The sequence below is a fragment of the Strix uralensis genome, chromosome 16 (genome assembly GCF_047716275.1).
Source record: "Strix uralensis isolate ZFMK-TIS-50842 chromosome 16, bStrUra1, whole genome shotgun sequence".
Classification (NCBI taxonomy): Eukaryota; Metazoa; Chordata; class Aves; order Strigiformes; family Strigidae; genus Strix; species Strix uralensis.
In genome coordinates this window covers 16,756,444-16,828,532 of record NC_133987.1, presented here as the reverse complement: position 1 = coordinate 16,828,532, position 72,089 = coordinate 16,756,444, and the positions used below count along the sequence as shown (strand labels likewise).

General features: G+C 42.3%; 2 long non-coding RNA genes across 2 annotated transcripts; both read left to right on the top strand.

The window, feature by feature from the left end:
- The first annotated feature begins 20,435 nt into the window (after positions 1 to 20,435).
- Positions 20,436 to 30,664, top strand: LOC141950979 (uncharacterized). The gene is made up of 3 exons (XR_012631231.1): positions 20,436 to 20,489; positions 28,362 to 28,576; positions 30,605 to 30,664. It is a non-coding gene; the product is annotated as an uncharacterized LOC141950979 (long non-coding RNA).
- On the top strand, positions 30,663 to 35,732 carry LOC141950978 (uncharacterized). The gene is made up of 3 exons (XR_012631230.1): positions 30,663 to 30,725; positions 32,745 to 32,829; positions 35,638 to 35,732. It is a non-coding gene; the product is annotated as an uncharacterized LOC141950978 (long non-coding RNA).
- Positions 35,733 to 72,089: the final 36,357 nt, after the last annotated feature.

The following is a 72,089-nucleotide window of genomic DNA, read 5'->3' as shown; positions in this document are numbered from 1 at the left end:
AATGAATTTACATACAGTCTTAAATTCCTGCTGGCTGGCTGTCTCGGTCAGAGAGAGATGAAGTGGGGCTGCCAGGGCTGTTTCGCCATCCCCTGGTATAGATGAACTAGGCAGTTAATAGTCCAGATCAATACCTGTTGCAGTTCCCCCACAGCTGTATTACTGTGACCTTCCAGATTGAAGGAATGGCCTCTGCAAAACCATGTGTACTTTGGAACAGAAGATATGACAGCCATAAAGAGGAAAATATATTTTTTAAACTGCCTTTTAACTGTTTATGGCACTAAAACTATGGCAGTGCAGTTTGCTGTGGATCTGCATCCTATTCTTACAAATCCCTTCCTCCTTGTACCTCCTGGTAGTACCTTTATACTCTGCCCTTACTCAGCAATACCTCACGTTTTCTGTCATTCTTCCCTTTCCTCACATCCTCTAATTTTTGCATTGTTTTAAGTAAGTCTGTGTTGAAACTATCTGTGTAGTCCATAGTATGTGCAGTGTTGAGACAAAGCCTGCCGAAGGCTTATTAGGAATTAGGTGTGTTCATCTGGATGGGAGTTTTACTTGGTTTCAGGTTCTCCATTGATTCTGAGGAATTTCAGTGATTTAGAGCACAGTTTCTGACATATTTTTAATGTGCTCTGTCTGTAGAATGAGCTATGGATCAGATTTTAAAAGCTATATCACATTTGAAATGGTTTTACGTGCTCCTGTGGGAAGCCTTGTCAAGTTAGTAAGCCATGCAGATAACTTTCCCTTCTCACCCATTTCCTACAAATCAATCCTGTATACAGATGCTACAACCTTTTGCTCTTTTGAAATAAATGTTGGGCTGATCAAACATTAATGTGTGCTCAGTGGTGGAGGCATGATTTAAAACCTGCAAAATAACATTGGAGTGAACATGGCAGTTGCTTGTAATGCTGCAAGCAGTGGGTCAGATCTAGAGCTATGTGGCTTTACACCAACTCTTTGGGTCTCACTCTTTACTTACAATCAATAATTATTAGTAAATACAACTATTTACTGATCAGACTTGCTACACTGAAGTTTTCTTTCATGTTTTTGGAATTATATGAAGTTGAAAGAAAATACTTTTCCCTCTGAAAGAAAGCAGAAGGGTCTGCACACCAACAGCCCTCCAGTTGGTAGTTTCCTGAATTTTCTTTTGGGTAGCCTATATTTTACCCTTGCCTTTGGAAGTACATGGAGAACTCATGCATTGTTGCAGCCTTGAGGGCTTCTTCCATTTTTAAGGCTTCTTGCTGGATGTCTTCCCCCTCCCTGAAGCACTTTTTAGAGTCCTGTGGTGCTGTTGGGTGATTCAGTTTCTAGAAAAATGTCTAGCTGGCACTTTCAATGTGTGGGTTTTTTAGATTCATCTCAAATGAGTACATTTAAAGCCGTATTGATTTTGGTGTGCTTTGAACTTGACCTTTTTCTTATTTGTTAATGTGGATGTAGCTATCTGAGAACTGTTAAGTATTACAGATGGACTGAAATCCATCAGTTACTCAGAGTGCAATTAAATGTTTCCTACTTTTAGGTAGAGATTTCAGAGACTGTGAGGGTGGTAATTCTGGTATGAATGCATTTTTAGTTATGACAAGTATTATACATTGTATCTTTATACTATTTTTATATTTTAGACCTTGAAGTGATGCTTTTTGGCCATTAATGAGAAAAAAACCTGAATGCTTCACTGAGGAGGCTTTCTGGGGCACGTGAAGGATGGTGTCCCTACGACAGCGATGCCGTACTACAGCAAATACCTCTCCTGAGCTAAGCATGGATGCCATTTGGCTTGGGTAGTTATTGCCTGAAGTTGGCCTGAGCATACGGACCTCAAAAGTGACTTGAAATCGTGTTCCTGGCAGGGCAGGTGGAAGGAAAATGCTGAGTGTCAGCAGCGATTTCATAGAGAAAAGCAGCTTGTCAGGCATAAGCATCAGCTGTAACTAGAAAGTTCAGGAGACACCTTTTGTGCCATACATGGCTTTGAAGTCATTGATTAAATAATGTTTGTGTCCTACAGAGAAGGAAACTTTCAGCAGCCTCCCTTAGCACCCATGCAGAGCTTAAAGGAGGAGAGTTGTGGGGTGGATTTGCAACAGACCCTGGCAGCAGTGCTCTGAATTTTCTTTGGACTGGCTGATATGGAGCTGCAGCAGGGACCACAACTGTGGGGGATGTGTCCCACCTTCAATGTCTGTTTTCATGGTCCACATCACTTCCTGAATGGGTGGCTTCATCCTTGCCCTGGCTGGTACCCTGCAGGGAATGCCCACACTTACATACAGCACATGAACCAGCTGGAGGAAGCTCCCAGTTCAGCTGCTGCTGTTTCAGGCCAGAAGACCCCAAACTTCAGTACAGGTAGGCTCCTGGTTGTATAGCTTTCCCTTACTATTTTGCTTTGGCACTGATTTTCTCAGGAATATGGAGTATAATTTTGTGTTTGCACATTGGTCTGGCACCCATAGATGGCGAGTATGGAAGCCCATTGGTGGGCTTTTCCAAAAAGTGGTGGTGTAGGGCTACTGGGCATTTGGAGTTACAACCACAGGTCATTGCATGTGACTCATTTTAGGCTTCAACCAACCCAGCTGATGGTATAGAAACACCCTTAATATCTTCTAAACTTGAGTTTATTTTTGTGCAACAACTCCCTTGTTTCCTAAGAGCTCCAAAACTTGTTCTTAGATAAACCTCCCTGTTTCCCAACTGACTTTTAGCAAGTTCCAGATCTGGTCCTAATTAGTACTGTGTGAACATATGTTATGTGAAGAACCAGTGAAAACCGAGATTTGTTGTTGGAAAAACCCTGGTATATTGATGCTTTTTATGTGACATCCAAATTGGGACAAATTAGTTTTCTGTCATGGATCTGAGTTGCAGGAAAAAAAAAAATCAGATGTCAAAATCTGCATGTGAGAGCTGTGGGTAACTCCTGGGTGTTACCATCCAAGGCCTTTGCATCCTTGCTCTGTGCTATGAGCTTTGCTCTTTGGCTGGACCAGGGCTCCTGGGTGTTACCCCTGTGACCATGGCTCCAGTGTGGCCTTGCTTCTCCATGCCCCATAGTATGGCCCCATGCCCCATCTGCTGTGACTCCTGTGAACCCCACACCAGGTCTCTGCTCCCAGAAGGAGCTGCCAGCAAATAGGTTTATAGAAAGTAATGGCAGGAAACTTGGCATCTGATAACAGAGCAGCTGTATTTGTTGTTTCTAACTGGCAAAACACAAAGCAGAATTAATTTAAGCTACTATACAGTTTATCAAAACTTTTAAAGTGAGGGAGACTATATTGCTACCAACACAGTAGGTAATATCGTAGTATGACATTTTGGCTGACCCTGTTAGTTTTACTTGGAGAACAGCGTAGGAGAAATATAAGGAATAACATGTCAGATCACCCATCAGTAATCACAGAGGTTCTGTGCTTGTCTGTTGTTGATTGTTGCTGGTGGTGGTGAGAATAACCACAAGTGGCACAAGAGCCACTTTACAGGGTGAACTGTGTCTGCCTGCTCACCTGAGCCCTGGGTTTCAACTGGTCAAAATGGTACTGCTCCAGTTGGAGGAATTTAGGTTTCAGAAGGCACAGCATCCCCAGGAGCACAGCCTGGTTTAGCCAGGAAGTGCTGTCCACCCCCGAGTCCTTGTGGGATGACTTCCCTTGATGCTGGTATCAGCAGTGTCACCAAAGCCCTGCTCAGCTCAACAGTGTCTCGAGGAGCTCCTCTTTCATGCTCAAGTCTGCAAGCTTCCTAAAGCTGAAATGTGCTAAATATGTTCATACATGGCTTAACTTGCATGTTTTTTGCTTGTCCATATTTTCAGTTTATTAGGGCTGTCTTCATTAGTCTGGCTAAGTGTGTTCTCCGTAGAGATGAGGCAGTCTCCGTGTTTCTTCCTTTAGTGGAAGAGTCAATGACCAGGCAGCAGTTTTATGTTTCACCCCCCTCCTTTATTAGACATTGAATGGCCCCCGCCACTGGAGAAACAGAGATTACATGAGCACTGTGGCACTGAGGTGATACAAGAGAAATGGTAATTACTGAGGATACAAGTACCTGTTGGGAACTAGAAAATCCGATTTGATAGGAGTATCTTCACTGCTCAATTTGCCAAGTACTTGCTGGAGCACTTGCTCAGATGAGCTCATTTTAGGGAGCTTTGGGTTCTTTTATTTGCCTTAGTTTTGAGCCACTAAGCGTCATGGTTTCAAGCAGTTGTCTCCAAACGTGAGAGATGGAAACCTTCATTGTAATAGCCTGGTGGATGAAATTTTGGTCTGATATTTTGCCTATCCTAAGGCATCTGAATATTGGGAATATTCTAGGAAAATTTTTCCAGCAACAGGGAGAAGGTTTGCTGCTCATTCTTTTGATTCCTTCAGCTGCTTTAGGATGGGTGATAAAATTAGACCAGAAAGCAACTTCATTAGAGCTCCGCTTCAGAAATCCTTGGAGTAGTTGAAAGAATAGTTGTTTGAAAACACTTTGTAGCATCACCACTGCTTTTGATACTGTGGTAAAATGAGGATGAGTCTGTGCTTTGCAATTAAGTGATGGTGTGAAAAGTCTGGAAAACAGTCCAGGAATAACAGGAGCATAAACTTCCTAATATCAGACCTGCTAATGATTCCCCTTTGGCTTTGGTTTCGTCCTCTGTGACTTTGTGAATACTTTTGGCAGCAGCTGGAGTTGAGTTACAGCCACAGAAAGTAAAACTGGATGTCATTGAAGATGTATTCTGGAAAGAAGATCCAAGCCTGCTGTACTTAATGGAATGAGATAGTTTGAGGATTATTTCTTCCTAAATGGTCCAGTGCAAGCAATAACTTTTCTGGACGGCAGTGAAGGGGATGCGGTGTCCAAGTAAGTGCTGCAACGTTTTCACGTTTCCTTTAACCTTATAAATACCATTTTTTATTAGTCGGTAGCAGGATGTCAGGCTATGGCTGGGAATATTTCCCCCAGCCTCTGAAGGCATGCAGACACACTGTGGAACGAGTGGGGAAGCCAGTGCGGGCTGAACAGGAGAGGGCACTGGCACTCCAGCAGCTGTGCTGGGCTCAGCACCCTGACCGGTGCTGAAGGAATGATTTACAGCACACACCCTCATCACCTTATGCTCTTAATATGAGATAAGAGCCTATGAAAAGAGTGAATGAACTGTGTTTATTGTCTGTGTGTGTCTGGAGATAGGAAATCAAAGGGTTGGGGCTAAATTGCTGTGCACACACTTGCACCGGGTGGGAACCTGCCCCTTTCCATTTAACAATAGGCAAATTCATCTGCTGGAGTCTGGTACTGCTCTTGTGAAAGTTTTTTTGAAAAACTCTGATTTAGTGTCCTCTTTTTGCACCTACATTAGGTATTCAATACACATGCTAAGGTGACATTCGTGTTGTCCAGGGGAAGCTCAGGTTGTTGGAGTCTCTCCTGCAGTTGTACAAGTGCAGCCCTTCACCCTGAGAGCCCGTGTGTGCTGCCTCTCCTGCCCCCATCTCCCAGCCATCAGAAACTATGAAATACTGGATTTCTCTCCTGCTTCACAGCATTAACAGTGTGCTGGGGAGCAATTAGCAATCAGCCAGCAGCCCCTAACCAGTGAGTGAGGAATGCTGGGTCAGGTTCTGTCCCTCCAGCCACCAACCCACCACCTCCAGTGGTGATGCTGGTGAAGGGCTCCCTGCCCCAAGTCCAAATGCTGGGCACAGATCTCTTTTTTTCCCCTTAATTTCCATCTCTTTTTGTTTTCATCTTTTTGCTTTGCATTTGTAAAGAGTCTATTGTGTTGGAAAGAACCAAGTTCTGTTTGTTTTCAACTCTAGTAAGTCTTAATTGGACCCAAAGTAAAGCTCCTGTGAAGCTGTCAGCATAATTATAGGCTGGGAGAGCGCCTCTGCTGACTCTAAATCCAGCCCCCAGCTTCCTGGTCCTGTCAGAATGTGGCAGAGGGAAGAGGGGAATGAAGCATGGGAGGCAGCAGCCTCTTCGTTTCTCTCCCAAGTCCCTTTGCAGTTTGTCTCTGCTCCACATGAAGGTTTGTGAAGGGCGAAGCAGAAAGGGCCTGACTGCAATGAAAGGAAATATATTTAGAAACACGAAAAATAGGAAGGGAAAATGTTTTATTTGCATTATTCACCAGGTTCTATTATTTATTACATTGCTGCACTAGTGTATTGTTTTATAACTCCCAAAGAAATGATCATGCTTCTGGAGGGCAGCTTTGTGCTGCTGCAGCCTGTCTTTTAAATGTGGACTCTTGATATGAGATGTTTGGTTTATTTCAATGCTGCTTAGTTTAAACGATGAATTTGTCAGGTTGGGTTTTGACATAGGCCCAGGAGAAAGGCGATTCACGTTCACACTGCTTGCTGTCTCCCCTGCTCTGCCTTCATCTGAATTTTTCCTTAAACCAGAGGTTATCTTGCAAGGGGCAGAGCTTGGGCAAGGGGAGCCGCCAAGGTGCAGTGGGCTGATTTCCACTCTGGATTTAACGAAGGTGGCGGGACAGCCAGAGCTGCCTTAGTGCCCCAAGCAGGTCAGTGGGAATTTCACCTTTCTCAATGGCCTTCACAGCACCACCTTGTCCTCAGGCTCATCTAAACCAGAAGGAACATCCCAGGCAGTGAAGGCACATTTGGGTCTTGCACAAGCGTGCTTAGGATGTCGCTGCATTTCCAGTGGTGTTCTTGAAGGGCTATGGAGCCACTGGTAGTTCTGCGGGGTGGTTGACATCTTCAGTGATCTGCCCTCATGCACAACTTGGTGTGAGGGAAATATAACAAGTTAGGAGCCACTTTTCTTACTATTTTTCAGACAAATGAAGATGCGTAGTCTGTAAGTCCGTGGTTGCTTCCTCAGCACAGGAGAACAGAAGATAGGTGTATGTGCTGTTTGGTTCCTTATTGCTGCTCAGCAGGTTTGTGGGAGCACTGTCTCTTGGAGCAGTCCCCTTTTATTGCAGCAACTGCTGCCCACTGCATTTCTATAGTTATCTTGGACAAATTTTTTTCCACTCATGATATAGGCAAGATTTTTAGCCTGTCTTAAACAGCTCATAGACCCTATGCCTTCTAATACCTCCCCATAGGCAAATATTTGCACATATGTAAAAAATGTTCATTTATGTGCAGGATCTCATTTGGGTCCAGTTGTGCCCATCCACATGTGTCCTTTAATGACGGTCTGTCTGGAAACCCAGCCTCAAAATTGTCCAGATTCAGTGTCAGTCTGAACCAGGTGAACCCTTAAAAAGCCTGGAAAAAATAAGGACCTAAAATGTTTCTCCATGGGAATGCATAAATATTGAAATGCTAAACTAAAAGGCCTCTTGTCTTATCCCACAAGCCATTTGAGAGCATTGCTCTTTCAGCCACAGGAGGATTTTACTACTTTAAAAAAAATTGCCACAAAACATCTGCAGTCTGCAAAGAGCTGTTCTGCAAAGCATCTTGTAGGCATTCTGTGTCCCCGAAGGATTTATTACCTCCAGCTGGCTGATTCACAGCAAATCCTCCTTCCTTCATCTAGATGGCACTCTGCAGTTTGAAAAAGCCTTTTGCAAATTAATGCAGAGCGTGAAGTTTCAGCAATCACACCGAGGAGTTTAGTTTGGATCTTTAGTTGTAATTTTGTCAAACTCTGGTTACATGAATGGGCAGGAAAGGAAAGGGAGAAGGGGGAAAAACAATGGATTGATGGAATTTTTTAGGGCTTGAGCTCTGGGACCTTAGAAAAAAATAGTCTTTTCTCCCTGAGCAGGTGCTGGTCTTTTAATGTTGCTTGATAAGTATGTGCAGTGTATTTTGGCAAGTTGTAGCATAGTTGGACCTCCTGATCTTCTTAACCAGTTCCACCACTAACCCACCTATTTCTTGTCCTCATACTATTTCTGAGCCATTTTGGTACAGGATATTTGGCCCATCTGAGCTCGTTTGCTCTTTTTTCCCCCAGGTCACTACATGTTGTACAGCCAGGCCTTCAAAGCCTTGCAAGTAAGCAGAGGGATTAGAAAAATAAGGAAAGATGCTTATTGTTTAGATACTGACATACTGTAGAAAATAGAGCTGTCCCAGGGTAGTACTTTGTTTTAAAGGCGAATTTACTGCCTTTTGCAAGTTTATTTTTCTGGCTATTCTTAGGTAGGAAGAGAAATGTTTGGGGGCATCAAATACAAAGCAAGATCTGATAAAGGCAGTTTGATGAGAATGAGAAAAGGATATATGGGGATGTGCTAAAATGATCAGGGGAAAATGCAGTGGGGTGGAAACACAAAGAGGAGGATCTGGGAACAGCAACATGCATTTTAAACTGTTAAAATGCCAGCATCCCCAATAGAGGCAGAATACCACTGGTGCCATCCTTCCAATGGTCTGAATTCATGGCATAGACTTCAGACTGAGAAAATCAAGCATCGTAATCTTTGGCCAAGCAGATGTCCAGGGATGCCCAGGGTGCATATACAACATGTGTATGTGATTCCTTATGTAGCTTACTGTAAAATTGTGGAATTTATTGGCCTAAATGAGATGAAAGGTGATTAAAATACATTGTGTAACATCCTGGTGGTCTCCTTTCCTTAGCATGTGTTGGTGAAGGGAGATTTTTGTTTATCCATGTGGCCCTTGCCTGCAAGGGGAACTGTGGCTGAGTACTGAAATCAGCATTTGCTAAATCTGGAGCAACTCTGTCAGTGGCCTTTGCTTGGAGTGAGACTCCTTTCAGTTGAAGGCATCAGTGTTGGGAACAGTGTCTGGGGAGATTTACTAGAGATATTTCTCTGTATGTCTTGTGAGCTTGCTCTGAGCCCTCTCTGACTGTTGGTGACTCATTTAGCTTCACGTGACACTTAGAGTAGCCCGAGCTGCTGTGGGGACCCATCTTTCCCCATGCTGAGTCACTTGACCATGGCTTCATCCCAGTACACATTGCTTAGATGTTTCCAGTGAGCAGCTTTTTGCTGGGTGGCAATTATCAGAGCAGCAGTGGGTTTGTCAATCCAGTGTCCAACAAGTGTTTGATTCTGCCCTGGATGCCTGGATGTGCTGCCCAGGGCGGTGGTGTGAGCAGGGCTCACCTGTTCCTCCTCCAGCTCCCACTGGTTTCCTCCTTTTCCTCTTATTCATCTCTGGTGTGATTACCTGTGTGTCTGGGTGCATTTTCTGAAGTTCTCCTTCCCTTTTTAATTTCTCCACCTCTAGCATAGGTGATGTCACATGTACAGCTATTTCTTGCCAATTTGCACTGGTTCAGCTTGCAAAACCAGTGTGCCTTGATTTTTGTTTCACCTGACAGTTGTTGTCTGTTCAGGACTAAGAAGAGCTCTGGGAAATGATTTTGTAAAGCTGCTGCCCTGTCCTTCAAGTCCCTGCCCTCAGGGTCTGCTAAGGCAAGGCAGAAGATGATGAAGTATTGCAAATTGAAGATTTAAATAAAATTGCGTATTGGTTTAAAAATTTTTTTCTACTTCTGGTGTCCATTGACCAAAGATGTGTCAAAAGAAAACCTACCTATCTCCATGCATATACCCATCCTCTCTCTCCATCCCTGTCCCTTCCATTTCATTTCTGTTGGTCCCTTCCACAAAGCATTGCCTTTCAGGTAACACTTTGACTTGCAGCTCAAACCCTTAGCTCCTAAAATTAATAGATACTCTGAAAAACACAGTTCATGGTGGGTTGATGTGAACCCACTCTTTCTTCAGAGCTGCTTGACCCTGATTTGGACAGTTTTAAAATGTGTTGTCTTTGGCTGCTACACTCCATCTCCTCCTGGGCTGCTTGCCCTGCAAGGATGAAGACAGAAGTGATGGGTATGGTCCCAGGGGGTTGTCACTCCTCACGCTGGCCGGGAGGTGTGACTGGGTGGACCACAGGGTTGCTCATGCAGGATGTGAGTAACCTGAAGGAGCTGTCCTGCCCTGTCCTGACATGGAGCAAACAGGGAGCAGTGAGTAAGAGGTGGCCTGGGCATGCCCTGGTGGAGCACCAGAAATAGCCTCAGGCTCTGTAGAGGAGCTGCTGATGTGGGGAGAAAAGGAATTTCAGGATTCTGGCAGTGTGTAAGGGGATGGCAGAGCTCCAGATGGGGTTCCCCATGTTACGAGCTGGAGCAGACTTTGAACCTGTACTGCTTTTACAGCAGAAATAGGTTTTCCCATCTGTCTGCTGTCCCAGCAATACCCTTGCTGTGCCAAGGGAGCATCTGACTGCGATCTGCTGCACTGAAAACCTGCTGGGGCCAGGCAGCAAGATTAATGCTTATGAGATTTTCCTGGTGAGACTTTTTGTGGTATTCACCAGAAGTCCCTTGAATGCAGAAATCATTACATTAAAAGATTAAGGCATCATTAGTAATGTTTTTTTGTCTCCCCACCCCCCTTTTTCTTCTGGCAGGTTAGCTCAGTATTACTGATAAGATATTTTTCATTTTTCTCCATTCAGAGAAATAAGTTTATTCAAGTCTTTTCTACAAATGTACCATCCTCAGTTAAGAAGGAACCTCAAGAAAATTTCAGGCAACAGAGTGGAATTGCTTATTACTTTGAACACAGACACCTTCTGACCCCTTGCATTCTAGATTTCTTTTGAGTGATGTGTTTTAACTCATGGCTCTTCATAAATAGAAATAATTAAAAAAATGAGCATTTCAATAATGTTGCCATCATTCAAAGATCCTGCCTTGGTGTGAGGTGAGCAATGTGGGATGGAGAGTGGTTGCAGATGTAGTAGTTTCTCCTGATGTGGTGGCACTTGCTGTTGGGGTCAAGGGGTTGACCTGATAGTGGAGCTGCATGGTGGTTCCCAGCTATGGCCTGGCCCCAGAAATAGTGTGGTTGAAACACAGTTTAGGTGACCAGTAGAAAACATAAAAATTAAGGAAGAAATAGATGCTAGGATAGAAACAGGGTAAACTTTTAAATTTGCTTTGGTTATTGAGATTGTCTGCACCATGGGCCATAGATATGGCAAAAAGTCATGCCCTTGCTCCCTGGTGCTTTATTCATTTTCATCCCTGTAACCTTTCTTCTGTGCTGTGTCAAGGAGGTTGTGCCTCGTACAACTGTATGCAAAACATTTCTTAACTTATGTATTAATTAATCTGACAGCATGACTTGATTATTAAGAGCTTAGTCTCCTGGCAAGCCTGTCTTTGCAGACAACGATCCTTCCCTTTTATTTTAACTAGAGCAAGGAGCGCAAGGCTGGAGCAGGGGGAGGCAGCGGCTCCTCTGGGTGGATGTTCGGGATGCAATAAGTGCAAGTACTGTGGAGGATGCAGCAGCTTCAGAAATATCTGCTTTCAGCCTCCCCTTTTAATGGAAGTTTTATTTTAGAAAGTTTTAGTTAACGTCATTCTAAAGTTTATTTCCATTTTATCTTTTAAATAAAGAGGCTATAAAGCCCCTGGCTGGGTTTTCATTTTTGCTGGATGGTAAGAGAGGTGAACTGGCTCTGTGTCTCCCGCAGGGGTGCTTTTGGGGCTGCTCAGCGTGTTCCTGCCGGCAACACCTTGCAGCCTGACCTACCTACGGCCGTGACTCATCTGCTGCCTCCCTGGGCCAGGTGAGGATATTGGATGCGCTTCTGCAGCCTTCTGAGCTGTATCTATACTGCATGATGCTGCATGCAAGTTGCTTTTACCAGCAACCCCTGTTGCTTTTACCAGCGTATACTGAGGCTGCTTGGGTTTCCTTTGCTTCCTGCGCTGCTGCTGTCCCAACCTGGGCACTGAGTCTTGCCAAAAGTGTTGTTAATAAAGGAAAGATGAACCTGTGCCTTGCTTGCAGGGCCGGGGTCGCTGTGGCAGCCTTGGGTTTGGTGCAAAAGTCTTTGCCCTGGCCTCTGGTGTGGGGATGGGGGGATGCAGGAGGGCATCACAGCAGGCAGTGTGTGCTGGGGCGCCCGTGTGCCAGCCCTCACCTTGGTGCCTGCCCGATGGAGTACTCAGTTCCAGGAGCTGCAGCCTGGCAGGTTATTGCAAAATCACCCAGGTTATTGCAAAAATCTAACCACATGAAAATGAATGTCTAGTCTTTCTATGCTTTTCCTTAATTGCTTGTTTTCTACATGCTTGTATAGCACAAGCTGATTAATTAGTTGATAAAATTTAAGTCTTGTAGTGAAGCTTTTCCTGAAGAAGCGCCTTTCTGTGTTAAGTGGGAGAATAGCAGTGGCCAGTTCCAAAGTTGGACTTGCTCAGGGTTAATTCCCTGTACTGCCACAGGCTTCTTTCCTGCTCCCAGGCAAGCTGCTGAAATCACTGTGGGCTTTATATGGAAGTCTGTCTGATTTGAGTGTCCAGATCCCTCAGATACAGAAATTATCTGTGTTCCCACACATGCTTCAGTTGCTTGTCTAAAATGGGTGAAAGTGCAGCATTTCACTTACAGATGTGATGAAGAACACAAGCACAACGATGATAAGCATGTATTTTGTGATGATGTTTGCACAGTCTTCTCTCTCCCCTTACACTTGTCTCCCCTTGGTTGGACCAGTCACCCCCTGGAAAGGTACTCATGTACAGTGAAGGTGTGAGTGTGCTTTGTTATGAAGGAGCTTTTTCGGTGATGCCAAGTTTGTGCTGTTTGAGTTGCAGGCAGGGAATGTAATCCTGGCTGCTGCAAGACTCCTGGGCCACGGTTCCAAGTATCGGGAAAGTCAAGGTTTGCCCATTCCTCCTGTTTGACACCTGCTTTGCTCCCAGCAGCAGCATCATGCACTCTTGCTGCATCAGCACTCTTGGCCATGATGTGATCTGATTCGGCTTAAAAATTTGCAAAAAAACCCCAAAGATTTCTTAGATGGCAGTTCAGTTCAGGAGTGGCGCTGAGCAATGGAAGCAAAGGTAGATGGGAAGAGCTATCGTGAAGCTACATCTGTGATGCTAAGCTGAGTTTGTGGGGCTGACAGGTGGGGAGAGAGTTTTTTCCCTTTTCAGGCTGATAACACACATAAATAAAGCGCCACATTTTTCTTCTTTAATGTTTCAACAGAGGCACGTGGCTGATTGCATCGGCCCACACATCCACTGCATCACTAAGGATGTGCTGAGGATGCACAGTGCTCCTTGAAATTTGCTGCTGTTTTAGAAACATCTTTTTCTTGTTTATTTTTTGAGTGTAATATTTTTTGGCCTTTTATATATTTCAGCATTCTTAGTAACTTTGAAAAAGGAAGACTTGTTGGGGAAAACAACATACAGAGGTGTGGGCTGCATGTGAGAGAGAATGCTAAACCTTGAATAAGGCTGGGTTGGTGGGTTGCTGTTCAGAAGGAGACCAAAATGACACCAGAGTCTCATATATTTAAAATTGTCCCAGTAAAATTGCTGTTAATGTGTTCAATGCAGCAAAAGTCTGGTTCCTGAATTTATGACTCTCCAGCTGGGAAGATGGCAGAAATTTGGGAAAATTGTTTCTAAGTCCATGTGCTCTGTGCATGGGTTTATTTTTTACGTGGAGGGGCTGGGAAATTTGCCTAGTGTAAGATACCCAAATAATCAAAAATTAATTTTGTAGGCAGCATGAACACAGTATAGGTCCTGATTTTATGAGCCTTTATGTAAACGAAGGACATGGTCCTTAGACTGGGCCTGGCACCAGTGTTAGGATGTTTGGAATAATCCATCCTGTGGGTTGGAGTCAGGCTTGCTGGTTGGTTTGTTCTTTGGTTTCCTCATCTGGAATAATCGAAATGTTTTGAGCATATGGATAAAGCATTTCATTCCAGACTGCGGACATCCACGCAAGAATAACTGTTCCAGAATAACATATTGCATAGACAAATGCAAAAAAAAATCTATTTTAACCAGAAAAATGAAGGAGGTATAGAGCTCTGGGTGACAAGCACAGCTCCTGAAAACACATGAATCACAGATCACAATAAACTCTAAGAGCTATAGAAATGATAGCTCTGTTTTGGTAATGGCACATCATGATCTCATTTATACGTGCATATACTATATTTATACTATATACATGTATGTATTCCAATTAGATATAAAAATCTGATTTACTGGTCTGGGCTTTAATTAAGAACAGGATTGTAATTTTTAGTAAAATAATACAATAGAAAGAAATGTGATTTATCAAAGAAACTGCTGAATTTATGACAAGAACAGGGAGATAATGGGATTTCTGAGACTCTATGGATGCTCTTCACAGTGATTTGAGAGAGCAGGATATGGGGAAACTTAACTGACAATGAGTTATTTTTTTTTCCTGAGACTGTTTTAAACCTAATCTATTTGCAACTCTCTTATTTTATAGATGCACACAAATTCTTATATGAATACTGAATTTTTTAGATAATTTATTGTAACAAGTAGGTTTTGCCTGGAAAAGTTCTCATGCTGCAGACCTCCATTACTAACAGTATATTCTTTCACAGTGCCAGCCTTTATTTCTTTTTAGTCAAAGCTTTCTACCAAATTCCAAACTTGAATTAAAACTGCTGTTCTGACATGTGAAATACTGCCTCATCACTTTTCTTACTTTCTTCCCCTTTTTAATTAGACCACGTGTAGAATCTTCCCAGATAATGCATGCTCAGGTTTTGATGTAAGTGCTCGCAGTAGTTTGGAAAGCACAACAGACATGTGACTGGAGAGAGTGGTTCATTTATAATTAGACATAAAGGCTTGACGAAGTCCTCCCATGCTCCACTCGTGCACAGTGACTTCACCTCACTGGACTTGCTAATGAGCAGAAATGAGTATTTCTGCCTTCAGGCCAGGTCAGCGTTAGGATCTGCCCATTTTGCAGCTGTATAGTGAGGTGGGGGAGTCCAGGGTTGGACACCCGAGCAGCAGGGAGGGGGTTTGTCCTGAGGTGTCGTGGGGTTGAGTGCTGGGCATACCGTATGGTCCTGGGGAGAGGCTGTGAAGCTGCTGGGCAGCTCGGAGCTGGGTGGCACTGAAACTCCCCCCCACGATGAGCAATACTGAACATAGCTGCATTTTCTAGGAGCTGGAGCTGAGGTTAAGCGGGCATGTGCTCATGTGCATGACTGGTTGATGAATATTGTCTGGGGCTGCGTTACTGTCAGTGCCGATGGCGCAGGTCGCGCGAAGCCTGCAGCACGCCAGCTCCATAGCTGAGCTCCCTATGCAGGGGGCACGGGCTTTGTCAGGCTCACTTTTACCTCGTGATCTTGGTGCCATCTAAGGCAATCTACAGTGACCCAGTAGGGTTTTCTACTACTGCAGAAGGATTCTGTCACTTTTTTGGTCCCTCTTCCAGCTGCAGAGCTCAGTCACTTTGTATGATGGTTTTCAGTTGGAGGCAGTGTTCTGTGTATGATCTGTCGCTTCTTTTTTTTAATCCATTGCATCCTGCAAGGTACAGCCACACAGCCCAGAAACGTCCTCACATTGTTCATGGGTGCCCTTAGAGGAATAAACCCTGAAAGACCTCAGTCGTCCTCTGGGTTGCAAACAGCAGGCAGTCTGAGCGGTCGGCTCCCCGTGTACTCTCCATGAAACATCCTTTTCTTTTATTCACTTGAAAGTTTTCCCAGTGCCATTAACCTCATTTTTGGTATTGTTGAGGGACACTGTTGCACACAGGTCAGAGGTGGGGCAGCTGGGGAGAGCATTTAAGTGTGGCTGGGAGGGTTTTCTCACCTACAGGACCACCGGTGCCTGCCTTGCTCAGGTGTCCAAGCCAGAAGGTGCTGCTCTGCACATCCAAACACTGCTTTGGGCATGTATCTTCAGCTGAGCCCTGGCATTCTCTCTGCATGCCACTCATGCTTCTCACTGAGGGGAATGGAATCGATCAAACCCCAGGCCTATGCTTCCAGCGATGGCTTGCTTTCTGCTTTAAAATATTTACTACTTTTACTGCTTCTGCAATGTATCTGTTTAGGCTGGGCTAGGAGCCGTATGCTATCAGAGTTTCTTCCTCTCAGAGGTAAATGTAGACTGTGGCTGAATTATCCCTACCACCTCCTGGGAAAACTGCATAGCCTGAGCTACGAAAGCCTCTTATGATCAGGCAACTTTCAAGAGCCAATATAACTTCAGAGTCTTGTTTGAATCCTTCACATATTTTTAAGACTATCCTTGAAATATGGTCACCAGAGCTGCTCACAGCATTTAACCATGGTATCTTGGATACTGGATGCCAGAATAACACCATTTCCTTGCACTTGCTTGTTAATCTTCTATTTATGTAGCCCTGGATTGCTTCTCCCCCCTTAGTAACAGCATCACGTGAGGAGTTCATGTGAGGCTGGGTCTGTACAAACTTCCCCATTTCCTTTTTTTAATTGCTGATGCCAAAATACTGTTGTCCATGTTATTAGCATGACCTGTGTACTTGATCCTTAGACAGGCAACATGCCATATGCAGCTATTCAGAGCACTTTGCTCAAACTGATATTACCCAGCTTTCCAGATCTGCTGTTGTCATTAATGCTGTTCCTGGCACCAAGTACTGCTATGCACAAACTATCAGTAATGGTTTTGTGTATTTCCCAGATAATTGAGTAATGTACTGAATAGGGTTGGATCAGGGACAGAAACAATTTGGCTATTTGTCTGTTTATGATGTAGTACCTATCAGCTAACTAGTTTTAAAATATTTTGGGTACCTTTATTTTGTATAAAACACTTTTATATTGAAAATCTACTGCCTGTGCAAGTCTGCTTCATGCTTAGGTCTCTGTCAAACAACGTACTGATGCAACCAAAATACCTGGTTTATTTGACATTTTATTTTCCATGGTGGTTGATGATATGCAGATTTGCTGACCTTTGGTTCCCAGATACCCCATTTGAGTATTGACTTATGCTGAGCTTTGTCCACAATCCCCAGATGGATCTTGCTATATTTTTTGAATGTGTTAGCAGTGGGCATGAACTACTCAGGGCTCTCCTTGGACAGCTTGTCTTCATGTGTTTGCAAAGAAGTAATACAAACCTGCTTGTTTAGGAGTTTGTTTAATGAGAGTTTTTCGTAAAAGAAGAGGTTCTGGCCAGAGATGTGGGTCCCAGCAGTACTGTGAAATACACTGAGTTAAAATATAACAATCCTGCTGGTGACAGCTAGCAGCTTTAACTGGCCCTGACTCTGGGAGTGCTTCTGGACAGGTTTAATTTGGCTGGCGTGTGGCTTGTGCCTGTCCTGGCTTGCTCCCCCCCAGCATGTCTAACAGGGAGAGCAGCGTGCAGGCAGCGTGCAGGCTGACCCTGCTCAGCCTCCTTTCCGGAGGTATGGCAGTTATGGGCTTGGGCTATGTCTGTGCCTGCAGGCTCCCAGCTTAACCTCTCCCTGGCTCCTTTAATAGTGAAACAGCCCAGCTGCTCCTTAGGGTCTCTAACGGGCATGACTGAGATGCTAACTGAAAATTCTGCTGCAAATCACCAAATGCCTGCAATTGTTCTGAAATGGATCCAGATCTGAAATGAGGTTATTTTGCACGTGGTCTGTTCTGTATTCATTTAAGCACCTATGGAGAATTATTGCTTCTACAAATAGGAGGGACTGAAGCGGCCTGATTTTGGGTTTCTATATCAATATTAACAAGCTTTTCTCTGCAGCTCCCTCAGTCAGAGCACAGATAATATTGGCTTTCCCTCTCACCTGGGGTGTGCATCTCTTGGTTGCGGAGGTGGAGTGAGTCTCAGTGGGAACTGAGTGAGTGGCTCGCCAGCTCCTGGGGTGCTGCTTTCAAGCAGCCTGCGCCTAAAAATAGAGAGCCACCTTGGCTATAGGTGCAAAACCACTGTTGCCCTCCAGCCAAGCCTGTTGCCATGCCTGGGCCGAGGCAAAGCCGCTGGCCGGGTCAGCAGTGCTGGTACGTACGTACCATGCCTAGGCAGCGCTGCGGTGTAAACGCTGGCTGCTCGATGGCACTGTAGCCACCATGATGAACCGCAGGTAGAAACTGCTCGCTCTTTGAGCACGGTCCAAACACAGGCAATACTCGGCTGTATTTCTGCAGCACATGCTGCTGTTGCTATTTCTGTAGCCAACTGCTTAAAAAGAGAGGGCACAACATAGCTTATGGGGCTGCAGAGCAGTGTCCTGGTCTTTCAGGAGGAATTTGGCTCAGTCTCTGCCTGCTGGGCATCTTCCGCATGAAGATTGTTCAGTATTGCCTTCAAATTGGGCAGTATCTGCCAGGGCTAATCCCCTGTCATTTCTTACATTTCTCCCCCGACGGAAGAGGCGTATTCACATCAGTAGAAAAACAAAATGGAAAGAGCTAAACTAAGAAATACAGGTGAGAAGGAAAAGGTGGTTTTTAGAGTCCTGCAGCTGTTGTAGAGCACTCTGCTGATGTGCCAATGCCCTGCGATGCACAGCATATGTCAAGGCAGCTCCATTTAAAGGGATAACGGGAAATGATCTGAAAGGCTGTTTCCTTTTGTGTTCTTATTTCATCCCAGCGTATTACAGGATTTCGTTCAGGTTTTTCACTGGTCTCCTGGGTAACGCTTTATTACAGTGATGGTTTGGAGTTCTAGTTTGTAATAATGAGATCTATATAAATAATAATGATTCTGCTGCCTCCTGTAATGCTTCCTGCCTGGGAACACTCGAAAGCCTTTTGCAGCTGTTAATTTCCTATTGTTTGGGATAAAGAAGCATCTCCAGGTACTGCACAGAGCATTGTAGCAGTGTGTTGTGCTGGCCAGCTGCCTGAAAAAGCCATACCTTTGAGTCATGGGCTTCAAACAGTTGAGGGTCTTTTTGCACCCAGAATGAGTCATTAAAATAATTGCTTTTTTAGTTGTTTGTTTTTTTCCTTTGTCATTAATTGGTTTTAAAACAAATGCTAGATAGTATGAGACTAATTTAGGAGACCTGAAGATGCTATGAGGGGAGATTCAGCCTTGGATGAAGATTAGCAGAAAAGGATGGTTATGGTATTTCACAGATTATAACTTGATGGTCAAATTGGTGAAGGATGCTGTTGACCCAGCAGATTGCAGTGCTGTGTCGAGGGCAAACACTGACTTTGGCTCAGAGCAGCATCCTTGGCACCGTAATATGGCTTTCTGTATGGTGCTGCCCTGTGCTGGGTGAATCTAGAGTCAGATACCCAGGAACAGGTTAAGGCCCCCAGATATTCAGGCTCAGTTTGGGCATTTATGTTGCCTTGAACTCCCTGTGCTTGGTCAGGAAGGGGAGGATGAGCTGAGTCCCCGGGACTCCATCCTGCTCCTCCCCAGGGAGTGCCTGGTGGGAAGGGGTGATGCTGTGCTGGGCATGGAGTGGAGCTGGCGACAGAGCCCAAACGGCACATGTGGCACTGGCATGAGAAACAGCAACAGCCACCGAGTAAAGGTTTAATGGATTTCCTAGAACCCCATGCTTTGTAAGGGCTGGTTGTCAGGATTTGCACTGTATTGACATGGGTTTTCAAAGAAACGAGGACTGGGTTGTATAGCAACGGCTGTCACTTTATTTGGCTGACCTGCCATGCTCCCTCCTTTCAGGGTAACATTAAAATGAATATTGTATAGTGGAGAGTGTGGCATAATTGGCTGCAGACAATGTGCTGTGCTGTTCTGTACAATATTGATTGCTCCTTGTCCAAATATATGTATCTAAAATCAGTCCATTAAGCGGCAGCCCTGTTGGGTGGATGCCAATCTTTTCACACTGCTGTGGCTTTCGCTTCATCTCGGCAGTGCTACAAGCCCCGTACCCAATCTGCCGCACCCTGGCATTAAGGGGCACACGGCCACAGAGGGGTCAGCACCCATTGTGGTTCCTCAGCTGCTGCCTTCATGGGTCAGTAAACTTTGCTCTGCTGGGGATCTCCCTCCTCGCACTGATGGTGTCAAATTCACAGCAATGATGTGTGGCACTAGTGCTGCCTGCTCTTCAGGGCTTGCGTGAGGCTGCAGCTATATCCCAAAGGAAAACTGTTCATTTTTTAAGCAGATGAGTTAAGGGGGAAACCCATCATGGCTTGGCAGAACCCAGACAGTAGTCATGCTGATGCAGAGATGAGTCCTGGAGGTTGGCAACACAGACAGGAGTGACGCAGGTGCTGTTGGGGCACGTCTACGTCACAGCACACTGCACAGCCACCTCGAATGGTTTGAGATGGTAAAACCAGTTGTGCAGCTGCTGGGCAGGATTGCTGCAGCTTGGTAATGCCGGAGCTGCGTCATGTGTGAAGCTTCGCTGGCCTGTGAGCTGTCACCCACCTACACATGGCCATGTGCTGCGTCTGCTCCCCTCCCAGCTCCCTGCTGAGTCCGTGGGATTAACAGCAACACAGCTTGCAAAGGCTCATTGGTTGCCACTGTAGTACTTTACCCTTTTTTTTCATTACCTTTTACCTTAAAGGCTCCTAAATCTCTTCATTCAAAGAAGAGTGGTGCTGCTTTTCTCCAGTCTTCTCCAGCCTAACCTAAATCTCTGCTTCTTACTCAGCAGACTGAAACACATTGCAGCCATCTGCAAGCAGAAGTTTTCAGACTGAACACAGAACAGATTACCAGCGCCGGTATGTATAGCGTGGACCAACAGGCACACTCGATGGATGCAGCTTGGGGCTGTTTGAGCTGCTGCAGGGTTTATGGTGTGCTGCAGAGCAGAGGGGCTCAGCTGCAGAGCTTGCTGCACCTGGCAGCACCAGCTTCATGCTGGAAGGCAAAGCCACTCTGCACCTCATGCTGCAGCTATTTGGAACTGAGCTCCACATATTCCTACATCTCACTATATATATGTATGTGCACATATATAAATGGGAATCATTCCTCTGTTAAATCGAAGTAAACAATTTCTTTCTTCCTGCAAACAATTAGTGTCCTAGCAGATCCCATAAATTAATCTTCTTTATGATCCAGTTAATTGGTTTCACAAAACCAGTGAGCAGTGAAATCTTCTGACCTATTGATTGATGTATAATGTTGTATCAGTAGATAGAGAATTATAAGAGCCACTGTGTGTTTTGTACTTCTGCTGAATTTGTGCTACAGGGAGCTTTTCCAGGGTTAGTGTCTTAGCCTGTGTGTTGCATGTAAAAACAGTGTGTAAAGGTCTGGGGAGAAGGTCGTCTTCTGTGGAGCTAAAGCTCAAACAGAAGAACCATCTGTTTTAGAAAGAGAAGAGCAATATGCTGTGATGTGACAGACTGCTAGCTAGAATCAGCAGCTGAACTTCTAAATAATACAGAATTGATGAAGAGGCTTGATTATTGACTCTTGCAGAGCTGTGGGTGGCAGTAGTGGATGTTGGGACAGGGCTTTGGGTTTATTTCACTTGAGGTTTGGCATTTCTTCCATGAGAGGGGACACACGTCCCCCTGGGCTCATTCTGCAGGAAGCAGAGAGGGAGGTGCACATCCGGGTTGTTATTCAGCCCACCTTAGATGTTCCTCCCTCTGTAGTTTGAAGGATGCAGTGTGTGGGCTGTGGGAATCTTACACTTCAAATTAATGTTTGATATGTGGTGGGATGCATATGTGCTTAGGTATGTAATCAATTTTTCAACCCCCTGCCTGTGATCTGCTGATGTGAAAAGCTTAGTTATAAACTGTGCTTGTTTTGGCTACAAATAGTACTTCCGGGCTACCCAAAATTATATTTTTTTATACAGCGGTTGGCAATAGCTGAAATTCCTCAAGCTACTTTTTTTCCCAAGACAGTGTGGGGAAGTAGAAAAGGCAGAAAAGGAAAGAGATAGAATAAAATATCCCTGTGGTATTTTTTCTACTGAAAGCCTACCAAAAGTTGCATTGGTATGTTGAGACAAAGGGCTGAGCCCTCTATGTCATTCAAGGGAATTCTTCTGTATTGCGTTGACCTTTTATTTATTCACTCCCATCTTTTTCCTCATTTCAGTGACGTTCTGTGTGCTGCACGGTGTCACATCAGCCTGTGGGGCTGTGGGGAAGAGTGGGCAGTGCAAGTCTCAGCTCTGGATTTCAGTTCAGATGTTTGAGGCACACAAGTAATGCATGGAGAGAAACCATCAGGGCAAGTGGAAATCTTTTCTCTGTGTTGGGCTCCTCCACAACATCAAAGTGTTGGCTTTGTCCTGCTGTTGGTTTGCTCCTTTGAGGAGCCAGTACACCCGTAACCTCCAATTTCGGACTCTTCAGCCCCCATTGCAAGATGCTGTTTGCTCATGCCTCTGTTTACTTGCTGTTAGCTCCATGCTGCACATCAGGGAGCTCAGAGCTGGACAAAGCTGGTGGTGGAGGAAGAGAAACAGCTCTTTGGCCTGATTTTTCTCACCCCCTTTTGCGATGGAGCAGACTTTGGGCAGGGAAGTGGTGCATTTCCGTGCTGCTCACATGCCACTACAGCAGGAGGTAGGTGCTCCTCTTTAGCTCCACGACTGTGTTTTGGCTGTTCATCTGGAGAGACTTTCCTTGAAGGGAGGTAGGGGCGGCTCGCTCACCAGGCACATCCCATTCCCAGTTCTTCCTCTCCTTCCTTCCCCCAGTGCTGAGCCATTACATCTCTCCTCACCAGGAGGAGGACTGAGACCAACAAACCCTATGGCCTGTAGCTGAGCATAAGTCTCTCAGCTAGAAATAATGCCTGGGGAGGATTTACCTGAGCTTTGCTAGCTAAAATTTTAAGTTTTGGTGGGGTTAGGGTGCACATATACTGCGTCTGCTCACAAAGTAATGGTGGAGGAGGAAAGAAAAGCCTGATAACTTCTGAAACCCTCTGCAGCCTGGGGGGTGAGCATAGGATCCCACTGCTCCTGGCTAGATGGGCAGTGGCAGGATGGGCAGTGGCAGTGTGATGTTGTCAGAAATGAAATATAAGGAAGAAAACGTTTATTCCCCTTTTTAAATGGCAAAGAACACCTTCTTGCTTTCACATGGTAAGTAATGGATGGAGAAGGTCCTCAGGCACAACATTTTGTGTGTTGAGACAAGTTGCAAAAACTAGAAACTTCTGTGAATTCTGGCCCAGTACAAGGAAAAAAGCTTGAAGGGAGTTAGGAAACCATGTTAATCCTCATCACTCTTTGGCTGATGCACTGTATTGCTGCTGAGACGCAGGCACAGTGCGTTGTGCTGACATGAGCTTCGCTTCGCAGGAGCAACAGCGCTACTAAACCACCCTCAAAGTAAAGTAGAAAGGAGAGGTAAGCTAGATGATGTTCATTCTTTTGACTAACATGAGTTTTTGTTAGGGGTGTTTTCAGCTGAGGGTCTTAATTCACCAGGATCCTCATGCACAGGAATGATTTGTGTAGAAAAAGCATCTCTTCCCAATTCCACCCAGTAACTTTCACAACAAAATAAGGCCTGGCTTTTATAAGCTTAAAATGTGGAGAGCATCAAATAGCAAGTCAAATAATAAATAAATACGATGTCATCTAATGAGAAATGAGGGAGAATAAAGCTGAACTCTTCAGAGCTGCACAGTGAAGGGCAAGGGGCTGTGAGCAGTTTGCAGCAAGTGGAATTCTTGTTAGATAGGGAAAATGTCCTCACTGTGAGGGTGGTCGGACATTGCCAAAGGGGCCCAGGGAGGTGGTGCAACCTCTGTCCTTGGAGACAGTCAAAGCTTAACTGGCCTCAGCTCTGAGCAACCTGATCTAGCATTGAAGTTGGCCCCACTGTGAGCAGGGGTTGGAGTGGAGACCTCCTGTCAACTTCAACCGTTCTCTGCTTCTGTGATTTACAGGAGCAAATTCTCTGTTAAACTACCATTTTATAGATCTATTTTTATCATGAAAATACATTGCTTCATGAGCAGTGGTATCTCTGAGCATTCATAATTCAGAAAGTTTGTCTTCCAATTACACAACATCATAAGAAGAAAAGTGACTGGTTTGTCAGAACTGCAGAGCTAAAATAAGCTTCAGCAAGCACATTTCCTTGGCATGTAGCTGGTGTCTCTAATTAGAAAAGCTCTGGAGAGTTAGTCAACTTTGGTAGTGAGACCTATTACTTCCTCCTGCAGCATGCGAGATGGCTGAGGCTGAGCATCTCAGAAAAAGGCCTGAAGGATGGGCTTTAGATAACAAATATCTCTTACCTGGGAACTTTGTATATATATGAATATCCCAAACATTAGATTTGGTGTGCTCCTGTCAAATGGCTGACCTGCAGCAGGGCTGGGAATTGACTTAAAGATGTAAATTCTTTTAGTTAATTAAAAAAAAAGGGCTGAAAGTCATAATCTCTGGAAAGCAGTTGCTGCAGAGAGTGGACTAAGTTACTGTACCATCTGTCTGGGTGAAAGAAGTGTCCTCAACAGGCAGGAAGAATAGCAGTTGCTCAGAAGTGCCCAAGTCTGGACAGGTTTCTTGTCTGGGGAAACCATGCCTCCACCCTCACAGATGTATCAGCAGTAGGAGGGGAAGAGGTTGTGATAATTATCTCAAACAAGCCTCTTCTGGGCTAATAACCTCACCTGTGCTACTGAACAGATAGCTTCAATATTTACTGAAATATCAAGGCTGTCTTCTCTTATGCTAATGCTATGCAGAGAAGGGGGAGCAACTAATCAGAGTTACAGCAATTAGTCAGGTTTCTCTTTACACATGAGTTTAATTATTTTGCAGTTCACTCCATGTTCTTGTTAGCCATGGTCATGTTTGTTCTGGGAGGCTTTCCTGCCTGAGGTGGTACAAGGGTTTTAATTTCAGGCAGGAGGCTACCAAGTTGGGTGTTTCTCCTGGACTCTAAATTTCAATAGTTTCTGTGAAGCCCTGGTTAGCTTTATCAGATTTTATCAGTCCAGGTTCTTTTACTGAGGCATCTACTACATATGACAGTTTTGATGTGGGTACTGATGCACTAGAGTCAACTGATGAATGCCATTGGACAAAAATAGCTTGCATTTATTAGTGATTTGAACTAAACTGCTTGATTTAAAAGCAAATGCCTTATCTGACTTGGCCAGCATGCTTCACTTTATCTTCTTCCCAGCAAAACTTCTAAACCTCACTCCAGCTGAGCAGTTCATGAGCTGAAGATATATGAATGCATCGGTAAGGCAGACGACTGGCGAAGAAAGGGCTGAGTGCATTGTTGCTGCAATGTCTCTCATTCGGGTTCTGGGAAAGCTCAGCTTTTTCTGTGCCATGTTCAACGTGTGCTGATGTACCTCCACTGGCACAATGGTGCTGTTCTCTAGGACTTCAAAACACCTTCCTGGTGTGGTGGGCAGCTCTCTTTCACTCAACCATTTAGCAGATTAACATTCGCTTAGACCTCATGCTTACTTAAGGACTTACTGAGTTATTAGTGAAAACCTTGGCAGGACTCTCAGGCTTCAGGCAGCTGACAGTTTGCACTCTGATGGATGCTCTTCTGCCCAGTTACACCTGGATAGAGCCAATGCTAACTTTCATTTTAATACTTGCAGTTACTTACACATCTTCTTAATAACAGATTCTCACATCTGGATTGACAAAAATGTGCACCTTACCCATCTCAAGCTTTGCAAATAATATAAAAAGCGATGCTGTAGGATTTTTTTCCTCTACTGTCAATCTACCTATTTCCTTTGAAAGCTACAAGAAATATTTTTATTGTTGCAGGCAAACTGCCTGGGAATGTGCAATTGATTATTCAAACCTCATGGTGCTGCTGCAGATTTGTGTGGCTGTGGCTGGCTTTGATTCCCTGATAGCCTGTCTCATGCTTCTGTCCCCAAATGCAACTGATAGCATTAAGTCATGTGGTTAATCAAGTGAAAGAAATTGCTTCTCTTTATCCAAAGACCTGATGACTTTATCTGACAGGGAGGGTCTGTAACAGAATGAGACAAGGAGAACTAGATGAGGTAAGAAACATCCACAGAATTCAATATGCAGTGGAGCAGGAGCACTTTTAAGGGCTTCAAATTTGGAATAGAAAACAATACTGAATAATCTGTTGTCAAAACCAGTCCTCTGGCTGGTACTTTATTATTTCCTTCTTCTATATTAAGAAGCCAAAAATCAAGAACACATTAAGTCCAGATAATACACAAAATTGTTAATTTAAATGTGGAGAGTGAGCTCAGCTTGTCAGCAGGCTGTTCAGGCACTTGAGTACAGCACAGAGCACAGTAACTCCATAGAGGAGGCAGCTGGCAAAGATGGGTGCAAAGTCCCACATTATCTATGTGTGTATGGGCTATTGCATATTATTTCCATCAGCGATAATGAGGAATTAAAACATAATTCCCTACTTCATGAAAAGAAAGGTCTTCACAGGGTTGAGTACACCCAGGTAATGGTTATCCTTGTAAAATTAACTTAATTACAGGAGGCTCAGGAGGGAGTATAATCCCTCTTCCTTTTCTTGCTACCCCATTATAACAATGATCTGTGCAAAACCAATTTGGCTATTATATCATTCTCACTCAAATAAACCTAAACCATTTGCAAGTATCCTTGTAGGATTTGCTGCAAGCAGACACTGGAGTGTTGCATGGCTTCCAGTGCTGTTGAGTTTAATTTGCACCTTCCCTGTTACCTGCCTACTTTGCCACATGGAGCTATTCTCTCTGTTACATGGCATTTCTGCATTACTGGAGAACGGCAGCAGGCAGAACAGGACATGCTCCTTCCAAGGAGGCAATGACAGTGTGCTTTTCTAATTCTTGAAGAGATGGTCTCTTACAAAGCCTTACATGGATGGCATATGAAACTGTGCCATACGAGACAAGGCCACAGACTGATCTCTGCTGTGCTCTCATGAATTTATAACAACTCTGCTACAGTGAAATTGTTCTAAGGTTTTGCTGGCGAGGATGCTATAGAAATCTCTCCCACTGGGAGCGTAAGCACTGCACAGGAGTTTGCCTCCTGTGCTGGTGTTATTGAAGTTTGGCTGTCTTGCAAAGGTCTGTTGGTTTTCTCAGAGTTGCAGGCGAATAAAAAAGATAAGGAATAAGGTATTTTCAACAGATGGTGGGGTTCTTTAGAGCACTAAGTGCCCCAGGGAAGTGGAGAAATAGAAATTGTATTACTTTTATGCATGCTGCACCACAGAAGGTATAAAAACATACAAGTGTTTTACATGCCCATGTTCATCTTTTGCTTTAGACTTTGGTGAACAATAATTTTAGTACTAAAAGTTAAAGAAGATTGTGTGGAATAAGGGGTTGCAGGCTAAATGTGGACTAAAATATTGAAAAATGAGAGTTTTATGGGAAACTGCATAACATTTTTTCTGGCAGATGTTTACACATCTTCCTCTCCATTTAGACAAGATCTTACTGGCAATCAGGTAGTAAAGCCATTGTATGTAAGTCTAGAGTAACCAGCAGAGCAATTGTAAAAGAAGCCATCATTTTAGGGATGATCTAGTTAGTTAAAATTGATTGTATAACTCCCTTGTGTCAAGGAATCACAAGCTTTTACTTCTTGAAAAGAATATATCCTGCTAGACAAAAGAGTGCAGAAAATGCTCCATTGTTGAGACACCTGTGAAATTATTAGATTTGAATATCTGAAGCCTTGAACTGCAAGTTGTAGGTTCAGCTGCTGAAGGGGTAGAAACAAGAGCCGTGAATGCTTTCAGCAACACAGTACCACACTGCTGTGCAGCAGGTCTCCAGCTTTGTCACGTATGTGCACACCTCTGATAACAAAGCTGATGAAGGTCTCTGAGAAATCCCAAAATTTAGAGTAAGCTGGGCTCCTTGGTCACATCCTCACCTTGGTCCTGGCTAGGATGGTTTAGAGCATCTCAGCAGGTTGCTGTTTGGTTGTTGAATGCTTCTTAAAGCCAAAAGAAATGAGTCTGAATTTATCATAGTGCATGACATTGACAGCAGTTAGAGCTGCCGAGTGCTGTGGGTGTCATGCAGGATGTTATGCCAGCATCCTGGAATTTATTATCCACATTTTGTCACATGTTAGAAGCCAACTGAAGATGAGCTGGCACCATGTGAAATGGCCAGGTAATCCATTTAGCATATATTTAAGCTGTTGTGGGATTTATCTTTTGTTGTCTGGGCTGAACACCATACTCTGAGTTTATAACAGGTCCAGCTCATTTAGCAAGAGATTGGGTATCATCTGCACTCTGTACTGTGTCATGTTCTCCTCAAAGGACTACCATCCACATTACTTGACAAGCTGCATTTCACTTTCCATTACATTTGTTTTCTAAAAAATTTATTTTGTTTTGCTCAAGATAAGTCCATGCTAAAAAGAATTGATTTGGAGTTTCTCAAAGTCAAGTGCTACTTGCATCCATTGATGTTTCAGGCTCATCTTTCTCATCTGCTGTAATTACTACAGAAAGCAGGATGTGATAATGGTCAACATCAGGATTAATAAAATCCAAATCCAAACCCAAACACTAAAGGACGTTGCAGCAGTCTTCGTCTAGAAATGTGATAGGTCCTTATGAAGAATTTCCCTTCTCGTTTGTAAATGCTGACTTTCTTCTTTCTTCTTGCAGTTTCTCACTCCATGTTCATGGTGGTTTTCCATCCCCCTGGTGATGAGCCAAGGCACAGGAAATCCAGCTAGCTGCTGTGTCCCATGCAGTCCCTCCCCAGATCATTCCTCCCAGGCAGACTGGGAATCATCTTGATGCTGGGATTGTTACTGTTTTCCTGATGGTTGGGGCCTTTTATACCTTTTCATTGCCAGTTTTGTTCAACTGCTAAAATGGTAAGATTCAAGCAATTGTGCTGTTACATTTTTTTTTTTGGAGTGCTCTCTTGCTCCTGGGCTATTCCTCATTTATTTCTCTGGACTATATTCAACACTCAAGGTGAATGTCTTATTTGCCCTGAATGCAGGTGGTTTAAGAGACGCTCTCTGGGCTCTGCTCATTCCTTCCCTGCTGGACTGATCAAAGACTTTTCATTCCTGGTATGAGTCCAGTACTATCAACCACAAGTGCTCTGACCATGGAGAACATAAAAGTGACTGTAGGAATAGCTGGCTGCTGTGGTGTGACTGGAATCCACTTTGTCATCCCCCTTTTGCTGGCTTACTTCAGCCAAAAAAGCACCCAGGAGAAGTCTGGTGTTTATGTAAAGCGTGCCTCATCATTCCAGCAAACCTCTGGGTAATGCTGGACATCATTTTTGCATTATTTGCCATAAACATTGTCTCTAAAACACCTTACTGAGTAAATGGATGGTCATATTATATAATTGATGCATAAAGAAAGTAGTTATTGTAAATGCCCAGGAAAAAACCATCATTTTTTGCTAAAAATAGAAGTGTGACACCTCATGACTTATTAACTGGGTCTTGTTCAGGATGTGTTACATTGACTTCCAATGTGTTGCATATTATTTTTAAGTCATAACCTATTTTTGGTCTTAGAGTTTTGCAAGTAGAAGGATATGTTGCACCATATCCATTCAGTAAATATTTTAGTAATAACAAAAAATGTTGTAATCAACTGGTTAGGAATTTCCTTCAGAGAACATGACCTGCTTGTCAGCTTGCTACTGACTGTCCCCCCAGTTTGTGGGAATGTAGGGATAATTTGAGGAAATTTCCAAATAAAGTATTTTTGATATCTAGGTAATTGGATATTATCAATGTTAATCTGATCTATTGAGGATAAATAAATATACTATGCTGACAAGTTATCCTACATAAAATCACAGATACATCTACTGGCTGTTTGGTGACTAAGTGGGCTTTCTGTCCTCTGTCCAAGGAAAGCCCCAGATAATTTCTTTCTCCTGAATCTTCTTTCCACCACTGTTTTCCATCCGTTTTATCTATTAACATAACTAAAGTGAAGTTCAGTCTAAGCTTCTACAATGGCTCATCATACTAGCAAATCTTTTACTGATGGTATTGTCATATTAGTTATACTGTCCTTGAATCTCTAAAGATTATCTGATAGTATTTCTTTTATTACATAATATACTCAAGCTGTGTAAGGCGGATATGATTAAGCCTGTATGCTAGGCAATTTGTCTTCTGCGGGTTGCATGTAACAAGCATGCAGTAAACTGCTAAACCAGCATGAGTCACAAGCAAAATATAATTTAAGAGAAGGGATAAGGGATGAGCGTGTGCAATACACCTGCAAGCAGAGAGGAGGGGACCTCTCCAGGTCAGCTCCTTGTTCTTTGAGCAAAGCAATGGCTGCTCGCTCTGGCAGACTTTGAGGTTATCTCTTCAAGGAAGGGTGCTTTTCCAAAGTAGTCAACTCCTTTCTCTGCCGGTATTCATCATTCCAGTCAAACTATTCTTGCTCTTGAGCTCTGTTCCTGGCTTGCTGTTACTGCGCTGCTGCTGGGTGTCAGCGGCCCTCCAGGTTAGGAGTGAGAACAGTCTGGTTGTAACCTTTGCTTTTCTTTAACATATACTGATGCCAGATACACAACAAAAATTTGCAAAGGGTTTTAGCCAAAACACCAGCCTGAGGACTCCCCTCAGCTCCAATAACAGTTTCCCATGTTGAAGTTTGGGATGCTTGAGGATGACTGCATGGCCACTGGTGTAGCAAAAAAGCATCAGGATGAGTGAAGAATTAGTAATAAACTGTTCCAGGAGTGGTGGAATTAGTGAACTCTGTTGTGTCTGGATTTATTTATTTATCCCTACATCCTTGCAGTATTCCTTAGTTATGTATTGATGTTTCTTTGACCCCTCCATGCAATACCTCTAAGACCTCTGTATATCTTCATGTATCTGTCTATATTCCCTCTCTCTCCCCATGCCCAGCCACACAACTTTATATCCACCAAGCATTTCTGTGACTGGATCTCACACTGCATTACTACTGCCTCGCAAAGTGAGGGCATTTGTTTGAGTCCTTCCTGGCCAGAGATTGTTCACAAAACAGGTATGACTTTAACATCTCTGAAACCACTATGTCTTCATTAATTTAAGTTAAAATGGGCCAGCAGGCTCAAAACTTATTAGTGTGGACAAACCGGCAGGCAGCCGAAGTACATTGACTTCAGTGTCTTGGGAAATGAGGCTAAAATAATAGTATATTTATTTCTGGAAGAATGAAATTGGGTTTGATCTACCAATCTCTTTAGCTAATAAGGGTAATGGAAATGAGATTACACTGGCTGATTTATTATTCCTAGTGGATATTAATTATTGGGTTTTTCTTTTGAGTAATAAAGAGCTTTTCCTGCTTTAAGTGAGTGCACTAGATCTCATTAATCTGAACTTTAAAAAATATATTCTTAACCTGAACACCCCAAGAAAATGCTAGTTTTCCTTGTAGCTGTTCATTTGCAATGTAAGATCATGAAGCTAATCTTACAAAGACTTCTTTGAAGCTTTCCATGTTTCTGTGAATGTGTTAGTCCTATTTATGCCTTGGCTGTTTATTTGCATTTTGGTTCTGCCTTCCTCCGTTTCTATCCTTTACAGATCTGGAGTCCTTAGCAGAATCAGTCATGGCTAATTTTAAGCACACAGATACAAAATGAAAACTGGATATTTTTTTTTAATCTGGAAACTTCAGTTTCCTTAAGAGACACCTTAAAAGGGAGACATAGATAGTTGTGATGATTTTAGGTGGTAGCCCAGGTTCTTGCTCCAAGTGAGCACTGTGGAGGCCGTTTTCTGCTATGGAAGAGCTAGCTGAGCCAGAAAGCTGCTATGGGTTACTGCTGACATAAGTGCAGTCCGACAGCAGCAGGATGATGGCTTTTAAAAATAGGACTTCTTGCCATTTTGTATTCTTGTCAGTGTGTCACAAATGTCGTAAGGTCAGATTTGTTTTTCCTACCATTTTTTTCTCTGGTTATTGCCTTCATCAAAGGAATAAATTAATTTTGTTGGTGTAGGATTTTGTCCTTGCAATGACAGGAAAAGGAATAAAATGTCTTGACTTTTTTTCAGTGCCCGTGGCTCCCTTAGGACAGCAGATTTGCATTCATACCTCAGCGTTTACAATGTGAATTATGGGGCTGGGGCTGAGCTCTGCAGAGCGTGGTGCTGAGTTTCTAATGCTCCTGTGATGAGGCATTTGACCTTTCCAAGGATAGAAGTGTCAGCTGCCCACAGCACTGCAGGACTGGACACAGGACTTGCAGCTTCCCACCCTTCCCTTCACAGAGCACAGGCATCTCATGCTCAGGCTGCTGAGGTCCCCGTGACTGACCTACTCTGGGTGTTCTTGTCCATGGGTTTCAGCAGGGCAACAAAGTGGTGTATTCAACAGCTCATAAAGATTATTTTCACAAAAACTAAAGCCAAACAAATCCTCTTCCCATGACACTCAGCCATGCTGTGAAGCTATGTAAGCAGAAAACAGGGAGGCAGAGAAGAGCAGAGTTTGGCTTGGCCAAACCAGTTGACTGGATTATTCAAGTGCCACTTGTCAGCCTGCTCAGCTGTCCCAAAATCTGATCACTGAAGTCTGTTGTACATAATCTCTCTGGAGTATGTGTCAGAGGGCTATGGCGAGCCTGTGGGAATGCTCCAGTGAAATTAAGCTGGCTCTACAGGTTTCAGTCAAAGCCAAGGCTATGCTTGAATTAGAAATGTGCAAGTTCCCTGTTTTAAGGCTGATTCTTACAATAACACATTCTTCTGTGATAGAGAACTTCACATGCTGGGTTCAGGGGGTTATATAGCCCAACTAGCTAGTGATGCAAAGATGCACTGTACAGGAGTTCTGTCACATTATGGACATCAGGGTTTTGGTCCTCATATTGAACAAGTATTTTGATTATCTAAAATGGAGTCACAACAATGTCCAGTTCTTCAGCAAAACCGGTGGTCCCATGGACAATTCTGCCTTTTGTTCTGCTGCTTTGTGTGAAGTTCATGTTCCCACCCTTTCACTGTGACTAATTGTAAGATTTAACTTAACTGTAAGAATTATTTTTAAAAACAGTTTCTTCAGAGACTTCTACAGAGTCATTCTTGAACCTGAGGAGTACCTGCAACAAATGGTAGATGCAGAGCCCTGTCTTGAAATTGTGAGTCAAAGAAATTAAGCCATTGTAAGAGAGACTGTTTAATTTTCTCCTGTGAGTCACCAAAGGTAATATAAGTATTAGTCTCCAGCCTACAGGTATGTCATTCACTTTACAGAAGGTAGAAACTGTCTTCAGGTTAACGACGTGACTGATATAAACAAAACAGATTCCTGAAGAGGCATTTGCAGGATTATGCAAAGATTTGGGCTGGAGCTGAATATATGTAAAATGATCTGTACAAGCAGGTCTGCTCAGTAGTGAGCTCTGGATGCCATTGCCCGTGCTACTGCTTTCCTTAGGTGCTCAGACCCCTGTTCAGAAAAATAAATGTTTATTTAAATCCAGTTTAATCGGGAAACTACTGGTGTGCATATTTAGCTTTAAGGATATGTTTTAGAAAACATTCATTTTAATGGGACTGAAATATGTGCTTAATTTTAAACACACTTTTAAATACTTTCTGAAACAGTGAGATCTTACTGTTTTAAAGCCTTCATGTGAGCTCAAGGCCACCTTATAACGTTGCAGAAACAGTCACATTTATGCTTGGAAATACAGACTTCATTTGCTGCCATTGCTGCATGATCCTTCGTTGAAAATTGTGATCATGGGTCTTGGGATGAGTGCTTAATTTTAACCTTGATGGACTCTTGCTGATTACACAGTAACTTGTAATTTATTAATTAAAAGTAAATGGTGGGCTCCATTCTATTTTGATCAACCTAATAGCTTTCACAGCAAGAACAGAATTTGACCAGAGACATCATTACAACTTTTAATATAATGATCTGGAAGCCTATTGAGTACATCACTTGAAACACTTTTACTTATTAGACAGCTAATCTGCATGAGTAACCGCTTGGCAGCTGAACAGAAACCACAGAAGCCACTGATTTCATGAATTTATCTTAAATCTTCTAGTCATGTATGAGAAGCTCTATCAGTCATCTTTTGGCTTTAACTAGATGTGTTTTCAGCAGAGAAGATGTGAAGGACAAGGGGCCTTGACCTCCTATAAACCTGTGAGCAAAGTGCCAGACAGCAAAATATAAACCTAGGACTAAAGCAGTTTGATTATAGATGCACTGAGTGATTTGGAAAGATAAACTTTGCATGACCCTGGGAAGAGGAATGTTGCTGAATGCTCAGTATTTCAAGCGAAGCCACTGGAGCATTTGGTATTTCAAACAAAATGTTGTCTCTTTAGGGCTAAATGCAAATTTATATCCCTTTTGTGAAGTCTGAACATACAGGTGAATATCATCTGCACCTCCTTTTTGGAGGCATCTGGCTATTTAATGCAGTAGTACACTGTGACTGTTGTATTATTGCTGATTATGGCATCAGAGGGGGGATTGTGTTTGGGTACTTTTAAAACTCAGGGTTTCCCATGCTGGAATGGATTACTGTGGCTGTACCTGAAGTCAGGTGAATATTTGGCCAGCTGCACCAGAAAAACCTGCTGTTAATGTTTCAGACAGGATCAGCTGAAAGCTCCAAAGAACAACGAACAGTGGGGAGACTCATGAATAATGTAATATTTTCCTTCTGCATCTCCCTGTCTACTTTCCATTCCCCATTCACCTTCTTTGGAGAAATGCAAATCCACATTTTGAGAATGTTGCAAGTAAGATACTGTCTTATCATTCCACCTTAAAAACTGGTAAAGAATATGGAAGCAGATTACAGATATTAAATGCTTTCATACTTGGAATTCTTGTGTATTTCTGTAGAGTAAGTGATGATATTCATTACTTTTTGTAGAAGTCTGGGAATTTTGTATCATCTCAGGTTAACCCTTCTCAGCACAGTTTATCTCCGGTCCTCAACACTGACACATAAGATATCGCTGTTTATTACATTAAAAATAGCTTTATGAGAAAAGACATTAAGTAAATTTTGATGCAGCATTTCTGTTAATAACTGAGCTTTTATGTGGATAATAGCCTAAAAGTGCACCTGTGTAATTTTAATCAACTTTGCAAATGTCTGAAATTCAGGTGGTATTTTAAAAAGCATGATTCCAGGAGATCTGAACTGTGGGCAAAACCTGTTTTTCCCCAAAATATAAGTACTATGTCTCATAATACCCAGAATTGTTAAAAAAGACTGAACCAAACAATTCTATGTATTGTATTTAGCTCTAGCACCTGAGGAAAAATTCTTTTCATGTACTCTGGAAAAATAATGTGCTTGTTTTTTCCCTAAACAAGTTATATATCTTCATTCTTTTGTATGCTTGCTAGGAACTTAAGCTGTTTTGAGCGTATTCTCACAGAGGACTCTCACCTTGATTGCTTCATGTGAATTAAAGAATTTAGTTTTGCTTATTTTTATAGTTCAGGCTTATGAACCTGGTCTTGTCTATCCAGCAAGGCAAAAAATGTGATTTTTCTACAGCCAAACTCTGTGGCCATAGGACCACTGGGCAATTTTCTGTGCAGAACATCCCTGCACAGAAGAGCTACCGAAGGCTGTTCCCTGGAATAGAAAGACTTCATTCTCAGTTCTTAAGCTCTCATTTCATGCAGATGTAATTGCACTGGTATCAAGGTAATAGTTTCTGACTTGTCCCAAGGTGCTGGGGAAATCCAGCCTTTCAGTTTAAGTTAGAGAAGACAAAGGGAAAACCCCATGCTGGATACCTTCAACTGCAGTGAGCAGTACACAAAACTTTGCTGTACTGCTGCTTTTGATGTTGGATGACAGTAGATGTCTTCAGAGGGGATTCGGTAAGAGAATAGGGACTCCAGACTCAAAGGTGAAGTATCTCTGAGTCACTTGTGTATGTTTTTGTCTCCTAACAAGTGGTGTGGTAAACCAGTCCTGGATATTCACCGACTTGCTGAACTGATGTAAAGGTCATGGCTGTGGCTGCAGCTCAGGCAGAGGGACCCCAGGTAAGTGAGGCATACTGGTAGCATGAGACATAAGTCTGCTGGACTCAGTAGACACTTTGCCATGTCTAAGAAAGGTGCGGGGGAGGGTAGAGAGCCTGCACTAACTTTCATGCTGTTGAATCATACTGGAAGGGAGCTACTTTAGGGTAAGTGCCCTGTAAGCACAGCAGTGTGTTATAACTGTACTGTGAGCTCACCTTGCTGTCCTGGATTTACCTGACTCTAGTTTCCATGAGCTTTGAATGTGTCAGTTGAGTTGCTCTTGATTTTTTCTAATCACCTTCAGGCCGTTAAAGAGATTCCCCATGTGGCTGGGGTAAACGCCAAGCTGTAGGCAGCAGTAGTTTATAATCTTTTCAAGAACATTGGCACCAATCTCTAAAATATCAGTAAGTTATGTCAAGAGCAATTTTTTGGAACTGGAGACAATCCCTGTACAGAGATTACACACACCATGTAGTGATTTTGCTGCTGCTGTTGCAGCCTTTCTATTTTTAGTTAATAAAGTCCCTGAGGATGCAAGCAAGGGTTTTCCTCATTTATCACCTTCAGAAAAGACATTAAATGGTTATTCTTTTGCTTGCATACGATCAAAGAGTCTTTCACAGAGGTGTGATTTCAGATCATGTGTTTAGCGTTTCATCAAGGCTGCTGCTCTACTGGCCCACATAAAGGTAACTATTCAACGTACTTGCTTACACTCCATGCTCTTCGGAGAAGGTGCAATAATAAAAATAACCAAAAATGTTTTTTGCTCTTCCTTTGTTTCAAGATAGTACATGCTTTAGGTGATATTTGTGCATGTCTATAAGGGACCAACTCAATGAGCTACCACCATCTGCTGCTGCAGATGAGCTGTAGAGCTTATGTGTGTTTAACTGATGTTTTTATTAAGTCCCATCAATGTGTCAATTATTTTAGCTTTGTTTAAAAGTTCCTTGTCAATACTAAAATGACTTTTATAGACTACAGCATGAACAAAGATGTAATTTTTATGTTAAAATTCTCAAGGTCATTGGGATCTTCAAGAAGAAAGAGCAGAACATCTCCAAAGTCACTGGTGAAGGTTACATCCTGGGAACAAGTATTGGAAGCTGCTCACTGCCAGGGCTCTTGGAAGTGATATACAGTAGAAAGTCCTTTACAGCACAAACACTTTACCCACAAAATTAAGGATCTTGTTTCAACCATAGTTTCATTCCTATATATTGATTGTTCCTTTCCATTGATTCCTCTATTTAATTATGAAGTTTTTCTTGCTTCTGTTCAGTCTGCAATTTATCTGTCTTCATAGAGAGCATTAAGCCAGGAACCTGCAGTTTCTGGTGTCAGGATGGTAATCCACAGGAGGAAAAGACTGTTAGGTTATTCAGGATATCTTCCCAAAATGTCCTTGAAATCTACTTCCTTTCTCCCTTAGGAGTTACCTGTAGTGAGCTGGGATAAGGTATGCCGTAATATATGTGAGAACCTGTTCCATGAGCAACTGTTGCAATGTTCATGATGAGTAAGTCACAGTAAGAAAAAATTACTGTGCATTTGGGAGAGATGCACATATTTCCAGTGATTTTTGCTTAATGACTGTGCCCTTTTCTGACTAGCACTCCCCAGATTTTAATGAAATAGCATGGCTTTACCACAGACACTTTTCCTCAGCAGTAAACAAAAGAGCATTGATGGAAACAAATTAATAGACAATGTCGGCCTCAGAGCAAAATCTCTGAAAACAGAAGGTAGGACACGGACTGTGACTCTGCATTGTCAGATCACTGCAGAAAACAGATATGCAGATGTTGATGTTCTCTCAGAAGATATTAGAAAACAAGAGGCAAAGGTATCCTAGAGGATTAAGAACAATTGTCATAGCTATATCAGGGCATGCAACATAGCTGTGAGTCTCAAGAGAGTCCAGCCCATCTGCTGTAAATGTGCAGCCGTCAGGAAGATGACAGGTAACATATGAACCAGGCCTTGCAATATGTCCCTGTGGATGTTAATGACAAATCAATCCAGATCTCTTGAGCTTTAGGATGTTTTTTCTTTTGCTCCATTTCAAGTGAAAAAGATAATTCTCATGCAAAAACCATGTGTCATAAAATTTTAATTGTTAAGTAAGTCCTGATAGGAAACATTTACTTGCACTGTTTTTCTTTGTTAATAAGGTACACTGCCCAGTCAAGCCTGTGATCCTGTACCTTAGGGCAGTGGCATCTTGACACACTGTGCAAGACAGATCCATTCCCCAGGGATCTTTCACCTGAAAAACAAAACAGAGCAAAACCAGGAAAAACGACTTACCCAAGGTCATGAAGGTCTGCTGTAAACCCAGGAGTAGAGTTCAGATACTTTAATTCATGTAACAACTCCCAACCACAGGATGTACCAACCTCCAGTAACATTTAGAAGTGAGGGTCTTTTGATCTCTCAGATGTGCTGTTTATTTTTGGGGGAACTTTTCTTGTAGCTGGGGTGTGGGAAGACCTAGAACGTTGTGAGCAGTTTGTAAGAGCAGCTAAAGCATGTAGATAGGCTCAGACTATTGTGGCTGCTCTCTTCTTGTGGAATCCAACAAAAAGATGCTGCAAACATTTGCATATTGAGACAAGATACATGGTATCAGCTGCCCTCTTCTAGCCAAAAGATAGAAGAGTTAGAAGATGGCAGGTTTTCTCCAAATACTTCAAAATATGCCATCAATACTTCAGTTCACAAAGCTTTACATTGGGTTTAGGTAGTGTTTTCAAACATCCTATGAAAATCAGACATCTGCTATTACTGGCTCTCAGAAGTTTGAGTCCAGGTTGTGTAGGTGAAACTGGTAGCTGCATGGTCAGTACACTCACATAACGCACAGATTCTCTGGATCACTTTTGAAACGGGTTTAACCATTGCCAGCCTTTCATCTCCCCCCTTGCTCAGTGGTGGTGTCTTCTGCCTCTAATAGCTCTCTGGAGATGAGTTTACAGATGTGCCATCAAATAGCGTTCACATGAATGACTGGATCAGTGTGTACTCAGCACGATGTAGAGGAGGGTAATGGTATAATAATGCAGTGCAGCTGGAAGAGTGCAATGAGAGTCAGGGGTTATGATGCAGCCCTGGTCTAAGACCTCACCGAGAATGGTGATTTGAGTTTTTCAGGAGATAAAATATATTGCTGTAAGTAAAGACATTCTGGGACTGGAGGTGATACCTGTTTCATAAATAAAGGGTATGATGAGGCTGTTCTCCAAGAGGGAAAAACAAACAGAATAAAACTGCTGATTAATTTAGATAGAATTGGGACATAGATTTGAGGGAATTAGATATTGTTTTCATATGGCACAAAGCAGCCAAGTCCAGAGTGAGAGTCATAAAGTGAAGAGACTGAGAATCTGAAACTAATGCTGGGAGGCAATCTGGTGGCTGTTGAAATGAATGTGTGAATGAGCTAGCCATGCAAGGCACCATACCGTAAAGCCAAATGGAGATTAATCCCTTGGAAAGAGTAAGTATAACAAAGTGAGAGGAGGAAACACCTCTTCCTTGATTCTCATAACTGTGTCCGTGTTGTTACAAATTTATGTGCATGCATCTTTCCTGTGAAAGGAAAAACAGGTTCTGTGGAAATAAGGATGAAGTTGTTATTTGTATGATGGTTGTGCTGAGAGGTCTTGATTCATACTGAGCCTACACAACTGCTGGACATGGAGTGGTAGGAAGTATTTCATGCCACTGTTTTAAATACTTAATTTAGGCACTGCAAGTTCTCTGTGTGCTCAAAAAAGAGAAGTAGCTTGGGAAAGGACAGCAATGGCAATTCAGAGTACCTAATTTTGGCGAAGCTTTGGCTAAATTAGGTGCTTGAATAAGCCTAATGTACTTTAAAGACCTTTGTAGCCCCCCCCAATAATTAACCAAAATAGCAATACAACCAGAAGGCAAGAAAAATGTAGACTTAAGAGCTGCCAGAGCAAGGAAAAAGCCAAAGTCCCATGACTTTTGTGGAGGTCTTCTAAGTCTTGCGTTTGTCCTCCACCAAAATTGTGTTTTGAGACATGGAGCTACGAGGAGGTAGTCAGTATCAGAAGGAACAATGCTAGTCCAGTGCTAACGCCCATCAGGACTGCACGCTTTATCTGCGAAGAGTTCAGGTCAAGAGGTGATGGTGTTTGGGAACACGACGGTACCAGCTACATGATGCTGGAAACAAAGTCCTGATGCTTTGGAGTTGAAGGGAATGAGAGTTGGAGTTTTAATAATACTAAACATTTTTTCAAGCGATGTGCAGCCATTCTGCAAGTTGGTAGGTCTGTTCTAGTCTGCGTGCATTATATAACTTTGTGTGTTTTAATCATACCCCGACAATCAGTGTGCCTTGGTTGGAAAGTGAGTCCAGGTTTGGGTATTTATAGCACAGACAAATTATAGCTGAAATGAAGAAGCCCTTAAAGAAGTGGAGGGGACACAGAGACCTTCTGGCCTGCATGAGTAATTCTCCAGCACAAACATGCCCGTCACTGCATATCCATACTTGAGTGGGGAAGAAAATTTGCTTTGACAGCTCAGGCACAGTAACTGGCAGCAAAACAACAAGTCGTAAATAGGCCAAGACAGATCTGTTCTGTAAGCTGATTAGGTTTTTGTACTTCCAAGTAATTATTAGTTATGAAGAAGGGTTACAAATGTTCCTAACACCTTGAAGACATTCCCAGGTCTGTTGTGGAGAAACACACACAGCTGCTGCTTGCTTTATTGGTAACGAGGTTGGTTAATGCTTTCACTTCATCATTGCTGTGTGCCAATTACTCTGTAGTCACTGTGGGTAGCACTGGAGAGACAATCTGCCCCATAACTATACGAAGCAGAGTCATGACTTACATGACAGCTCAGATAAGGCAAGCATACAAGAGAGGAGTGAGGTTGCAGAATGATCTGTTCTTTCTGTGTGTGGAGGTCAGGAGTCACCTAGGGCTGTGGCTGCAGCCACAAGAGCTGGGCAGATATGTTCAATGCAAATCTGTAAGCTCCTCTATCTCATCTGGTCTGCCACAGTCATAAGCCTCAGAGGAATTATGATTTCTGAAATATGTTAATATTTTTATACATATACACACATGGGTTTGGGTTTTTTCCATCCTTTTACCAAGAAAATATGAGTAAACCGATGTTTCTGATGGAATTTGCATGTGGACTTTAATCAGAATGAGACTTGAGAGTTCTGACCCATGGAGGTAGAAAGTAGGAAGGGCCAGAAAGCCAAGTGATGCAAAGACTGTAATTTCCTACAACTGCAGTGTCTGGAGTCCACTTCTCAGCTTTCCTTTACTTGCTAAAAAAGTAATTGGCATTTCAAATACAGTCATACTTTGCTAAAATATGAAGTTGTTTATATTTGTGTCTCTGACCTATCAGCCTTTGTAATTTACCTTTTTGGGTTGTAAATTCATTTATTCTCATGCAATTGTTTTATTGGGCTAATTGCTGAGGCTCCAGTAAGGATGGGAGCATTGGGCAGCAAATGCTGTCAGGATTTTAAAACCAGAAATCAGAGTCCTGTCTTGTCTGACCTTCTGAATAATATACCACACATTCCAGCAGGTGTTTCCTACATGAAGTCTAATTGCCTCTGATTTAACACCATGCTTTCTTATTTAGAGACTCAATTGCTGATAAATCCATGATACCCATGAATGATCTACCTGCTTAGTTGCATGAAGGTTAGATTTTATTTTCAGTGTGAAATGTGGCTGACCACTTTTCAGACATGGCATCTGCTTTTAATTTTCTTTTTTTGCTCAGATTTTCTAGTCTCAGATATCTCTTCTCTAGACTGATAATTATAGCTCATGAACAAGGTGTCTTCACTTTGAATATCTTGCTAGACTGAACTCTTTCAGTTTCTCATAAAAATAATGGATCAAAGAAACTAAGGAGTAGATGTTTTATTAGTTCTGAGATGACTAAACAGTGGGTGTTACAGCATGTCAGAAGGTATTAGTACTGGCCTCAACAAGAAGGAACAAAAATGAGGGGGCAACTTTTTTTGCAACATATACTTTTTTATTAAAAAAAAAAGATTTGGGAGGACTCTCAGCTGCTTACCTTACTTCAGTTCTCATAACTCAGCTGGTGCACCAGGTGTGCATGGATATTCCTATCCTGCTGCAGTGAGCACCGGTGTTGTACAAGGAACTCTGAGGGACATGTATAAGAGGTGAAGAAATCTAGGCAGGTGGGAGTATAAAACATGTTGTATTGTTCACGTTTTGTGTGTCATGTTTATTTAGCACAGCACTATACAGGAACTGTATGGGTGGTGAGGGTGTGAGGAACTGTGAGGGTGGTGAGACACTGGCACAGGTTGCCCAGAGAAGCTGTGGCTGCCCCCTCCCTGGAAGGGTTCAAGGCCAGGTTGGACGGGGCTTTGAGCAACCTGGTCAGTGGAAGATGTCCCTGCCCATGGCAGGGGGGTTGGACTAGATGATCTTTAAGGTCCCTTCCAACCCAAACCATTCTATGATTCTGTGATTATATGAATACCATGTCAGCAGCAATAACTAATAATCCTTCACAATTCAACAGAAAGGGGGAGAGAGCTGTTAGAACAAAATGGATTCCAGCCCAATCACCTAATGCAACTGATGGATTTTTGGTTGAGGATATTTTTAATTTAAAAATTTTAATTTAAACTTTAGGAGAATCTTTTTTCTGTGCGTGATTATGAACATTTTCTTTATCTGCATTCCTCTCATTTATGCCATGTATCTTTAAATGTGTGTTGGCCTGATTGACTATTGCTTCTCATCTTCATGCATTTTGCTTTCTCAGATGCCTGTAGCCAGCATCCAAGTAGGAAGAGAAAGGATGAAAAGGCCTTAAGAAAATTTGCCAGCAAAGCAGTATGTCATGAAAATAAAGCTACAGTTTCTAGACTACTGTTTTGAAAATCAAATGAGTCATAAGAACACAACAGGGCCATACCTAGCAGGGACGTGATAGCCAAACATTTTAAAGTGGTTGATGGCATCTGGAGAAGCCAAACCACAAGGTGTTTTACTTAGAGCGAGTGCTTCAGGAACAGTTCCCTTCTTGATTGGAAAGGGGAACTGGAGTCTCTGGGTTCTCTGTGATCTGAGCTGAGAATGAAGGGCTGTGACATGTGCCAGCTGTGCCAACATCCCTGTATTGTGGGTTCCACCAGTGGTTCCTTCACTTCTGCAATAAGCAATTTGGCTGTGAAATACATGCACTTAGGCTACAATTTTTTCTTCTTTAAGGTGTGTTAGGGTAGCACTTTTCAACTGGCAAGATATTCCCCTGCTGAGGCACTACCTGCTGAATAAGCAATGAGCCCTTATGTTTCTGTGCTGGAAGTCTTGAAGTGCAAGGAGGATTGAAAAGATTCTAGTTTGGTCACAGGGAGGCATAGCCTAGATCTTCTTGGGCTTTCAGCCTCCAGTTTGTGGAGTAAGTATGTGGTCAGGCGACTCTGCAAAGGTGGATGAAGTGGAGGAGGTTGACAGTTACAGTTGTCATTGGCTACTAACTAGGATTGCCTTTCTCTCCCCCCCCCCCCCCCCCCCCCATCTATAAAACAACTTCTCTAAAATAAATCATGGTCTTTGAATTTCATTACTGGTGATACATTTTGTAATAGCTCCTGACACTACTTTCTCAACTGATAATTTAGTTAAGCTCTCTGCTGCACATGCTAATGCTTCAGTGTGGAGGCAGTGGAAAATTATTTAATAAAACTTAACACTGCTTTCATTTCATGGCTGCTAGTATTGAATATTAGTCATTGCTGAGAATCTTTCCTTGAACACTTCTTTCTTATCTATACGAATTTGGCTATCACCTCTTTGAAATGCAGAAGTATCTTGGGTGGTAAATGAAGGCAGCTTTTATTCAGTTGTACATCTTGAAAGTGCGTGTGACCTTAACAAACAAGAATTATTGTCATTTCTGTGTCTTCTGTGGTAGTTTATCATTAAAGATGAAGTTTTAGTTGAAGTCTCATGGATGAACATGGGAACTGAAAAACTTAGAAGTGATTCTGTTATCAGTGAAGCTTGTTTCTCACCAAAAATGTATATGCTGATTCAGTCAAAGTTAAGAAACTTTATCTTGCAGTTGGGTCAGCAATACCCTGTTCCTTCTAATCTATATGAATTTATAAGAGCTGGGAAGAATAGACCCAGATCTTGCAAAGCTTTCCCTGTGCGTGTGTGTGTATACAGATACTGACTCCAGAAGTTCTCCTGCCTGTTCATATGAACAAAACTGTAAGTATAAACATTCAAAAGATTTTCAAGACCAATAACATTTCCATTGTGGCTTGAAAAGTCTGAATCATGTTTATTTTCTCCTTATATTCATCGGATAGAGAAGATACGTGCTATTAATATTATTTTAGTGAAAATCAATACATTCCTGGTTCTGATGTTCAATTGAAAAGGACATTCCTGTCTCTTACAGCCACACTGCTCTCTGTCTAGAAAAACACTGTGTTTTGTGTTAGAGTCTAGATCTATGAAAATAACAACCCTCAAACAGTTTTTAATACTAGGGAGATGTTTCATGACATATCCTGCTTTGCTATGGTTCTTTTTTCTTATAATCTTCCATTCTGAAGACTACATTTTCCAGTCAGACAAAATCAAATGGCTATATGCTTGATGTTGATATATATTCCACCCAAATCACATGCAGCAGGCAGCATTACTTATTTATTTTCTACATCTTGGATAACTTCTAAGCTGTTTGGAGCTTGCTAAGGCCCGATTTGTGCAATGGTGCTGTCAACTGCATTTTGCATGGCTTTGATGGGCTGGATCAGCACTAGCTCACCAGGAGAGATAAGGAACTCTGGAATATCAGGAGCTCCAGGAACATTTGGAGCATCAGGAACATGCACATTCAGGTGAAGTGTGTTGGATGAGACTGTGCTTTACAGTCTCATGGATCAAAACGTCAGTTCTGAAGGAGAGAGTGCCATTCATCACTTGTTTGTATGGTTTGATATTCACATTTTAAGGTTAATTCAATTTGTGCTTTTGTACAAAACCCATGATGCATGGGGCTTCCTAAGGAAGTGTTTATTGTAATGGCACTCTGCCACTTCAGACAGCCAGCCGAGCCTGCCTGTATCATAGCTTTTCATTATGCTTTCCCTCAGATGCACTACCAATATAAACATGGAAACCCTTCATTTGCTTTCTATTCTGTGGGTGTCTTGAGTAAACTTTCACTGTGGGTGACTGGGAAAGATGTTTTCTTACCCTTACAGCATCCGTTATGCCTCTGTGTGAAGTGGAATGTCTTCTCTATGTAAATGAGGAGTGTCTGAATGTTCAGTGGACTTTCTGAGAAGGTAACAACTGAAAATTAGAAGAGATCTTCTCTTGTTATTTCTAAGGTCATCGCCACTCAAACTTTTGAACGTGAATTATTTGTTAAATGATAAAAAAGTTTCCACAGAAGCATCTCTGACTCCTGAGCCAGAATTTTCTTCATCTGACAGAAACTGGTCCTCCCCTAACTTTTTATTCAAGATGTTTTGCCACTTCACGAGTCAGGTAGCAAACCTGATGTAAGAAAATCAAATCTCCTATCACTCAATTTCAGTTAATTTCTATTTGGAGTAAGATATGTGGGAAGAGGTAATATCTTTTATTGTCACATTTAGAAAGAATAGGCAAACTTCTGGGTGCACAGTGTTTCTCAGGGGACAATGTAACTTGTAGGATAGCTGTGTCTACCTGCCAAGCTGATTTCCTTTTTGCCCTTGCAGCCATTCAGTGATGTCCTTTTGTTGTGAGGGTGACTGAGGGCCTGAGCATGTTTTCAGGAGGGCTGAACTCAGTGAACAAGGTTAGTGGCTATGCTGATGTTCAAAGACTTATCTCCCCAGTTCCTTCCCTGCCTCCACCTCAAGCAATACAGTTTTCCTCTAGTGTGCCCAACTCTGGCTTTCACCTCTTTTATCTTTGTCCCCTTTGTGCTTCACAGAACTGAGTTCAATGGAATTTACCCAATGAAATCTTGAGAAATTAATTTCTGCTCAGACTAAATCAAAGGTTCAGAGACATCTTTTGGGTCATGCTGGTTTCTATGCCTGAGATCTTGCTTCTCCCTTGGGCTATGCAGGGCACTGCATGCCCATCAGCTTGCACACTGGAGATCCTTGCTTCCCAGTGGGCAGTTGGTATATCTTGTGGTGGTGTGAGATCCCTCAGGATAGGTAGAGATCTATAAATGTAAAATGTGATTTCTGCAGTATTACTTTAAAGGTCAGCCTGCCATATTTGCACAACAGGGTTGAGAGTGACTGTCTGCCTCAGATGATTTATGTGTCCAAATATTAATAGTGCTGATTAAATAAGGCTAGGGAAAGTATTCTATTTCTGCAAATATTGAACCTCCTATTATATTTATAGTCCTATAATAAAAGGAAAATTTAGCAGGAAAAATGGCATATCTTCAATGTTATAGACTGTATATAGTGAGTTTTTAACAATTTCAAAGCAAAAACCCACCCTCGTGGAGTCAGACATCTGTAAGGGTAAAGCCAGTCTGTTTTTTCTGACCAATGTAGCACAAATACAAATAACCTAAAGAATTAAAATTCAGGCAGCTGAACCACAGCCCAAAGCAAATCAACAGCAAGACTATTAGGATTTGGTTTCTTCAAATGCCAAAAGCATTCAGTTTTTTTAGGGGGAGGAGAGAAGGAGGGAGGATCCTCATAGAGGGTTTAAAAGAATAAGAGTGTTAGAAAGCACCATGTCAGATTTTCAAATTGACTGTGGGCACTTACATGCCTCAGAAATACATATTCAACAATGAGTATCAGGATCGGATGATTTATACAGGCCTGAAATCCCATTAATGCAGACATTACATATTACAAAATTCCATTTCTAGATATAGATCAGCAAACTAGAAGAACACCAGTAAATAATCAACTGACCCTAGAAAAAGGGCAGGGATTAAACTCATCCATCGCTAACCAGCACATCTGTAGCAAATCCACAGAAAGAAAAAAAAAAAAGGGAGAGGGAAGATAAACATTTTTATCATCTTGTACTTCTTCCTCGTTTATTACTGAGCGTGTGAAAGGCGAGTATCAGTATCACAGTGGGAAGTAGAGAGAAATGACAAAGCAAAGGGCAACCTTTTCCTTTTTTGAAATGGATCTGAGGCTTACCAGGGAACTGGGATGTGTCTGGCGGTGCAGCCTACTCCATGCAGCCCCATGGTGCTCCACCAGGGAGCCGGTGGGTTGAACTCCACCTGTTGCTGTGCATTCACAAGATCTCTACTCATCTTGAGGTCTGCCAGTGTTACGGCAGAGGATTTTGTCTTCTCTGAATTATTTTGTACCATGCATCCTCAACAGCATCTATCTCAGAAGCAGAGTCAATACCAGCATCTCTTTATGTTCATTACCCTGCATATCCCCCACCAGCATGGGGCAGAGAACAGAGCGGCCGAGGGGTGAACCGTGACAGAATACATCATCTGGACCCAGATTCCTCTCAGATGTCCAGGTCCATACAACAAGAGACGAAAGGCTGTCAGGACTGGAAGGGAAAAAGGATGCTAATGGATCGCAGGAGGATAAGAGCAGCTGCAGAGGAGGCTCCTTGCTTGTGCAGGTAACTGCGGCAGGGGCTTGAGCTCTGCTTTGTGCCACCTGTGCGTGGAGGAGGTGGCTTCCCTGAGACAGAGAGGATGAAGTGAGGATTTGTTTAACATCAAACGTAATTTCATTAATTTGACCCCTTATAAGATCCAGTACAACTCATTTGGCTCTGGATATTTCTTTATAGACTGCTGTTCTTCTTTACTGCTGTAATAATTTTGCCCTTGCTTACAATGAAACCTCTTTATTAGGACTTCATCATTTGTTTGTTTTCTTCACTAAGCATACCTCATAAGTATGGCAGCATATTGCAAAGTGTTCTTTTAAATAACCAGACCTATAGCCATCCCAGTAAATGAAGTAGGAATGCTTTATGGTGCAAATCTTTGTTTTCATTGTGTTTTTCCAATTACTTGGTAATTCACAAGGTTCAGTAGCTCACAATGGGTCTCCCAGCCATTACTGCAAATTTGCACAGTTCTGGTGTAGGTAAAATTACAGGATAGAAAACTCCAGCAAGAAAAGCAGCCATTTCACTTTCTCCCAAGCCTGCCTTCCTCTCAACTTTCTCCTTCCTCTCTGAAAGGTCTGTTTGCTTTTTGTTCTGCTCTGGCTACGAGGAATGAGTTTTTGTGTACTGATGTTGGATGCTTCAGAGATTGATGGAAAATCAAAGTGAGATGGGACTTGAAATGTCTCCTTTCTGATCGCTGAGAGTCCTTCGCAGCTACTAGGAAGAACAGCCCTGTGACTTCTTGTGGGCCCTCAAGAAACTGCGGCCTCTAGCACTGCTGTCTCTAGTGGGAGAGGAGCCCAGCATCCCTGCATCTGTACTGTGTTGTATATGTCAGAGGGAAGCTGGCATAACGTGCTTCGATCCTTTCTGTGAAACTCTGTACATCTAGGAGAAACAAGAAGTCTGTTCGTATTTTTTCTTCTCTTCTTTTTTTCTCTATTGCCTCTCCCTGTTGCCCCCTCCGCCTCTATTCCCAGTCTCCTCCTCTGAGCTGTGTGTGCTGAGAACAAGCTGTCTGAACACCCCTCCTGCTGCTCCTGCACTGATTGTTACAACAACGAGAAGTAGCCCTGCAGTGAGATCATCAGGAACCACTTTATTTGCCAGAAGTAGATTACCATGGTTTAGCAAGGAAGTAAAACTTTGTTTGGAGGACCAAACAGTAAACAACAACTTTTACAAAGCAGCTCAGGCTTGCTGATTCCTAAAGAAAAAGAGGTGAAACCCCACGAGACCTCTTTCTGTACCCCAAACAGAGTGGACTTTCAAGAGTTCAGGTCCAAAGTACAGATTTGGACTCTACCTGCCTAGTATCTGTGTGTGTCTTTTCATCCCACAGAATCAACTAGGTTGGAAAGGACCTTGAAGATCATCTAGTCCAACCATTAACCTAGCACTGCCAGTTCCCATCTACACCATATCTCTCAGTGCTATATCGACCCTACTCTTAAACACCTCCAGGGGTGGGGACTCCACCACCTCCCTGGGCAATCCATTCCACTGCCTAATAACCTGTTCTGTAAAGAAATACTTCCTGAAATACTCCCTCCTCATCCCTCCTAATAGCTTCTGACAGCATCAGCCAATTTCAACAATATTTGATAGAGGGATAGGGACTCAAAGATATGGTTCCTATAAGATTCACAGCAATACATGGACAGCGAATGCCCTCCTCCTGTCTAACGTGAGGAAAAGATGGTGCAGAGCCAATTGTCATTCGATGCTGGAGAACCCAGGTGGACTTTGTCGGTGCCCCAGGCATGCGGAAAGCTTCCACTGAAGTTTGAACCTTCCCAGACCTCAGGGAATTTGGTGGACCTCAAGATAAGGATTCTGCTTCTGGTTCTAGTTGTTATGCAGATTTCAAAAACACTGTGTGTTTTCCAAATGAAATCAATACAACTTGCTGGGAGGTTTTACTGGCCTCTGTAGAAGATCTATGGAAGTAATCGATGGGAAAAGAGGGGGCCAGCTCACTAGCAAGGAGAGAGACTTTGAATGAGAGTGAGGGCAGCTGCATGGGAAACGCTGGAATATGGCAATGAAACATTTAAAATTGGTAAAAGAGAACACCTCTGAATGGGGTCAGAGTGAAAATGGCTCAAAGTAGGGTGTATTTTATGTTGCAGTGCAAACAGATACTGAGAAGAAAAGATAAGAAAACAGCAAAGTTTTCTCAAGGTTCAAAGGTAATTAGATCCAAGACAATGGCCAGGCAATATCATTTTAATTCGTAGGAAATGCTGATGTCTTTTCTCACCCTGAGCTAGGGGGAACAGGCCCAAAAGTGAAATGCAGGAGAGGAAAGCCCCTGCCAAGCCTCCACGTGGGCACAGCAGGTTGGATGCATCCTGCTGGAAATAGCGTACTGGGGTCCAAGAAGAAGATGCCAGAAGAGAATGGGAATATTTTTTATCTTTCTGTTTTGTCACCACATTTTTCAGGAAGAACCAGAGGAAAGCCAGTGCAGAAAATCCTCAGAGGAAATTGGAAAAACATTTTATGTTTCCAAAACTTGAAAAAGAATAAATGTATGAGATGAAAACTGACCTATTTCACCTACTTGCATCTTGTCATGTCTAGAGTTTATGAAATCTTATCTAAGCGAGTGGTGATAACTTGATTGTTTCTAGTCCTGTTCACTAAAAAAGTAAACATTTACAGACTTGGTGTGGAAACTTGACCAGAAATTGCTGATGAACCAGAATAAAAATGGGGGAAGCTGAATAAACATAAACCAACTGTGTTAAGTGCCTGACTCTGAAGGGCCATAAAATCTATTTTGGAAAATTCAGCTGTGAGTTCAAGCATCAGGGTAGGTTTAAGTAACTCAGCTTATTTTACAGGTGTTTTAAAGCAGCCTTGAAAAGAGCAGAAGGATTGCTCAAACTGCTAAAAATCTCTAGGACATAATGCACTGACTATCTCTTGTGCCAACTTTGGAACATGCTATTAACATTACAGAACTAAGCTGCTTTTCAACCTAAAGGAGAAGGCGCAGGTTGATCTACGGCTGATGGGTAACACAGGAGCAAGCTGGCTTCTGGTCTCCAGAGAAGTCCCTCTGAGGTGTGGGTAAGGGCTCTGTAGCCTCTATCTTTTATATATATACAGAAACATGAAATTCTGAGCTAAGAATGAAGCTCACATGATAACCCTTTCTTTTTCTCTGTTAGGTTTTTAGTTCTTATTCATTCTTCACCCCTTAGAGAGGGATATGTGTATTTACTGGAAGAAACTATGGCCCTTAATCACAGCAGCTCAGCTAGTGATAGTAAATGTGATAGCTGTACTCATGAGATGTCACTATTATTTACTACAGGCTCACTGATAATGAAATGTTTGTATAATAAGAAGCACTGAATCCCTTTCTGTTGTAGTAACCACTAACAGTTGCATGTTACAGGATATGAACAATTGTTCATATTATATGAAACTGAGTTTGAATACCTTTTTTTGAACCGCATTTATTTTAAGATAATATAGTTTTTCACTCAGCAATTCCACTGATTATCTTAAACATATGCTACATACTGTCAACCCAAAAGGTTAAATCCTAACTTATTCTTCCCTCAGGGGATGTCAGCTCTGAGATGCAATGTTTCACAGAATCGTCAACGTTGGAAAAGACCTTGAAGATCATCTAGTCCAACCGTTAACCTAACAATGACAGTTCCCAACTACACCAGATCCCTCAGCGCTATGTCGACCCTACTCTTGAACACCTCCAGGGATGGGGATTCCACCACCTCCCTGGGCAGCCCATTCCAACGCCTGACAACCTGTTCTGGAAAGAAATGCTTCCTAATATCCAGTCTAAACCTTCCCTGGCGCAGCTTGAGGCCATTCCCTCTTGTCCTATTGCTTGCTACTTGGTTAAAGAGACTCATCCCCCCTCTCTGCACCCTCCTTTCAGGTAGTTGTAGAGGGCGATGAGCTCTCCCCTCAGCCTCCTCTTCTCCAGACTAAACAACCCCAGTTCCCTCAGCCGCTCAGTTTCATTAAAGTCCATTCCTGAACAAGCAGTTTAAATCCCTCTGCGTATTTGAAATATGTCCTGCTATTATGAGTTTCCAAAGGCCACATCCTGAAATGTGAAGGTATTTCTAGGGTTAGGCTTGTCTGAAAGAAAGCAGTTACCCTTGTTGGGTGTCAGCCCAGTCTCCAGCTCGTTATAACACATTGCAAGCAGGAGTTTCAAGTCTTCCTAAAGAGATTCAGCTGCCTGCTAATTATAACTCTAATTAATTTGAACAGCTTTCCTGACAGATTCAAGAGCTGTACAGACATCAGATAATTCACATGTGCATGTGTAGGGCTGCAGGTAACAGCTAAGAAGGTGCAGTTGTCCAAGAAGAATCACGCTTCATCCCTTTGGCAACACAGCCCACCTTAGTGTACAGTTTGCATCTCAAGACAGCCTGTGGAGGTGAAGAGGGCGTGTAAACCTGTGTCACACAATTGCTTGTGTCTTCTGAAAAGGAATGTAAGCATGATGGTAGTGCATTTAAAATGAGGGTGAAACTGCTGGTGAAAAGATAGTCCAGTCATCATCAGTGTGTTGGTTGTAGCAGTATTTGGCTACAAGGAAATCAAAAGATGCTATATCTTGAATGTAATCCTAGGTCTAGTTCTATTACAATTGTTCTATAAATTAAGGCTTTCAGATCTGGTCTGTTTTCTTCCTAAATGTTTTCTGTTTTCTGCCTTGAGTTAAAAATATTATCCTGATGTGGAAAACGTACCATGCTGTTCAACACACTATTCAAACCATTCCTTACCCTTTCAGTAAAAGGTAATTTGCAGAAAATACCATATTCTTTCTGTTCTTCATTTTATCACTGACAGATGGATAATAGAAATGTTCCGGGGCAGTCATGGTGCTTCTGGAGATGACATATGAGAAAGCGAGTGAGCAGCTCAATTCCTTCATGACAGATCTACTCTGCAGGACCAAGAGGCAGAAATAAACTGCCTGGTGAAGGGTACTGACCAGACAGGCTATTTGAAACTATCTACTGCTCAGTGTTAAGCATATCAGACAAAAATAGGTGCTTTCTATTCAGTCTGGAAGAGGAAGAATGACTGCTCCACACTGTCCTGTGTTTGCAGGTTTATATCTGTTCAGGGCCAAAGTGACATGAGCACAAACTCTACCAGGTTTGTTTTTATGAGTTACCTGGGCACAGGCAGTTCTTCGGTGAAATAACTGCTCTTCAGCTATTTGTTTCATGTCTAATTTTCAAAATTTGCCTGTTCTTCCAGGACATCACTGCTGGAGTGCATATGAGGAGGGTCTAGCTTCTAGTTATGAGCCAGCCTGTAACAGTTTAGATCAAAGAGCCCTTGCACATGTTCTATTTCGAGCATTAAAGATACCAAATCCAGAGCTGGGCAGTGAAAGGTAAGGAGGACATGGGACATCTTAACTCTGTAAGATCAAGACAGATGCTGTGGTGCTGGAAAAGCATTCCCAGGTGTCTGTCCAAGGAACAAAGTCTGACAGTGTGGCTGTTCCCTGCCCCTGGAAAAGCTCCCTGTGCATTGAGCACAGAGCCACTGTGCAGTCCTTAACTCCCCACAGATTATCAAGGCAAGATTCCCAGATAGCTCTGTGTTTCAGGGTTGTGATTGTGTCTAGAAACACACTTCTTGTCTGAAAAGCTGGACATAAAACACAATCCCACATGGTTAAAGGTGGTTTAGGAAGCTTCTTCACTTGATGGCAGGATACCCTGGGCAGTGCTCTGGACCAGGCTGTGCTCCTGCCCGGTGTGTGCTAGAAAGAGCAGTGCAGCTGCATGCAGGATGGTTCCCTTGCTGGGTCAAGCTCTGTCCTCTAGCTCTGTGTAACACCACTGAGATTCAGAAGGTGGTATTAGTTGCTCTGAGAACAACATTTGGATTAGTATAAGCTAAAAAAAAGTGAAGTATATCCTTGCACCAGCTCCCGTTAGATTTGGGAAAAGTTTTATTCTTACAGGACTTTGAGGATGGATGTGCTCAGCCGCTGCTTAGTGATTTCTACATTGCTCTGTGCCTCAGTCTCCCTATTGGTAAATAGGTCTGGTCTCCTCTTTGATCTCTGTGTGAGCCTTTGATTACCCTCAGGTCCCACCTGCAGCTGAATTTGCAGCCTCATGTAGCCAGTGCTCTGATGGGAGCCATTCAGGCAGCCCATGATTGATGCTGCTCTGCCTGATGGTGCTCCCAGTGCAGACGTGTACTCAGAAGCAAGGTCAGCTGCCACCAGGGAAACTACAGCTGATTTCCTATTTTGATTCATTTACTGCCTTGTGGGTAGATTCAGCTTGGAGTGATAACTGATCTATGTGGCACTGAGGTGCCACGTAAGACAAAAGGATGGTTGGGTTCTGTGCTTGTTTGCGTAAGCAGGTCAGTGTATATCAGTGGGCTGCTTAGGTAAACAGCAGGTGTGGGAATGCAGTCTGTGCTCCTGGAAATTTCTGAGCTTTAAATTAAAATACCGTTGCAGTATATGGCATTGAGTAGTCTATCATAATGCATGTGGCCTCACAGCTATTCTTTCCCCTGTGTGTGTTCTTTTGTTAAATTTGATTTGTGTTTATCTTCACACCAGTTAATGCTGCTCTGAAAACATATTTGGTTGTGTAAGAAAACAAGGGTGCATGAAGAGGATCAGGCCCCAGGTACTTAATTATATAGCTATGTACTCTTTTCTCGGGTTATAAAATCTTTTGTCTTCACACATGCTGGTGAATATTTTTGGCTGGTGTACATTGTTGGAGTTCCTTTGACTTTAATGGAGCTAGAGTTTCTACTGGTGAAGTGTCTGCCCATGGCATTTTACATCATAGTTTAATTCTTTTATATTGAACCTAATTAAACCTACTGATTTTCAAAACTGCCAAAAGGATTTACAAAGCCAAGTTTGTATGAGGGAGGTTGGGACTAAGGCATCCTAGCACCCTGGGGCCAGTGAGTACTGAGGCGGTGGAGATGCAGATGGGTGGTGAACCCAGGTCATGGTGTTTAACCAGGTGCCCTGCCTGCTGTTAAAAATCCCCTGACAAGCCTCTCTGGATTTTTCACAATTCCGTAATTTTGTAGGTTTCGCTCTAGGTTATTTGGAAAATGGCTGCTCAATAGTTTAAACGATTTTGAAAACTGTACTCATCACAGCCAAATATACTACTATGAGACAGCTTGGTTTTAGAAGAAGAGCTAGGATTAGAAGGTGGTGTAAGATTTGTCCCTGGAATGGACGCTGGAAGGTGTGAGACAGCGGTGGAAGAGGTTTGGAAAGGTTACAGTGCTACGCAGGGAAGTGGAGGGACACAGCAGCTTCCTCTCACCACTGCCCTGCCCTGTGGGTGGTGGTTTGTGTCTGCAGGCAGCTGCTCCCATGTCTTTGAGTTGGTGGGTCTTGTGCAGAACCCCCAGTGTTGGTGTGAAACCAGGCAGCTCTGGCAACAAGTATACACCTTATTTACCAGACCACCGGGGGTTTTACTGGGACTTGAGTATGGTCAACATGTCATGCTGTGTTTGTGATTATTGCTAGTTTTGTTGGAAAAGCAAAACCGTTGTGACTCAGTTTGGGTAATGCTTTGCAAGCCTCTACTTGTACATGAAATTCATGATGCAAAGCAGTTCAAAATTCTGTGCTTGTATATATTCTTTGTCCTAGAAACTGTTAAACCTCTTTCATATAGTGACAGGAGGTTAGCATATCTGCAGAGAGAGAGAGAAACTGCCAGTGGTTTAACAATAGATTAGTTGATGCAAAAAGCTAAAGGTCTTCTCCATACATTTGAACCTCCTAAAGCAGGTTGGAAGTTAGGGTATCTAATCTAAAAAAGCTGGCACAACTGTTTAATAGCCTGAAGGCAAGGGCCAAAATTCAAAAGCTCCAGCATTATGAAGTTTCCAAGAAGATGAGGAAAAAGCAGATTCCTCAGTGCCAGCAAACAAAGGTGGAGGACAACAGAGATTGCTGTGTAGGAGTGTAAACGGTGTGCCTCAGCTACCAGAGGCACTGGGTTGTTTCATGTACCACTGTGTGCAAGAAAGAGAAATGAGGAGACTTTCAGGTTTTAGATCTAGTAAGTGCTAAAGAAATGTGTTTAGCTAATGGATCTGTTACAAAAACAGCCCTCATGCTGATTTCATCTAGAGTGGTGTCAATGAGTTTTGCACAATTATGATCTGTTAAAATAAGACCCAAACCAGGCTCTTTAATGTTTTCTGACCTATCTTGAGCTGTATTCCTGGACTTCCTATCCCACCTATGCTTAGGTACAGATTTCCGCTCATTTGTGAAGTTCTCAGTTGACCTGCTCTATAGAAATCAGATACTCAGTAAATCCTAACTCTTTTGGGCTTTTAAATTTTTAATTTTTTTTTTTTTAATTTGCAGAGTTCCCACTCAGTCAAGTCTGTGTTAACATCTGGGAAGGGAATGAGACTGCTTCAGACTGCATACGTTTCACGTACCACCCAAAGCTTCCCTCAAATCTGTAAACTGGGTTAGTATTGTACCTCCTGAGTGATCAGTGTATCTCAATACAATGTATCTCAGTACAGTAAAAGAAGTCCTAACTTGTTCTATTTGATAAGACCTGAGCCTATTGCAATTTGAACTAAAATTTCATGAGAAGGGTGTGTGGTTTTTTTCCTACTGAACTGGGTCACTTTTCCCTTGTCATGCATAATCCTTTATTATACCAGCAGAATTATTATACAGAGTGCATTTAATTTTCTACACATAATGAAGACAAGCACCCACAACAACTTGTGATGCCTCTTTGGAAAGTAAATATTTGATTTGTGAATGCATACATTTGTTCTTCATTAGAAGATACAGAACTAATTATTCCCTGAGTATTACAACAAAATTAAAGCAGCACAGTCATGGTGTATTTGTAAAATGCATATGTAATTGCGACAAGGGAGGGGAAAAATTTCTTAGGGAGTGGCAACGTTTTACAAAACTCCTGGGATAAAGGAGATCCCATGTATAGGATGAATTCTTGCAAGAATCTAGGCACAGGGGGTTAGGTTTTGTGAACACCCACCCCATGGCTTAGAACAGCCTTTGCAAATGTTGCAATGAATATTTTCACTTGGTTAAAAGTGAATTATCAATGATGTGGAAGTAGACTTCCATTGAGATATTCTATACAGTCATCACAATACACACAGGTTTTGAAGTGTCTAGATCTCAGGATATATAAGCAGAATAGAGTGATATAGCTCACTGCATCTGCAGAAGTGTCTCATGAAATGCAAAATGAATGGCCGAAAGAAATATTCTTACTAGGGGAAAAATGGAACTCCTGCGTGTGTCATAAATTTTGCTAACAGAATTTTAAACAGGGATACTGGCTACAGATTTCAAGCCCCTCTGCCTCTTGAGCAGCAACTAAATCTTCCTTCCTTTTCAGTAAAGTCATGTTAAAACAACTCCGTTCCACCACTAGTGCTGACACCCTGATTCCTGCTTTGCACTGACATGACTGGAGTATTTTCAAGGTCACTGCAGTCAGTAAAAACTCTTGTTGATGTCAGTTGGGATTTGGGTTTTCCTTGTCCTTTATTAGTGTTGTAAAGAATGTAGTGTTGGTGTAAAACAGCATGACACCTGGGACCTTGCATATATATACAAAAGTCTCACGAGACATTTAGTCCTTTTTTCATGAAGGCGCAAAGAAGGTATTACCAAAAATTCTGTTTTCAGAGACAGGCAAAGACCTTGACAGGATAGAGGAATGGGCTAACAAGAGCCTGATGACATTCTGTAAGGACGGACACAGCGCGTCCTGCCTCTGGGACGCATCAGCAATACGGGCTGGGGACTGACAGGCTGGGGGAAGCTCTGCAGAAAGGACCTGAGGGTCCTGGGGACTGTTAGTTGAATACGAGCAGTGTGTTTAAGGTGATGAGGCCTGACTGTGTATTGGGCTGTCTGGGTAAGAGTGTAGCCGTCAGATCAATCATTTCCCTCATCTCAGCACTTGTGAGGTTGCATCTCGCAGTTGGAAAACTGTGTTTTTGGTGTACCCCAGTGCCAGAGAGAGGTCAACAAGTAGGAGGAAGTGCAGGAGAGCATCAGTGGGATGTTCAGGAGACTAGAGCACATGGTATATCAGGAGAGGCTAAGAATGCTGGGTTTGTTTACCCTGGAGAAGGTAAGCTAAGGGGGCATCTAATTGCTGTCTTCCTCTAACAAAAGGGGATTCTATAGAAGATCAAGTCAGACTCCTCAGCAGCATGCTGCAGAATGACGAGGCCCTGGTCATGCGAGGGAAAATCCATCCTTCAATATATGGAAAAAATTAATCAGAATAAGGGTTATGTAGCACAGGAACAGATTTCCTGGAGAGGCTATGGGCTCTCCATCCTTGAAATTTGTCAGAACTGAGCTGGTCAAGGCCCTCAGCAACCTCCCTTAGCATCGAAGTTGTCCCTGCTTTGAGCGGGAGGCTGAACTGGAGGCTTTCAGAGGTCCCTTCTCACCTCAATTATTCTCTGATTTTATTTCAGAAAGTTGTTAGTACCTGTGAAATATGATCCTACCATAAAAATATGGCTGTTAGTATGGCACTCAATCCTACAGTAAATATGTTCCATGTAGATATATATAGTCCTGCCTGCTACCTTCAGTGAGAACAGAAAGTTCTTACTCACATAAGCTCCATACAGCTGCCAGCAGAGATGGTGAAAGAAAGCCTTTCCTTCCTTCACCTACAGCATCTCTCTGTGGATATTCATTGGCTCCAGCTCTACAGGCCCTGTGATATCTATGGATTTGTGTGAGTGTCTGAAAGGATCTAATTTAAAAAGAGAACTGTCTCTTCCAGGCAGTGCTGGTATCTGTGGGTGAGTTTGGTTGGCTTTCAGATCATGTGTTGATTTTGGGGCCAAGAATAAAAAGAGGAAAAAAAAAAAGTTCCCCATCTGCTCATTCGGCTCCTTCTGTCCTTAGGGACGCACATGTGTCTCATGTATTGGAGCCTCTCTGACAGCAATATCAGGGGGTGGTTCCTTGGGGTCTGACCGTGGGCAGATGTGGGGGTGAGCTTACTCCTCTCCCTCTCAGCTCCCCCTTCCTGATGATGCCTGCGTTCGGCCAGGACCAGGCACCCTGACTACCCAGGGTAGCTTGCGTGTCGGGGAGCTGGCTCAGCCAGCTGTATCCTGGGAGCCTTTGGGTTAAAATAAAAGGTAATTACTTGGACACCAAAGATTTCCTACAGGTATCTGTGAGAACTCTTCCCTGATCATGTTTCTGGGTACAGAGCAGCAAGAAATTCTCAGGATGGCTTCATTTCAATGGGGATGAATTTTTTTCCCTGACAGCATTTCTCTCTTAGCTATATTCTCTCTAATGAAATTGCCTATTCAGTGTTAGATTTGTAATCTAAACTGAGTGCTATAGATTAGCAGTTGTTGCTGCTTTATTATTGAAATGAGAGTCATGGGATCAATTTAACTGTTCCTTGCCTCATTATTTGCTTAAGACAATAGAGTCATCTCTGCAAATTCTATTGTTTTGTGGGTATTTTTAACTTAATTATCATAGATATTAGCAACAATCAACAAAGATTTCCTAGGTGCATGCACTTGCTCTTTGGAACACTAGTTTTATATAGACTTTGTACTTTTAACTTGCCTTCCTTTTTGTAGTCAAACCAGTCTGCTCTCAGAAGAAAGCAACCAAAATAACCCCAATCCAACCTATTTTGCAAAAACATTAATGTTTTACTAGTAGTTTATTTTAAGAATTGAAGGCATAGTGATGATTGTGCCTTCTGTTATACATGTAGTTAAATATTCTGGCAATTGAGTCTGTGTAGGTATGATGGGGACTTCAGCTTTTTTTTTTTTGGGGGGGGGGGGGTGTTATTTCAAATACTTCAGAATAAATCAAAAGCTTCCTTTCAAGTGAGCTTTCAATAAGGCCTGGCTGACCCCAGGTTTGCATTTTTTTGCAACATATAAGCTGAAGATAGAGATGTTGCCCAAATATCTGTTCCCAGCTGCAGCTGGTTTACTCCTTCCAGCCTGGCCAGGCAGTGATCACAGGTTCTGATCAGAGGTTAGTGCCTCCAATAAAGTGAGTTAGCGTTAGGTTTGTATGACCTGAATTGAGATAAAAATCTAACCTACAGTATTGCCAACATAATTTTCTTTAAATCCTTCAGTATAATTTACTAGACTCCTAAGTCATAAACTTATCTATTGCTGATATTTGAATTAGTATCCACCAGCTGGTTAGAGCAGGGCAGTAGGTGCCAAGGGGAAGCTCTCATTGTCCATTGAATACACTGAATTTTGGATCCTGGCATGAGTTCATTCAAAGTTTGCTGGACAACTTTTTTGCAGAATATGTAAACAGAAGTCTATGATCAGTTGGACCATAGCTGGATATCCCAGCAGAATAAAGAAATCGATCTGCAGTTTGCTTTATACTGCCTATCTTTCATTTAAAATGTAGCAGGAAAAAGGTCTTATTAACATTTCTTAAGAGTGCCAGTAAAAGCATTAGGCAGTTTCTTGCATTTGAAGTACTTAAAAAGCAATTTTAATATCTAGTTTAATATATCATAAACATGTTTAGCTTCCAGTCAACATTTTACCAACCGTTTAGGTTACTTCTACCTACTTTAAACATAATCACTGGAAACCTCTTAAACTCCTTCCAAACAGCATCCCCCACAAGATAATATTCTAAGAAAAGAATTAAAATCTTTTAGGATAGGCATAATTATCCTTATATCACAGTCCTTCTTGTACCTCATCTCCTCTTCTGCTTTTCCCTTTCCTCCCAAAACAGATAAGACAGTAGGAAAGCAGGACTAATTTTATATCCATTTTAACAGATGGCAAACTAGTAAAAGGGGCAGAGAGAGCAATGGGGGCTCTAATTTAGCACTGCACCTCAAATCTTGTCGGATTTACATGTTACCTAGGTGTTTAGGTGCTCTGCTGAATCTAGGCTTAAGTATTTACCCAAGGATGCAAAAAATAATTAAAAATAAATACACAAATTTGGGTTCAATACCACTTCCATCAGAGTGTGCTCTTAATTGCTTTAGTTTCAATTTAGCTGTTCAAATTTTGGACGTTTTTCTGTAAAGGTGAGCTTTGGCATAAGTCCTGATCAAATGAAGCCTTCCTGAATGAATTTTTGCTGTCCAGACAGACGTTATCCATATGCAGGAATAAAAAGTACATGTGAGTTTTTTTTGGTGTTTTTGGTTTTTTTTTTAAGGTAAGATGGAGCGATGCCAGAATGTATACAAATGCCCAATACTGGGTTTGATGGCTAAAATATATTAATCTGGAGTCAATCTTGGCTGTGCCTGGTACCCATCAGATGACCAGCATAAGAGTTCCCAGGCAGGGGCTGCCATGGTGCAGTGCCGGGAGCGGTGGCATCCTCCTTCCACCCGGCAGATGCTGCGGCTCTGCACGCAGCCTCCCTCTGCAGTCTTTCACCACTCATTTGCACATTTCTCCATAATTTTGCCTGCAGTAGAGAGACTTTCTTCTTGAAAATAACAACAACCAGGATTTAATGAGGAGATTTAGCTTTCCTTTGATAAGACTGTGGCCGTAATAGAGTTTGCCTGTCTGCACAGTCCCAGTGGTGCAAACAGAAACTCCAATATATTTGCTTCTTTAGTATTATTTGACCAGCTAAAAATGCAAGCCAAGGATTGCTTGTATTGGAAGAATGCAAATTTTTTTTCTCAATATTAGAGCGAAAAGATATACACATATCTGTAGGTGGTATGGAAATGAGCTTTTGCTAGTGTATAGCTGTGGGAAATAAATTGCTCCCAAACGTTTATTATTTTTTTTGCTGTGCCAATCTAACATATCACAATTCTGAGAGATGCTAAAGAAAACTTTTCAAGTAGAAGCTTCCAGTGAGACAGTGGTGTCTGCACAAAATAACTGCAGACTCCTAAATTGAAAAAATATGTATGTTAGTCAATATGCCTCATCTAACAAGTGCCTCAGTAAGTTAATATTCACCCTACCTGAGGTAGCTGTGCAATTCTCACTACCCATGTACAGAATGACTTTGTATCTCCCAAATCTTCTGGTGAAAGAGACAGGCTCTTCATATCTCATGAAAGGCTGTTACTTTGCTGTGCTGGGCACAGATGTAGCCCTGGAGTAGATTAGCAGAAACATTTAGTGTGTCTCCACTGTGTATCTCTCCTTTCTTCAGTCTTTTTGTTGTAGCTATAACTCTCCTTCTGCAAATAAATGCCCTGCAAATTCTTAACATGTCTTCCATCATCTGAAGACAGATTTTTCATCTAGACTCTGTGAGGCTGTCTAAAAGGAGCTCCAAAAGCTATGTGTGGTGAGGAAAGGGTGGGCTTCTTTGCACATCGCAGACTACTGGAGGTGGAGCATTTCAAGGGCAGAACACTACAGCAGTGAGAATTTTTGGACCAATACTAACTCATTCATACCTTGATTGAATTAGCATTGATTAAGGAGGTGATAGAAACCAAAGACTCTCTCTTACAGACATAATTCAAACTATTATATTCACTGATTTGGAGAAAAATTTTTGGTTTTTATAGCAAATGGTCCCATGTAAGAACCTGCCATTCAACCAGGAAATCACTGGCTCTAACTTCAACCCATGGTCTGAATGTAAAACAGGTGTTTTTCTACACTGCCAATTTGATTTTATCTGCCACAAGTACAGACCCCTCTAGAGTCCTTACTACAAATTCTTGTCAGCTTCTATCTTGCAACATCTGACAGTAAAGTCAACGGTTTCCTCATGGTGGTGTTTTGAATACCACATTTTTTACAGTACATAGATTAGGACTGTACAATGTGATATGTTGATGCCACTATCTGATAATATTTGATCAGCATGGATTTTTTCCCTTTTATGTAGACCTTTGTGTGAACTCAAAAAGAGCCTGCAGCAAGAACCTGACATGCAGTTGCTGTCCCACATGGCCAGAAATAGCAATCAGAGGTGATTGTGCTGTTTTCACCCAGCAGAAGTCAAGCTCCCAGAGGGAACACAGGCTGGGTGCTAACACAACTGGTCCCACTGGAGGAATGGGCTAATTGGGAGAAAAAGTTTGCCTCTTGTTAGTAATGCCTTACTGCAGACCCTCCTCCATTCTTACCGTCTTCTCTGATTGTGCTGGGATGGCAGATTTTACATTTAACTAGTTGATAGAGTAGGGGATGGTGACCCCTACTGATGATTTGGGTGCAGGTGTAATGAGATTAATAGGGGTGGAAAGCCAGATATGATTATTGTCCATTAGCCAAACATGCCTCATCCCTGATGAGAGGGGCTATTGCATGGCTCCTACCAGAACCAAGGAAAACATGTCTGTCCTCTTAGTCCAGGTAGGTTGTAACGTGCTTTTGGATTTTCTGAGGTGAGAAGGATGTTTGTCACTGCTGTTCAGCTGAGGAATGTCTTAGGAAACAATTATCATCTGCCTGCTGTCTGAAGAGGGAGAAAACCAGTAAGTTCTGGTAATAATGTAATGACTACGATTTCAGGTCACAAGTTTTCAACCAAACCTTGATTCAGCTGAGGAAACCATTAGGGACTATTTAACATGGCAGTGACTTGAATTACAGCATCTTCAATATTCAAGTGAAGCCAATAGCTGTCCCCCTACTTTTCTGCCATAGCAGTGTCATCACCAAGATGATGTCTGTTCTCTCAGCTTTCCTGCAGTGAGCATCCCTGTCCTCAGTGATTTATGGATGGATCCATGTTCTGTGAGACAGAAGTTTTGCTCTTGTGATTTATCCATCTTAGACCATTGTCAGTCACTACAGTCTCAAGGCTCCTTCTGCACGGACTAATGACTTGACCTTTGGTCTCATAAATACACTTGCTCACTGGAACTAGGTTATTATATCATAAAACCTTTCATCCCATTAATGAAGAGAGTATGATGCATGTCAAATAGACAGTAATTGGTATAAGAAAACTGGATACTGCAGACTGGCCTGATAGGGAATGTTCCAGTCTACTTTCAGAACTATCTTTGTAACAAATATTTATGGATTGATGGGATTTTGCTCCTGTTTCTAAGGCTGAGGAGTAGGTGGCTGGTACAATCCTACCCATTTGTTTTCAAATAGTTATTCAGCATGGGCAGAGTGGGATGGCTTCCTCAAAAGGGTATAGAAACATCCTTTGCTTGGGACTGCAGAGAAAGCAAAGAAAACAACAGCATATTTGGTTTTGTCTGGCTCATTTATTTCTTACAGTTCCGCTGTGCTTTTATGAAGGCAAGGTGAATTTAAATGCAAAGCAGCAGAGAAATCCACTGAGAGAAAGTTTATCTCTCTTATAGAATCTGAAGCCATTACAGGCAAGTGGAATAATTGATGGTATGAATCTGAAGAGCATGTGAGGCTTAACAACATCTTGTCTTATTTTTGGGACAGTCATTTTCAATTGCCAACACTTGAGTGTGGCTGGGAGAGGGTACAGTAATGCAGCCTGCTGCATCTGCTTATCAGGAGAGACAACTTCCAAAGGCTCAACAGTGAGGAATCCTTCAGAGGGCTCAGAGTGGACCCAGAGAGCCCAGTGCTTGCTACTCTGCTTCTGACCTTACAGGTTATTTTTCACTGAGATTTAGTCTGTGGAGAAAGGCTTGGGTCTTCTCAGTGGTGCATGCTCATTTGAACTTCTTCCATGTATTAAAAACCAAAAGAAATATTTCTTGACAAGGGGATGGGAAAAGCCAAATGATTATATAAGTTTTTAATTTAGAGTCCTATGTCAGTACCAACTGCCAACGTCCTAGTGCTCATCTTCCCTCATACCCTCATGTTAGGTTAATGGTTGGACTAGATGATCTTCAAGGTCTTTTCCAACCTAGGAGATTCTGTGATTCTGTGATACCCACAGCTGCTTCGTACATGTAACTGGCAATTTGTCCGTATGCCTGACTGTCACCCTCCAACATGCTGGCCATCCAGTGTTCATCAGTACCTCTTTACATATTGCAGGAAAGTTATTCCTACAAGTATGACATTGGGATCAGATTAGTACACTGGATGTATTAAAATTGGTGTAGATATAGTACTTTACTAGTGCAGAAGGTCTGGTCCCCTAACCTGAGCTGCTTAGATGCTTCAAGGGTAATACCAGTGATTTTGCTATAGTGGAAAAGTACAACAGCAACAATATTAGAACTATTCCAAGTGACAAAGAGCTGTGGTTCACTGCAAAATTTTCTGTTGCAGATCTTAAAACACAAGTGAAGAAATGTTTTCTCAAGTGATCATTCACTTTTTGCTGCTTATTTTTAATGTTAAGAATCTTTTTGGCCATGCTTAATAACATTGAATGATGTGCTTTTACATGCAATGGGATAAGCTGCAACAGATTCAAGGACTTAGTCTGAACTGAAAAATGAAGGAAAGAAGCAGAGCCAACCAGTACTTTGCAAATCCACCTTATGATAATTAATACCTGACCCTGTTACTTCTCAGAGGAATCAGTCCAATTTTTCCATCCTGAGGGACAAAGAAAACTCCAGTCCAATTGACTGTTAGTGTGGATTGGCCAAAACTGCAAAGAAAGAAAAATTTTATAATTGTCCATGAGAGAGCAAGAGCAGCTCTCATTCTGCATCTTAATGGCAGCATAAAATGACCAGCACTTCTGCAGCAGATTACAGGGTCACGTCTCCCATTACTGAGGAGTGTGCAGAAGGCAGAATACGTAACTACAGGTACCACAGTGCTGTCTTCTCTGCTTCTCAAAATTCTTCTCCTGTGGTTAAATAAAACTCTAAGGTGCTTTGGTTGTGCTATTCCCATCTGCTTTCATTGCCTTTTTTTTTTTCCCCCATAGCAATGGAATATGCTGAGCTGCAAATGCTCTTACTGCATTCTTCCTTATCCCTGGAGTTATATGTTCATATCCAACTTGCAAAAAGAACCTGTTTATTCTATTTCCAAGTCCTGCATGAGACAGTTCTTATTTTCCCTGTGCTGACTCCCTGTAGTTTTATCACATCTGGCTGCCCACCGATGTGCTTTGTCTCAGCTGTGAAGTTTTCCTTCTCTAGAAAATTGCAGAGCAGTTCTCTGCATCAGCTGAGAAATGATGGTCAGTGCAAAAGTCTCTTTGTGTTGAATTAATTGCAAGCCTCACTATTAATTTCAGAGAAAGCAGTATAGTGCCCTAACTTATGCTGGATGATTTTGGGGAACATTTCTTTCTGTGGTTGTCTCCAGTCAGTCAAAATAGACGATCGTATGCTCTGTACTCCCACCTCCACACACCTTATGTGTCTCACTTCACCACTCTTGCTCCCTGCGCTCTCTGAGGCTTTGCCAGGCTAGCCCATCTGCTGAGGAGGCTGCAGTCTGCACCTGCCACAGTAGAGAGCTGAGTTTAATTTCAACAGTAATCAGTGTGGTCACCATTGCCATAGGGGATAGATAAAAAATGCTGGACTTCAGTTGTAACAAAGCAGACTGAGGATGGATGTTCAGAAAAATATGTCTTCCAGTACAAAACATAGTGAAGCCCAGGGATATATTGTTAAGGGGTGGTGGAATTTTTTTATAGGTTGGACAAGCATGTCTGAGGCCCACTGTGGCCATAGGTGATGCTGTCTTGGAGCTGAAGAGTGGGCTGGCTGCCCCCGCTTGAGCAGCTCCCTGCTTTTCCATGGCTGTATAATTGTTTGGCTTCCAAGGGAACTGTTGTCATATCACTAGCCTTATTATCATTGCTTTATTACTTTCCATTCAGAAACTGCAAAATTGAATTACTAAGCATCCCGTAACTCCACCACTCTTCACACAGCTCTGGTCTCTTCTGAACTCATCCAGAACCATCTACTCAGTCAGACGCATGCAGATGGATCCCTGGAGGATCTGCAGGACACATTTATGAGCAATTACCTATCATCTGAAAGGTTACAGAGCAGCAGCATAAATGTGACCTGCTTTCTGTATTTACATCTAACACAAGACTAAGAAACATCTCTAGCAGACTAGAAAGCTCTCCAGCCCCCCAAAGCTTCTCCAAAATGGATTATTTACAATCCAGCACCTAGCAGAGAAATGTGAGCTTATCCAATAGGGTCTCTCTTATGTCCACTTCTCATCCTTTCACGTTTAATCCATAAGGGTCTCAATCAGGATTGATCAAAATACTCAATGAGAAACTAGCCAGCATGGGGGATTTATTTTTGACCTATTTTATGACCTATTTTTTCATTTGTACACTGCTAGAGAATTGCACCCTGTATGTGACACATGCAGAAATGTTTCCTGACTAGTTTATACTAAAACTTCAGCCACTGGGTTGTCAAATACCACGTTCACTCTGGTTATTTGCTATTCTCAGTGCAGGACTCTCCCATATACGGCAGACAAGTGGCACATTTTCTCTCTGACCTGCAGGACAGTCTCATGAAGATGACAGTCCTTCCACAGGACCTGTTAGGACCCTCTCCACTAACCTCACCAGGAGCTGCACAAATGGACAGTTGTCATCCAATTTAGCAGTGACAGCACAGCAACTTTTCTTTGGACAGTTACAGGCACCAAAGTGGTTACAAGCCTCAGCCAGAACAGAAAGCCAGGAAAAACGGACCTGTAACTCTTTGGATTCCTTTGGAAACCTTGCCCATTTTTAGTTAAATTTGTTGAAGTACTTCCGTTATTTGACGGAAGTATCTTCCATTCTGTTTGGAATAACAAGGTAGTTTTCCCTAACCCATCACTAAACAGAGCCTCTTCAACCCAGGATGCAAACTTCATCACTTCATACTGGAGTTGGGGGTCCACTGATGGAGTGGCACAGAATATAGCTGAGAAAGCTGCAGAGATAGTGACCCTTTAGTTTAATTCTATATTTCAGCGATACATAAATATATCTAGTAAAAGAAGTATATCATTTCTATTGGTTTCTAGTTGCTTCTAAAATACAGTTCTGGGGGTTCTATTACTGACAGTTTATTCTAGATGCATGTTATGTTAGGTATAACAACTGTTTAGATAGCAGTTAAATGCATTTACTATAAACTAAGTATTTCTTCCTGAGCAGTAAATAAATAACTAAAAAAAAATCTTTTCATTCTTTGGCAAGGAGAAGAAATTTATCTGTGAAAGCCAACCCATAAACAAAACACTGTTGTCATTGTCAAGACCTCAGACAGGACAAAGGCATTAAGTGCCAGCAACACATCCTCACAGCGGGCAGCTGGCTGTTAATGCAACTTAACACATTTACTTTTCTGTCTGTGGTACCCTTTTATATGCCACCTGGCAGAGACTGAAAATACAAGCTGAACTTTGGCTTCAGTTGGATACAAAGATTCAATCTGGATCTTTGTCTGAAATACCCTCTTTAGTGTGGAAACTGCTGCTATCCTGAGTAGAAGAAGTCACGTAACAAGATAAATGAGTTTATGCCGTTTCACGGGACTTCTCTAAACAAAAGAGGTGTCTGTGGTTCCTGGTGCAGGACACACACACTGCTCAGTACGTGTTGCTTCACGCTGAGCTTGCCTCAACCAAGAGTTGCACTTCTTGTTTGCTCTTTACTTCTCCTAAGGCCAAATGGAAATTGCTTGTTTGGCTCTCTGGGAACAAAACCAAGTCCTCTTGGAAAGTTTCTATCCATCACCCTGTAGGCCTGGCACAAATTTGGAAGTACAGAGGAATTTCTTACATTGTAACTTTCTAATAACGTTTTCCAAAACTCAGAGGTTGCATTTGGCCTGAGCTTTAGAAAGAATTCAGGACAAAGCTTATTATGTACAAACTGTTAGGCTTCCCTTTAAACCAACATGAAAAAAATAAGAAAAAGCTGAAGTTTCAGTTCTGTGACCAGCTCAGCACTTCTGAGCGCTAGCTCAGTGGCTCCGCTCCAAGCCCTCTGTTGCGTCCTCCCTTCCTACCTGGAACACCTTGAGACTGCACATCCAGAAAGTGTTTGGGGAAATTTTATGAAGAACAAGTGTTATGGAAATCTTACCCGGTAATTTTTTTTTTTTTTTTTTTTTTTAAATCCCTCAAACCACAAACTGTGCAAGTATTTGCAACAGCAAAGTGAAACACATTTCAGAGATGATTGTATTCATGGGAAGCAAAACATATGGGAAATATATGATCCCTCTTCAAAAGTAATCCTATTTCTTTCCCACATCTTATGAAGTCATTGATTCTTCAGAACTTCCCAAATGAATCCAGAGTAAAAGCGGTGCCTCGCAATGGGATTTGACACTATTTTCGCCAGAGTCAAAGCGAAAGCTCCCATTGTAAGCAGCAAAAACCTGGAGGGAATGTGCCAGCCAGGAGAGATTAAACATTCTTTGTATTGTATAACAAAAAGCGTTGTGAGGTTGATTATAATAAAAGCTTTCAAAAGTGACAGCATTGGGTTCCTTCTCCTTTTTCTCTCCCCCTTAAGCTGTTACATGGTTATAAAAAGAAATAACATTTCAGTAAAGTGCATGGTCATTCAGTGTTCAGAAGCTGGATAAAACGTACATTCATTTTTCATGGATAGAGAGCTTACTATGTTAGTCCCTGGGGGTGGGTCGAGGAGCTGAATCTCTCACAGAAGGCTATGCTGCTGGATTGTAAATGAGAAAATTTATCTTTAAAATACCCTGATACTGTTTTGAGATTGGCCAGGTTTATGTCAAAATTTCTAGTCTCTCCAGGAGGCAGCTTCATTAATGTCACAGCAATTTGATAGGGGTTATATGACTTGTGAAGAGTGTCTATTTATTTGTGGTTTTTATTGGATTTTTTGTAATATGCCTAGCTTAAAGTCAGAACACTGAGAAACTTCCTAGCTATAATCCCGAATTTACTCACTGGAATTTGAAAATCTTTCAAACATCTCCTAGCAGATAGAGTTAGTCAAAGCTCTGCTGAGATCTTGTAAATCAGTTCAAGCAGACAGCCTGTCAGTGGATAACACCTTGTTTTCCTGCGACAGACCAGTGAGATTGGATCCCATCCTCATGTTAGAACATTTAGCATGGTGAAAAAGTGTGGAAATGAAAAGCACAGGTCACTCATTCTTTTTCTCTTCATTTTACTTCAATAAATTCAATGAGATTTACTTTTGTTTATCTGGGGAATTCAAAGTAAAAGTCAGAAAATGTAAACTAAAATGGTAGTCTGCCCTTTTGAAATGAAATACATGACCTATAATTCCCATGCATCACCCACACACCCCGGGTTAATGCAGTTCTGCATTTATGCAGTTAGGAACGTAATGGGGCAACAAACAAGATCTCATCAAGCTGATAGACAAGGACATATTTGATCTCAATTTTCTTAACAGAAAACCATTCTAAATGATACCAAGTCTTTCCCATTTTTGTGATAACTGCGTTTTCTGTGAACAAACCATCCTGATGATAGAAATTTCCCAGCTATCCTTTTTGGGAATAATTGGGTCATGATAATGTACTCCCTTGAAGAGACACTGGAAAGATTAGGCATGCTTGTTTTGGAAAGGAGGGGACATGATAAAAATAATGACTGCTTTATCTAAAGCATATCAGAAATATTTAATTGTGTTTTTATACAAGAGTGGGAAGATATTTGTTAAAATTAAGAGTTCAAACTCATAAAAGGGAAAGCAAAGTTAGTAAGATTTGAGACTATTATATGAATAGCAAGAATAGAGAGAAGTGACAAAGGTGGCACTGAACACCTCCAAGTCTCAAACTAGAGTGTAAATGTTCCCAAATTGAAAGAAATGCTGAAACAAATGTCTCTTTGTGCAAATGCCATAAAAACTATGGAATGCCCCAAAGCTGTGGGATTTTTGTACAGTTTTCTTTCTGGATGGGTTGAGCACTATCAAATAAATCCTTGTTTACTTAAGGAGGAAATGGTTTCAACTGAGTTGAAGCTGAATTTTCAAAAAAACTCACGATTTCAAGGAATCTAACCTCATATCTGTCTGCTTGTTTGTAAGTGTTTTTTGTATTTCTGCTCTTCTTACTGGGAAGTTTGGAAAAGACATTTCTTTGGGATTTTGATGAACAACTACAGGTATCTGCTGCAAATAACAGTCTTTTCTCTGAATGTTACTTCTCAACAGTAAGGTGCCATGTAGGGGCCAATCTTACAGCAGGCTGTGTACTTACAACAATTCCTAGCTTCCTTGACACCTTAACTTTCTCTCCAGGAGCAGAATCTACCTAGCTGCAAATGCACAGTATCTCAGTCCAGAGATACATAAACCAACCATATTCATGGACAGAGAAATGAAGAGGCTGGCTGGTTCATATTTCTGCTCCAAAGCAATCACTAATGATCCTGAAGTGTCTTCAGCCTTTTTGTTAACGGGGCTAGCTAATCTGAAAACATGCCTCTAAGCATTATACCTCTCTCGTTTGAATCAACGCCCTCCATTTTCCTGATGTAATCAGAGTTTTGGTTGTTTATTACTTCTTGCATTAGTACACAGACATCAGGGGTGCTTGATGGGACAGGCTATTTACTCCCTTCTTATTCCTATTAAGGACAAATCTATCCCCCAGATTTTTAGGTTCTTGCTGAGTCCAACATCATTTGTAGCTGCCTTTAGATTTTCTTCTCTTCCTTGTCATCCCACTTCATTATTGCTAACCCCTTCACTAGAGCAGCAATAGGCAAAGATTTCTTTCACTATATGAAGTGCACTTCAGCTTTGATTTGAGGTCAAAATTACCCTCTGGAGCGATGCATTTATCAGGGATGCATCTATCTGTGCCTGAATATTGTCTCTTGCTAGGAAAAAGCATGAGAACATTGCCTGAATCCCCAGACTTGTTACATATGGAGGTGTCCCCTGACAGTACCCGTGGTGTCTGTGCTGATGAAGAACTGGAGACCGTGTTAGTTTCTGGACTAAGCACAGCAGGTGTTCATTGCCGTGTTAGTGGGCTCCTGGGAGGGAGTACATCTCTTGGAGTGTAGAGTCTAACGGGTAGATAGTTTCTGTTCACTCCCTGGAAACCCTTGCAGTCTTTGGGCTACACAACCTTTCCTTCAATGCCTGTAGCACGGGTAGCACATGGAGTGAATGAGAGTCTTTCATACAATTCTTTCTTTGGGCCCATTGAAGTGCTAAGGAATGGTATTTGACTTAAAACTGAGTAAAGCTCCAAAGCAAGTTCCAAAACAATAGATAAGTGTGAGCCCTTGCATCTCCTCAATGTACTGCCACAGATGTCTCATCTCAACACCAGCTGATGGATTTAGTGATAACTGTGACCTCCTGAAGAAGGGAGCCTTAAATTTTCCCACAATATTATCAGCTTCAACCATCAAAGTGGGAAGAAAACAGTCATGTTCTTGAGCTGGAACAGCACATTTTTCTAGAAGGTATGGGCTAATATAGAAAGTATTCTCCCCAATATTGTTCTTCCCAAAATGGAAGTTCTAATGTATTTTGTGTTTGTTTTCCAGAACTTAGGTTAAAAACACAAAGGACCTGCAAGCAGCAAGTGATGACTGCGACTTTCTTTGGACTGGTGTTCGGCACAGTGCAGCTGGGGGTCCCTCTAACCTCTCAAAACTGCAGGGCCAGTGGGACCTGCTCTGTTGCTCCCTGCCTCTGCTCTGGATGGTGGTGGGAACAACTGAAATACAGCTTTATGTTTTGCTCATTCTAGTTAAATTTAGTGTAATTTCAACTTTGACTGTAGTAGGGAGCAGTTATTTCCCC